This window comes from Nyctereutes procyonoides, unplaced genomic scaffold (genome assembly GCF_905146905.1).
Source record: "Nyctereutes procyonoides isolate TBG_1078 unplaced genomic scaffold, NYPRO_anot_genome, whole genome shotgun sequence".
Taxonomy (NCBI): domain Eukaryota; kingdom Metazoa; phylum Chordata; class Mammalia; order Carnivora; family Canidae; genus Nyctereutes; species Nyctereutes procyonoides.
Window position 1 is genome coordinate 89,999,732 of NW_026575125.1, and position 72,089 is coordinate 90,071,820.

General features: G+C 42.1%; 2 protein-coding genes across 2 annotated transcripts; one reads left to right on the top strand and one right to left on the bottom strand.

The window, feature by feature from the left end:
• The first annotated feature begins 1,595 nt into the window (after positions 1-1,595).
• On the top strand, positions 1,596-22,095 carry AKAP14 (A-kinase anchoring protein 14). The gene is made up of 7 exons (XM_055338095.1): positions 1,596-1,729; positions 3,895-4,044; positions 5,219-5,376; positions 5,470-5,561; positions 18,637-18,816; positions 21,310-21,362; positions 21,990-22,095. The coding sequence occupies exons 1-7, from the start codon at positions 1,596-1,598 to the stop codon at positions 22,072-22,074; spliced, it is 852 nt and encodes a 283-aa protein (XP_055194070.1). The 3' UTR covers positions 22,075-22,095.
• Positions 22,096-24,840: 2,745 nt separating this feature from the next.
• On the bottom strand, positions 24,841-59,010 carry NKAP (NFKB activating protein). The gene is made up of 8 exons (XM_055338096.1): positions 58,500-59,010; positions 53,850-53,930; positions 35,328-35,398; positions 34,943-35,136; positions 30,779-30,977; positions 30,610-30,685; positions 29,267-29,416; positions 24,841-25,183 (listed from the first exon to the last, which is right to left on the bottom strand). The coding sequence occupies exons 1-8, from the start codon at positions 58,895-58,897 to the stop codon at positions 25,009-25,011; spliced, it is 1,344 nt and encodes a 447-aa protein (XP_055194071.1). The 5' UTR covers positions 58,898-59,010; the 3' UTR covers positions 24,841-25,008.
• Positions 59,011-72,089: the final 13,079 nt, after the last annotated feature.

Here is a 72,089-nt window from a genome sequence, read left to right on the forward strand (position 1 = left end):
CAGAGATTTCTCCTTCTAGGCCTAATACCTTTGCTTTCTGGAGGCCAGAAAACAGGTGGTCCCTTGCAGCCCACACCCCTCTTTACCAGTAAGAGGCTCGACTTGGGGGTAGGGTGGCTCAGGCGGCTCGAGCAGCGCTGGAGTTTGCATCCAGGGCCTGGAAGAGCGGCCCACTGTACTTCCGACTGGGGATGAGAATCCAGGCAGGCGCCGTCAGAAGTTCAGCTGTCGGGGAACAGCTCTGCCACGGTGCTTTCACTCTGAGCGAGGCACTGTTCAAGGAGGCGCCCGCCCTGTGGCAGACGTGTGTGCTCCTGGACGGCCGGAAGGTTCCGAGGTCTCCGGGACCTCATGACAGGGAGTCCGACGTGGGACTCGATCCTGGGAGTCCAGGATCACGCCCTGGGCCAAAGGCAGATGCTCAATCGCTGAGCCACCCAGGGATCCCTCGCGTGCTTATTGTGAATTTTATTTTATTTCTCTCTAACCCAAATGTAACTATTGGTTTCTTCATGGTTTCTGGAACTGCAGAAGAACTGCCAAGAAACAAGACAACAGAGGAAACAAAATGTGTTGCAACTAATAAAGCAACAGTTCCCTGGGTTTACACAAGTAAGACCTGCTAGGCCATCTTCTCATGTGATGCCCTGAAAAGAACAATTAGGTCTCCAATCCTGAACCAAGATTTGTGGGAATCCCAAAAGCAGTGATTTGGCAAAAGAGCCTTTGTTGGTGGCGAAGCATATTACAGCCAACATCAGACACAGAAGGTACACAGATATGCCAGAGAAACCCTTAACAATCAAAGAGGATGCAAACATAGCATTGGATTTATTCTTTTTTTTCTAATTATTCATGAGAGACTAAGAGGGAGAGAGGCAGAGACACAGGCAGAGGGAGAAGCAGGCTTTCTTCTTCTTCTTCTTTCTTTTCTTTCTTCTTCTTCTCCTTCTTCTTCTTCTTCTTCTTCTTCTTCTTCTTCTTCTTCTTCTTCTTCTTTCTTCCTTCTTTCTTCTTCTTTCTTCTTTTTTAAGATTTTTATTTATCCATGAGAGACACAGAGAGAGGGAGATAGAGACGCAGGCAGAGGGAGAAGCAAGCTCCATGCAGGGAACCCGATGCGGGACTCGATCCCGGGACCCCGGGACCACACCCTGGGCCGAAGGCAGAGAGACTCAACCACTGAGTCACCCAGGCACCCCAAAGAGATGCCATCTCTCCTGGCTTCCCCCATGAACACATTTTGCCTACAAGAAGCTTCTTGTCACTTGCCTTCGTGTCTTTCTCCTCCAGGCAGTTAAGAACCCCAGTGCTGGCCCTCCCAGGCCTGGTCTTCACCCCACACCTCTCACCAGAGGCCCACAGCTTCTCAGGAAAGGTGCCGCTGCCTTCACCTGCAAAAGCTTGACACAGAGGAAGCTGACACTACCCCTGTGAGGCTTATCGTCACTGTCCCTCCCCGCCCGGTCCTGCCAGCTCCCCTGCCAGGGAGAAGCCGGGCTGGACCCTACAGTACGTCTCCTGTGGAGGTCCCACTGTTGCTGGGACTGCAGAAGCAGGTGGACACATGGAGGCTCTGCCTCCCATTGGAGGAAATGGCTGTTGCCAGGGCAGCGCCTGTAAACATTCTGTCTGGGGCCCTGGTCGGGGGGAAGCAGCTGGGAGTCTCCTTCTGGGGCTTCCTCGGCCAGGACTGTTCCAAACAAGGATCCGGTCACTCAGGTACCGGGTACTGTGAGGGTGGGAGGGCCCCACAAAAGGCTTTGCACTGCTTCTCCCCAGTTGTCACCCACACCCCCAGGCTTGACCGCACCCCTGACCCTCCCCAGCAGTGCCTTACTTCTGGCCTCTCGTTAGGAAGAAGGGGAGGAAGAGAACTTGGCCAGGCCAGGTGGAGGGGCGCTTAAGAATGATTTGTGCCCACAGACATGGGAGGGCACAACCTGAGCTGCTTCCCCAGCCCAGCTCCCCTTCCCTCCCTCCTGCTGGAATACAGGGCTCCCCAGGGAAGGTTTTAGGAGGTCCTTCCCTGGATGAAATCCCCGCCTCATTTGCCGGGTTCTGGAGGTCACAGATTTGGCTTCTACCCAATTCATCAAGGGGCGATTTGCTGAAACCCAAGTCACTAAATGACCAAGTCGCCAAGTGGGCCATTCATTCTTTAAAGGATCAAGGTACTGTATGGTTAACTCACCCAAGCCTACTAAATTTACCGATTTAGCGAAAAGCTCCATTTTTGTCTTTACAGACTTTGTAGCAAATCGCTGTTGGTCAAATTGGCATAGCCCTTAGGCTGGGGAGAGCCAGTTCTTTAGGATTAAGGGCCTTGGGATTCCCTCATCGGCCACGCTTCAGGCTCTCCTCACTCTCTGGGATGGGTGGCCTGGGAAGGTTCCATCCTCCCCCAGTAGATTGCTTGTCCACTCCCCACCCCCCTGAAGCAGCAACAGGGAACTGAAGCAGATGCAAATCAAGCTTAAAATGCTAATATGCACACCCAGATGAGTGCAAATCAGCATGACCAAATGCTTCAAAGGCTGTTCAATCTGTTCCTGGCCACAGGAACTGGGCTGCCTTCCACAGTTCCCACCACAACCCGGAACCAACAATGAGTAAGAGAACAAAAGCTGACTCTTCTGGAAGGAAGCTCACAGAAAGCCAGGGAGCACATTCTGGACTTCAGATGGAAAAGTGAGAACACGGCCCCACAACCCTTTGTGAATCCTGGAGGGAGGAGAGCGGGGTAGTTGAGTGCAGGGGCCAGGGAGCCAGATGGTCTGGGCATGAACTTGGCTTCCTCCTTTCTCATGGTAACAAGAGACTGTCTGTGACTCAGGGTCCCAGCAGGAAACCTGGCATACTAAGGTAGGGGTAGGTAAAGAAGGGTTAAGTGGAGGGGGTATTTACGAAGATGTGGGCAGACAGGAGGGAAATAGGGGTAAGGGCAGCTCCCCCGTGCTACAACAGAGGGGCCACAGAACTGGGCAGAGACGATAACTGTCCTTACCAGGCAGAGAAGGGAGATACCTGCCCCGGGACATGTGGGGCCTATGCCACACAGCCAGCCACAGGGGACCCTGCAGTGGGACAGCTCCCCAGGCAGTATATCACTTGCCCTCATTCTCCTCCCTCAGCCTGGTCTCCCCATTGTGTGGAACCTCTTGGAAGCCAGAGGGCATGGGAGAGCCCACTGATGCAGTCCAATCAGGTCAGCCTTCCAGGGCAGAAAGCAGGGGAGACAAGGAGGAGGGGATCTGAAAGGGCAAACGGAAGGTGCTCAGTGCACCATCTCATGCGCTGGGGGGGGGGGGGAGTTCAATGAAACGAAGCACATTAAACACCTCAAAATTGGGAGTTGCTATTTAGAGAAGAATAACGAGCTCCCTTTGGAGAGAGATACTCACTTTAAAATTTTTTGTTATTAAAGATTTTATTTATTTATTTGAGAGAAAGCACGAGCCAGGGGGAGGGAAGGGAGACGGAGAAGCAGGCTCCCCGCTGAGCAGGGAGCCTAATGCGGTGCTGGATCCCAGGACCTTGGCATTATGACCTGAGCTGAAGACAGTCGCTTAACTGACTGAGCCACCCAGGCGCCCTGAGATTCCCACTTTTGTACCCCTAATGTAAGGATTGTCTGCAGGGATGCATAACTGTGCTACAAGTGATTTCTCATAAGTGAAGAGACCTAAGTAATAGCCAGGAAAGAAAGAGAATCCAAGACTCGAGGAAAAAGATGGAAGATGTGCAGAGTCCTAGCGGTGTGATGTGTTTCACAATCTCAATAGATGTTAAAAATATTTGGAAAAGTTTAGCGATCATTTATGATAAACCTCCTACTAAAACAGGAGCAAACAAATAGTTTTCTGAGGTGATAAATCTCTCGCCATAAACCAGCATCGAACTTTATGATGTAACAGCAGAAAGCACGCCCACTGACGTCAGACAGAAAAGGATGCACGTTATCTTCGCTTTCACTGAACATTTTTCGGGAAGTGTTAATCAAAGAGAATACTTACGGACGTATATATTTTGGGAAAAAAGATGGTAAAAAATGATAGTTTCTGGCAGATGAAATAATTTATACATCTGGAGATTCCAAGAGAAAAAACTGAAAATCCATCCCCTCCTATGCTATATTGCCCCTAATGATTTTAATTCACTTTATCATTTTTTAAGATTTATGTATTTATTTGAGAGAGAGAGCGCACATGAGCAGAGGGAGGGACAGAGGGAGAGGGAGAGAATCTCAGACTCCCGGCTGAGCAGGGAGCACAATGCAGGGCTCCATTTCACGACCCTGAGATCAGGTCCCGAGCCAAAATCAAGAGGACGATGATTAACTGACTGAGCCACCCAGATGCCCTGGAGCACATGACTCTTTAAAGTGAATTAAAATTGGGGCAACTGGGTGGCTCAGTTAAACATCAGCTTCTTGATTTTGGCTCAGGTCCTGATCTCAGGATTGTGGGATCAGCTCCATGTCACTGGCTCTGCACTTAGCAGGGAGTCTGCCTTTCTCTCTCTCTCTCTCTCTCTCTCTCTCTCTCTCTCTCCCTCCCTCTCCTCCTGTCCCTCCCCCTGCTCCTGTGCGGGTTCTCTCTCTCTCTCTCTCTAAAACAAATAAAATCTTTTTTAAAAAAGAGCCATATGCCCTTAGTCACCTAAGCAGGGATTGAGGTTCTATTAAAGACTCAACTAGAGAGGCACCTGTGGCTTGGTCGGTTAAGCATCTGCCTTGGACTCAGGTCATGATCATGGAGTTCTGAGATCGAGCCCCCGTGTAGGGCTCCCTGCTCAGCAGGGAGTCTGCTTCTCCCTCTTTCTCTCTTCCTCAGCCTTTTCCCTGGCTTGTGCACACTCACTCTCTGTCTCAAATAAATAAATAAAATCTTAAAAAAAAAAACCTCAAATAGAGATCAATATTGTTAGAACTCCAAAGAAGTTAGGATTCATTCTACTACAGCTTGATTAAACTGTTCATGGTTATAAGAATCCGAAAATCCTTGGTTTTCAGGAATAGATCTTTGAAGCTAGGCACAAAGGATAAACCTTAAGGCTTCACGCCTATCCCCACCCCTCAGCCCTTGTTGCCCCCTAGAGGCAACAACCATTTCCTATGTCTTGTTATCCTTCAAGGGGTGCTTTGCACTTAAATGAGTGTGTACCCACACACATGCACACATGCGCAAGAGATAACTTCTCGAGTTTCTTCTTCCAGGCAAAAGAAAATGGACGGGACTAAACATGTCAAAATCCAGGACAAGGATGTGGATAAAAGTCCTATAAGCCAGGAGACGGAAGATAATGGCAATGTGAACGAACTAGCTCTAGAGTTAGCTAAGAACGTTGTCACTACTGCTGTTAAGACCATGGAAGGTAGTAACCCCACTTGGTGGCCTGGAGGACTGTCTCGTTATACAATGCCACACTACCGGGCGACTAACATATTCTCACCTTTTTTTTTTGCAGATGCTGAAAACCCCATCAAAAACATCAACTGGATCACACACGGTGAATTCACGGCAGAAAGGGGCCGTAAACAAATTGAGGAGTTCGTTCTGGTAAGTTAGTTGACCACTCCAGATTGGCATACAAGGGCGAGGAACAACGAAAAGGATTGTTTGATGAAAAGTTTAAAATCCAGAAACCCTAGATGATTTCAGAGGTGACTAAATAAGTAAACATTGTCCCCATCTGGGTTCCAAAATCAACACGGTATAGTTTGAAGGCCAAAGGCACAATCGTATTTCTCTGTTTGTATCATCCTAACCTTACATCTCCCTCAGAAAATCCGACATTCCCAGTTAAGCAAGTTTCCCATGCTGGTACTCTAACTGGGGGCCTCGTGGCCTAAGGAGAGAGCTGCTCTTCCAAAACAAGACTTCTCTATCACTAACTTTCGAAGTCATATTCACAGAGGGGATGCCGATGGATCCTTTTGATTTAGTTTTGGACACAAAGACCGCACACTGTGGTGAATGTGCCTGTGAATTCCTTTTTCTTCTCAGCCTGTGCCTGGCTCTGACCCATTTGTGTGGCTTATCCTGGGAGCTTTAGAGAGAAGGCCCTGGGTTGCTTTGCATAACTGGTGGAGTGGATTAAAAAATGGCTTGAAATCCCTATTCACTGTATTTCCTCAGGAGAGAAAAAAGTTGAAACAGGTAGAGGCAAACTCCTTACCCCTAGGAGAAGTTTCCTGCTGTCTCGGTTTCTCTGGCCAGCCCATCAAAGCCGAGGCCCCAAGGGCAGTTCCTAAGGCCCTAGGAAGGCTCGGTCAGGTGGAAATGAGGTGGTTCCACACCTTCTTATACCCCAGCAGACACATTTCAATTACAAGGGGTATCTAGAGCATAATGAAGATGCATGGTGCAAAGTATTTACTTACTCTTGGACCTTCTTGCTCTGGAGAATGGCTCCCTTTGGAGTTGGGCAAAAGCTTCTGCCTACTGCACCCAGAGTTTGTGAATCAAACTGGAATGGCACATAGAACAAGCAGAAAAAGTTCCCCCTACAATGCCACCAGTTATTCTGAGTAAAAGGCAAAAGTGAGTCCTAACAATGGCCTACAGAGCTTGAAGTGATCTGAGTCCCCTCCTCCCTCCCAACTTATTCCTCAGAGTCATCGCCTACTACCTTCTCCCCTTTCACCTTCCTCACTGCAGCCACATCTGTCTCCTTCCTGTTCTACTGCCAGGCATGCTCCCACCTCAGGGCCTTTGCACTTGCAGTGCTCTCTGCCTGGAACCCTCTCCCCTGTGATCTGTTCTCATGGTTCATGCCATACCTCTCTTGAGATCTTTGTTAAGATGTCGCCTGTTCACTGACTCTGAGAATGACCTGAAGACTAATAGAAGAGCTCTTCCACAGCTAAAGATATAAAGAAAAGGCCACATTAAGAAGCGTAGCAGGGACAGAGACAAAGTTGGGAACTAAATCCCTGCACGGCAACTCACAAATGGGAGGGATATCGCAGGTGTGCAGGTCCTCCCTGAGGAGTGGGGGGTTCAAGCCTCACATCTGGGCGCTATCCACCCTGGAGATCTGCACCAGGAAGATGAGCCCCTATAACATCTGGCCTTGAAAATCAGCAGGGCTTAATCCCAGGAGCTTTGAAAATCAGCAGAGCTGCTTAATTCTGGGAGAACTAGAGTATTGTAGGAAACCAAGACTCTGCTCTTAAAGGGCCCACACACCATCACTCTCTCTGAGACCAAGCAAAGAGGCAGTGGTTTGAAAGGTGCGTGGGCTATTATGTGAAGGAGATTTGTCGGCTAATTTTTGAGTTATGTGCCAGAGGGGCAGGGATCTGTAGGAACTTTCTGTGGGAACAAAAGTACTGGTGGGTACCAGTTCTGACATTCTCCATCTACCTTGCTACCACTACTGACTCCACCCTGGCACTGCCCGCAGACCTACCCTGGTAGGTGCCCCTCTAAAGCAGCTCCTGCCCTGCCCACACCTGGTGCATTGCCTTGGCCAAGACCAGTGTCCCTCCAAAGCAACTTATACCCTGAAGAGGTGGGGGCCCAGGCCTACCTACCAGCATGTCCACAAAAATCACTACCAGGCATTGCAGCCAGCTGGGCCAAGAACCAGCCCCACTCACCAGTGCCCCCACAGCAGTCACAGCTGAGTCACAAGACAGGGCATGTAGCCCACAGATGGAACACCCCTGGAGCGGGGCCTGGTTCTGGTGACAAGGGGTGATTATACTACTGGGCCCCACAGAACACCTTCTATATAAGGCCACTCACTACTTTCAAGACCAGGAGACAGCTGATGTACCTAATATACAGAAACAAACACAAAGAGTCAGACAAAATGAGGAGAGGAAAGGAGAGGAACAAGACAAAACTACAGAGAAAGAACTAAAAACAGAGATAAGCAATTTATCTGATGAGTTCAAAGTAGCAGTCATAAAAGTGCTCACAAAGTACAAGAGTTGGGAGAAGAATGGATGAACTCAATGAAAACTTGAACAAAGAGATAGAAACTATTTTTATTTTTATTTTTTTGAGAGAGAGCTCAAGCAGAGAGGGCCAGAGGGAGAGAGAATCCCAAGCAGGCTCCTCACCCAGTGTGGAGCCCGACATAGGGCTCAATGTCACATTCCTGAGATCATGACCTGAGCCCAAATCAAGAGTTGGACACTTAGGGATCCCTGGATGGCGCAGCGGTTTGGCGCCTGCCTTTGGCCCAGGGCGCGATCCTGGAGACCCGGGATCAAATCCCACGTTGGGCTCCCGGTGCATGGAGCCTGCTTCTCTCTCTGCCTCTCTCTCTCTCTCTCTCTCTCTCTCTCTCTCTCTGTGTGTGTGTGTGTGTGTGTGTGACTATCATAAATAAATAAAAATTAAAAAAAAAAAGAGTTGAACACTTAGACTGAGCCACCCAGGCACCTAAGAGAAAGGAATTCTTAAGAAATGAGAGTAGGATAAGGTAACACTGGAACAACATCAGGCACACCAACATCTGCATTTTAGGGGTCCCAGAAATAAAAGAGAGAGAGAAAGGGACAGAAAACCTATTTGAAGATATCATAGCTAAAAGCTTCTCTAACCTGGGGAAAGAGACATCTGGGTCCAGGGAGCACAGAGAGCCCCAAATAAGAGGAACCCAAGGGGGTCCACAGCAAGACACTAAAACACATAATAATTAAAATGGCAAAAAAGATGAAGAGAGAATCTTAAAAGCAGCAAGAGACTATAAATAGTTACATATAGGAGAACCCCCATAAGGCAATCAACTGAGTTTTCAGCAGAGAGTTTGCAGGCCAAAAGGGAGTAGCATGATACATTCAAAGTACTGAAAAGAAAAACCTACAACCAAGAATACTCTACTCAGCAAGGTTACCATTCAGAATTGAAGGATAAAGAGTTCTTAAACAAAAGCTAAAGGAGTTCACCACGCCACTAAACCAGTGTTACAAAAAATGTTAAAGGGACTTGTTTAAGGAGAAAAGGCTATAATTAGAAGACAACTATGAAAGAATAAATTTCACTGGCAAAAGCAAACATATAGTGGAAGTAGCAGCTTAAATTATAAAGCTAGTATGAAGGTTAAAGACAAAAGCAGTAAAATCAGTTATAGCTATGATAATTTGTTAAGGGATACCCAAAATAGAAAGATGTAAAATATTATTTTGACTATATAAAACAGGAGGAAAGGAGTAAAAATGTAGCACTTTTTAGAATGTGTTCAAAATTAAATGACCATTAAGTTAAAATACACTACTATATATATATAGTGTCTTATATATGAACTTCATGGTAACCACAATCCAAAATCCTATAACAGACACACGAAAGACACAGGAATCCAAACATAACATTAAAGAAGGTAATCAACTCATAAAGGAAGAGAGCAAGAGAAGAAAGAAAAAGAGAAGAACTATAAAAACAATTAAAATATGGGATGCTTGGGTGGCTCAGAGGTTGGCATCTGCCTTTGGCTCAGGGCGTGATTCTGGGATCCGGGATTGAGTCCTGCATCGGGCTCCCTGCAAGGAGCCTGCTTCTCCCTCTGCCTGTGTCTCTACCTCTCTCTCTGTGTCTCTTGTGAATTAATAAATCAATCTTAAAAAAAACAATTAAAATAATTTTAAGTACATGCCTACCAGTAATTACTTTAAATATAAATAGGCTACATGCTCCAATCATAAGACACAGGGTGATTGAACACATGAAAAACCAAAACCCATCTATATGCTGCCTACAAGAGGCTCGCTTCAGATCTCAAGACACATACAGACTGAAAATGAAGGGATGGGAAAAGATATTCCAAGAAAATGGCAGAAAAAGAAAAAGGAAAACTGGAGTAGCAATACTTATACCAGACAAAATAGACTTTAAAATGAAACTTGTAGGGCAGCCCAGTAGCTCAGCGGTTTAGTGCCGCCTTCAGCCCAGGGTGTGATCCTGGAGACCCGGAATCGAGTCCCACGTCGGGCTCCCTGCATGGAGCTTGATTCTCCCTCTACCTGTGTCTCTGCCTCTCTCTCTCTGTGTGTCTCTCATGAATAAATAAATAAAATCTTAAAAAAAATAAAACAAAACTTGTAGCAAAAGACGAAGGGCATTACATAATGATAAAGGGGTCAATCCAACAAGAAAATATACTTGTAAATATCTATGTACCCAACACAGGAGCACCTAAATATATAAAGAAAATATTGACAAATGTAAAGGGAGAAATTTTTTTAAGATTTTACTTATTTATTCATGAGAGACACAGAGAAAGAGGTAGAGACATAGGCAGAGGGAATAGCAGATTTCCTGTGGGGAGCCCGATCCTAGGACCCCGGGATCATGACTTGAGCCGAAGACAGACACTTAAACCACTGAGCCAACCAAGTGTCCCTAAAGGGAGAAATTGATAGCAGTATAGTAATAATAGGGGATTTGAACACCCCACTTAATCAGTAGATCATCCAGACAGAAAATCAATAAGGAAAAAAAATCAATAAGGAAAGTGACTTTGAATGACACATTAGACAAGATGGACTTAACGTATATACAAAACATTCCATCCAAAAACAGCAGAATACACATCCTTTTCAAGTACACATGGAACATTCTTCAGGATAGATCACATGTTAGGCCAGAAAACAAGGTTCAACAAATTTAAGAAGACTGAAATCATATCAAGCATTTTTTCTTACCACAGTGGTATGAAAATAGAAAATTACAAGAAGAAAACTGGAAAAAAACTACAAACACCTGGAGGCTAAATGTGATACTAAACAATCAATGGTTAAACAAAGAAGTCAGAGAGGAAATAAAAAAAATACCTTGAAACAAATGAAAATGAAAACACAATACAAAATTGATGTGATGCAGCAAAAGAAGTTCTAAGAGGGAATTTTTTAAAAAAAGATTTATTTATTTGAGGGGACATGGGCAGAGGGAGAAGGAGAGAGAAACTTAAGCAGACTCTACACTGAGGGAAGTTTGTAGCAGTATAGGCCCACATCAAGAAATAAGAACATCTCAAATAAACAATTTAATCTTACACATAAAGGAACTAGAAAAAGAACAAAGCCCAAAATTAGTAGAGGAAAGGAAATAAAAAGTATCTTAGAAAGATAAAGGAAATAGAAACTTAAAAAGACAACATTAAAAAAGATCAACGAAACTAAGAGCTGGTTCTTTGCAAAGGTAAAATTGAAAAACCTTTAGCAAGACTCATCGAGAAAAAAGAGCACTTGAAGGAAGAAAATCAGGAATGAAAGTAGTTATAACTGACACCAAAAAAATACAAATGATTAGAAGAGACTAGTCTGAAAAATTATTTGTTGCAAACAAATTAGACAACCTAGAAGAAATGGACAAATTCCTAGAAACAATCTTTGAAGACTGGAATCAATAAAAAATGGAAAATCTGAACAGACAAATTACGAATAATGAAATTGAATCAGTACTGAAAAAAACTCTCAACAAAAATGTCTGGGACCAGATGGCTTCGCAAGTGAATTTCACCAAACATTCATTTTTTTAAACAATTTTATTTATTTGAGAGAGAGAGAGAGAGCATGAGGGGGGAGGCAGAAGGAGAGGCAGGAGCAAACTCTCTGCTGAGCAGGGAGCCTGATGCAAGGCTCCATCCCAAGGCCCCAGGACCATGACCTGAGCCGTAGGCAGATGCTTAACCAACTGAGCCATCCAGGGTCCCCTCACCAAACATTTAAAAAGGAGTTGATACTTATCCTTCTCAAACTATTCCAAAAAATTAAAGAGGAAGGAATGCTTCCAAATAACTCAGTGAGACCAGCATTACCCTGATACCAAAACCAAACAGACACTACACGAAAAGAAAATTCCAGGTCAATATTCCTGATGAACATAGACACAAACATCCTTAATAATATATTAACGAACTGAATTCAACAATATGTTAAAAGGATCATATACCATGATCAAGTGGGATTTATTCCAGGGGTGCAAGGATGTTTCAATACACACAAATTAATCAGTGTGATACTATGTTAACAAATTAACAAAATAAAGGATAAAAATCATATGATCATCTCAATAAATACAGAAAAAGCACTTGACACAACTCAACATCTAAATATGATAAAATCTCTCAACAAAGTGAGAGGAAGCATACCTCAACATAAGAGAGGCCAGATATGATGAACTCAGAGCTAATAGCATCCTGAAAAAAAAAAAAGCTGAAAGCTTTCCTTCTAAGATCAGGAACAAGACTAGAATGCCCTCTCTAGCCAATTTTATTCAACATATAGTACAAGGCCTAGCTGCAGCAATGAGACAAGAGAAAGAAATAAAAGGCATCCAAATTGGTAAAGAAGTAGTAAAACCATCACTATTTGCAGATGTCATGATACTATATGTAGAAAACCCTGAAGACTCCACCAAAAACTATTAGAACTAATAAATGAATTCAATGAAGTTGCAGCATACAAAATTAATATACAGAAATCTATTGCATGTCTACATGCTAGTTTCTATCAGAAAGAGAAATTGAAAAAACAATGCCATATACAATTGCATCAAAAAGAATAAAATACCTAGGAATAAATTTAACCAAGGAATTGAAAGACATGTGCTCTGAAAACTATAAGACAGTGATGAAAGAAATTGAAGATGACAAATAGGGCAGCCCCGGTGGTGCAGCGGTTTAGCACTGCCTGCAGCTCAGGGCGTGATCCTGGAGACCCGGGATCGAGTCCCACATCGGGCTCCCTGCATGGAGCCTGCTTCTCCCTCTGCCTGTGTCTCTGCCTCTCTCTCTGTCTCTATGAATGAATAAGTAAATAATCTTAAAAATTATTTTAAAAAAGATGACAAATAAATGGAAAGATATACCATGCTTCTGGAATGGAATAATTTTTTTAAGACTTTATTTATTCATGAGAGACACACACACAGAGAGGCAGAGACACAGGCAGAGGGAGAAGCAGGCTCCATGCAGGGAGAGCGATGCAGGCTGAAGGCTGAGCCACCGAAGCCAAAGGCAGGCAGGCACCCAACTGCTGAGCCACCCAGGCATCCCTAACCAAAGCAATCTTAAAAAAAAGAAGAGCAAATTAGGAAGTATTATGCTCCCAGATTTCAAACTATACTACAAAGCTATAGTAATCAAAACAGTGTGGTAGGGATACAAAACAAACACATACCTCAAAGGAACAGAACAGAGAGTCCAGAAATAAAAGCATACTTATACCGTCAATTAATCTGTGCCAAAGGAGGCAAGAGTGTACAATGGGGAAAAGAAAGTCTCTTCAATAAAAGGTGTTAAGAAAGCTGGACAGTACATGCATAATAATGAAAATTATCAAAATACCAACAGCAGGGTACTTGGGTGGCTCAGTCAGTTGAGTGTCCGACTCTTGGTTTCGGCCTGAGATCAAGCCCTGAGTCAGGCTCTGCACTTAGCGTAAAGTCTATTTGACATCCTCTCCCTCTGCCCCTCCACACTGCCTACACGCTATCACACACATTCTCTCATATAAAATCTAAAAAAAAAAAAAAGAATGAAAACAGACCACTGTGTGACACGATACACAAAAATAAACTCAAAGTGAATTAAAGACCTAAAAACCTAAAACCATAAAACTCCTAAAAGCAAGCACAGGAAGTAACACTTGGAAATCAGCCTTAGCAATATTTTTCTTGGTCCATCTCCTCAGGTAAGGAAAACAAAAACAAAAATAAACAACTGCAACTACATCAAACTAAAAAACCTTTGCATAGCAAAGGAAACCATCAATAAAATGAAAAGGCAACCTACTGAATATGAGAAGATATTTTGCAATAATATGTTTACAAAGGGTTAATATATATATAAACTCCTACAACTCAACACCAAAAAAAAAAAATTTTTTTTAATGGGCAGATGGGATGCCTGGGTGGCTCAGCGGTTGAGCGTCTGCCTTTTGCTCCGGGCATGATCCCAGGGTCCGGGGATTGAGTCCCACGTCGGGCTTCCTGCAGGGAGCCTGCTTCTCCCTCTGCCTGTCTCTGCCTCTATCTCTGTGTCTCTCATGAATAAATAAATAAAATCCTTTAAAAAAATGGGCAGATGGCCTGAATAGAAATTTTTTTCCAAAGAGAGACATACAGATGGCCAAGAGACACAGGAAAAGATGCTTAACATCATTAATCATTAGGGAAATGCAAATCACAACTACAATGAGATATCACCACACACCAGTCAGAATGGCTAGTATCAAAAAGACAAGAAATAACAAGTCTTGGTGAGGATGTAGAGAAAAGGGAAGCCTTGTATATATGGACTATAATATCATTCAGCCATAAAAAAGAATGAGGTTTTGCCATTTGTGATGACATGGATGAACCTAGAGAGTATTATGCTGAGTGAAGTGAAGTTAAAGAAAGACAAATACCATATGATTTCACTTACACATGGAATCTAAAAAACAAAACAAATGAACTAAGGTTTCAAAACAGAAACAGACTCAAGTACAGAAAACAAACTGGTCATTTCCAGAGAGGAGGAGTTATGATTTGGGGGAAACAAGTGAAGGGGATTAAGAGGTACAAGCTTCCAGTTAGGAAATGAACTAGTCATGGGATGCCCAGCTGGCTCAGTTGGTGGGGTGTGTGTGACTCTTGATCTCGGGGTTGTGAGTTCAAGCCCCACATTGGGAGAGATTATTTAAAATCTTCAAAAATAAAATAAAATAGCACAGAGATGAAAAGTACCGCAGGGAAAATATAATCATATTGTAATAATTTTGCATGGTGACAGATCTATTGTGATCATTTCACAATGCACATAAATATTGAATCACTATGCTGTATACCTGAAACTAATATAATACTGTATATCAACTATAGCTCAATTTATTTATATTTTTAAAGATTTTATTTATTTATTCATAAGAGACGCAGGGAGAGAGAGAGAGGCAGAGACACAGGCAGAAGGAGAAGCAGGTTCCATGCAGGGAGCCTGATGGGGGACTCAGTCCCGTGACTCCAGGACCAGGCCCTGAGCCAAAGACAGACACCCAACACCCAACTGCTGAGCCACCCAGGGGTCCCAGTTTGTTTTATTTTGTTTTTAAAATATTTTATTTATTTATTCATGAGAGACACACAGAGAGAATGGCAGAGACATAGAGAGAGAAGCAGGCTCCATGCAGGGAGTCCGATGGGGGATTCGATCCTGGGACTCCGGGATCACATCCTGGGCCGAAGGCAGACACTCAATCACTGAGCCGCCCAGGCGACCCAACTATAGCTCAATTTAAAAAAGATTCCACGTGCTCACTGAGGCCTTTTCTGGCCACCTCATGTAAAGTTGCAAACCTTTCTCCTCTGATTTACATTTTCCCTTAGCATTCAGCTCTACCTAAGATACTAGATTTTACTTATTTACCTTTTGCCTTTCTTCTACCTACAGATCATATGGCTCATGAGGGCAGACGCTTTTATCCAATTCTCTGTCCCCAGCCCCTAGAAAGGTCAGGTACACAGAGATGCTCTATAAATTTGTGTTGAATACACAGATTTATTGTCTCCATACCATTATTTGTTCACAGATGAAGAGCTTACCTATTTTGTAGGACTGTTATGAGGATAAGATGATTAGAAAGTAGAAGGTAACTGAAAAGTTAAAAGCTCTAATATAGCTACTGACACAAAATCACCTTGTTCCCAGCCCTGCTAATGCAGTGAGCCCTAGAAGTAAAGTCTACCATCTAACTGTCACACATTTCTGGGCAGCCCGGGTGGCTCAGTGTTTTAGCGCTGCCTTTGGCCCAGGGCCTGATCTTGGAGACCTGGGATCGAGTCCCACATTGGGCTCCCTGCAAGGAGCCTGCCTCTCCCTCTGCCTGCATCTCTGCCTCTCTCTCCCTGTGTCTCTCATGAATAAATAAATAAATAAAATCTTTTTTAAAAAAGTCAGACATTTCTGATGGAGGCTTTCTCAAGCTTATGGCAGACTTCCCAGGGCGCACCATACACCAGGGGATGGCACATTAGTACTGCTAAGCACTTCATATGTGATCTCATCTAATCCCCACAACAAACCTGCATGTAGGTACATTAGTGTACCCATTTTACAGATAAGAAACCTTGAGGTTCAGAGAGGTTGGACAGTTTGTCCTAAGTCTGCCTTTTTTTTTAAGAGTTTACTTATTTTTTTATCTTAGAAAGAGAGAGAGCATGCATGAGCAGAGGAAGGGGCACAAGGAGAGGGAGAGTCAGAGAATCTCAAGCAGACTGAGCACGGAGCATGGAACCCATTGTGGGGCTCCATCCCATGACCCTGAGATCATGACCCGAGCCGAGACTGATTCAGACACTTAACCGACTGAGCCACCTAGGTGCCCCTGATTAAGTCTTTCTGATTAAGCAGCAAAATAAAGCATTGATCACAAGTCTGATATACTTTGGCCACCATGGGAGGAAGAGTTTTCTTTGGTGACAAAAATAATGGAGTTTTACTATCAGTGAAAAATGCAAATTTAAGATTTTAATGTATTATAATGTGAATAAGAATGATTAAACCTGGTGTCCAAAGGTGTGTGTTTGCGGGAGGGAATAGGTACACTTATACATTGCCAATGGGCACAATTAGTTTATTCTAAGGGACACAATCTGGCAATAGGAATACACAAATAAGTTCTTTATAAGAGAAAATTTAGAAAATCCCCAATGCCTAACACACAGTTAAAATTATTTTTATAATAAAATAAGACTATAAAAAAATAACCCCAGTGAGCAAAAGGTCACAAAGTAAAAAACAAAAGCTCCCCTGCCACTCCCATAATACCCAGTTCTACTCCTTCAAGGGTCACTTACCATTGATAACAGTTTTGTGCATATACTTCCAGGTGCCTGTTGATTTTGAGTGTCCAATAATATGTAATTGGCTAAGCCATCCATGGTAGAGTAGCACAATGAGATATTGTTTCCTGAAAGCGACTATATGAAGCGATGTTATGTAAAAATTACAAAATACAAGAATAACACACACTCCCTGGAGCTACCTAAGAGTCAGCTGCCTGAACAATGATAAAAATGGGGAAATTGGCCTGATGGAAATAGCTGAATTTAATGTGTCTAAATTAATGACTGCCTTAACTCACCAAAGGGAAACAAAACACTTGGGATACCAAATTGAGAGGAAGAAAATCTTAGAATTGAGACATCTGGTGGGGTGGAGAGAGCACTGAGCTGGCTGCTGGGGAGCCCTGGGTCCCGGTCCCAGTTCCAGCTGTTGCACGGGACTGTCCCTTCCCATTTCTAGGCCCCAATATTCTCATCTCATCTGCAAAGTGAAGGGCTTCCCTGAGTGATCTCTAGGGATCCTTATGATGGTACAAAGTCTTTGATTGTGTGACAGACTAAACATTAGGGCTGAAGAAGCCTATTAATTTCGAAAGGTTGGAAAGAAAAGACGTGTTCCAATGGGCTGCAAAGGGTTAGCAGGCTCCTTCATTAAAAGCAATGACAATTTGAGTAAAACACAATCCTGATCCCAAGGAAGCTAGAGTCTGGTGCTCCTGTCTGGCTGGCTGAATCAATGAATTGGTTCTAAGTTTGAAATAAAGGAAGCTGAGGCAGAAGCCCAACCTACATTTTTTTTTTTTAGAGGGCCTGAAGTCTTTTAGCCATGCCCCTCCTACTGTTCCTTCTCCACCACTGAAATCACTAGACTGTCCCACTTCCTTCCTTCTGTGGACCTTCATCTTCATTCAGGATTTTTTTTTAATGTGGTAGCTTCCTGTGCCCCAGTCGCCAACCCAAGGGGGTTCAGTTGAATCAAACTTGTTGAATACCTACAGCATTCCATACGTTGTGCTGAGAATAGGGGCTGCATTGCCACTTCTGTGGGGCCCTAGGCACTAGTAAGATTCGTGCTTTGGAGAGAAAAACTTCACCAAGGGGATAAATAGTGATCTGAGGGGCCTGGATGATCCTAGTGCCTGATTCATTCCTTTTCTTTTTTTTTTAAAGATTTTATTTATTTATTCATGAGAGACACGGAAACAGAGAGAGAGGCAGAGACACAGGCAGAGGGAGAAGCAGGCTCCAATGCAGGGAGCCCAATGTGGGACTCGATCCTGGGTCTCCAGGGTCACACCCCGGCCTGAAGGCGGCGCTAAACCGCTAAGCCACAGGGGCTGCCCTCATTCCTTTTCTAAACTTATTTTATTAGACCACCGATGGCTGCATTGAAATGAGTCTGATTGTCGAAAACAGCTTGTGAAAATCAGCCTTATTGCTTTCCAGTCATAAGGCCTCCCAAGAGGAGTGTGCAGAACACATGTTCTAATCACTTCCAATTACTCTCCAATTAACCAAATTTGCCTCCCAAGTAAGGGTCTGGAGGCAGGTCAGTGTGTATACATATGTGGTGTGTTTGTGTACCTACACATCTGAGTGTGTGCCTCTGTGTTCCAAAGCCCGATCTCCAGGGATGTTGCATTATTCACTCACTTCAGGTCGCTCCACCTTTTCTCTCCTTCACTTGTGGAGATAATTGGGAGTTGACCCTAGTTTGAATCCCAATTTAAAATGTTAGAAATGGATGCCAGGAGCAGGGCTGTAACCCCTACTGTTGTGTGTTGCCTTTACCTAAAGGACTTGAATAGAAGTTTGCCTTTCGTTCTGTGTGCTCTTTCCTTTTTCTGTGAAACAGACTTGGGAGTATCAAGACTGCTGGGTGCACTGCACAGAGTTTATAGAGAGAGAAGACTTGGTTCACAGCTACCACTACATCTACTGTGTACACTGGAGCAACCCAACTGCTAACATACCTATTGCACAAGTCTCTGCCTCTGCCTACTTCACCATCAAGATCACCAAAAACAAACCTCCAGTAAGTTCTTCCTTTTCTCTTCCGTTCGCTTAGATGAGACTTCAGTGAGAATGGAGACATCTCTTGTCAAGGTCACTGATGATCCCTTCTTTGTTAAACTAAGTCCTATTTCTGTCCTCATCTTGCTTGGCCAATCTGCAGCACTTGCCATAGCTGCTCACTCCCCGATTCGTGAGACATTCCATTTGGCTGCCATAACAACATACTATCCAGGGTTTCCTCCTGCCTCACTGACCATTCCTTTTCAGGTTCTACTGGCCTTAAGCCTGTCCTCTACACTCATTTCGTTGGTGATCTTATCGTCTCCTGGCTTTATTTATTTATTTTTTTTTTAAATTTTTTTTTTTTTATTTATTTATGATAGTCACAGAGAGAGAGAGAGGCAGAGACACAGGCAGAGGGAGAAGCAGGCTCCATGCACCGGGAGCCCGATGTGGGATTCGATCCCGGGTCTCCAGGATCGCGCCCTGGGCCAAAGGCAGGCGCCAAACCGCTGCGCCACCCAGGGATCCCCGTCTCCTGGCTTTAAATGCCACCTCTGGCTTATGCTTCCCAAACTTGTATTTCCAGGCCAGACCTCTGCCACTTGGGTGTTTAATAACCATCTCACTTCACTTCTTGTATCTAAAACTGAGCTTCCAATTTTTCCTTCTCAACCTGACCTGCCTGCAGACACCTCATCTCAGTTCATGGCCCAAATCCTTGGTATCATCCTTGACTCTCATACCCCTCATCTAACACGTTAGGAGATCTTCTTGGCCGTATCTTCAAAAATAGGTCCTGAATCCAACAATTTCTTACCGCTCCACTTCTACCACCTTGGTACAAGACACCATCATCTCTTACCGAGATTATTTTTTCAATAGCCTTCTAACTGGTCTCTCTGCTTCTACCCTCACCTTTACCATATATGATTTCAATACAGCAGCTGCCAGCCGGAGTGAGCCTTATAAAACGAATTTATGTCACTCTTCTGTTTAAAACGTTCCAACATGTTTCTCAAACTTCAAAGTGCATGCAAATTATTATTATTTTTTGCATGCAAATTAGAGATTTTGTTGAAAGGAAGATTCTGATTCAGCAGGCCTGGGGTGATGTCTGAGATTCTGCATTGCTAAGATGCTCCCAGGCAGTGCTGATGCTGCAGGCCCACCCACAGAGCACACTTGGAGTAGTGAGGGCCCACCAGGCCTTGTGTGACCTGGTCCCTTATTATTTCTGCTTGCCTCCTCCTCCTCCCTCCCTCCTTCTCCTCCAGCTGCTGTGATCTTGCGACTCGTTAATAATCCAGGTGGAGTCCTGCCTCAGGGCCTCTGTATTTGCTGTTCCCTCTGACTGGAACACCCTACCCTACGTATGTGCACATCCCGCTCTCACCTACACCACACTTTCTCTCTCTTCCCCCAAGCTTTTGCCTTTTCTCCCTAACACTTTATTACCTTCTGATAGTCTGTGTAATTTATTGTCTTGTTATTGTCTGCTTCCCCTACTGGAACGTAAGCTTCACAAAGGCAGGAATTTTTGTCTTGCTGTAAAATGACGCCTGGCAAATAATAGGCACTCAATGAATACTTGAAGGAATGACTGTGTGTAGCCACCGGGTAGACAATGAATATAAAATATGTTGATAGCTGGTGTGAAAGGAGTCAAAATAACATCCATGAATCCAGGGTTAGGATCATCAGAGGAGTAGGTCTGGTTCCAGGCATAATGCATGGATTACAGCAGACGTAAACAAGCTTTTCCCCTCCTTGCCGTCCATCCTTTCACAGAAGTTATCTGAGGTGTTGTCTGACTCCAGAGCTTTATACAGGACTACACAGTGAGCCAACTGTCTTGTATTTATCCTAGCCCACCACAAATCTATCTATTTGAACCTGAAATAATGTAAAAAGGCAAAGTATGTGGAGCTCTCACTTCTCCTGGTCATATATCCTGCCATTGGCTGTCTTGCTAACTGGCAAGGTTGGAGATTGGAAAGTAAGGCTGCTAGAGGTAAGCAAGACCGTGACCAGAGACTGTACTTTGCGGGCTTAGAAGGGCTCTTGCTCAGAATTCCAAATATAATTTTGGAAGAGAGAATGGGTGGGGACCACAGAGACAATATTACAACCTACACTTTTATGCTGCTTTAAAAATGTTTTCAAACCTTGTCTATCTGTATGATTTCATTCTTATGCTACTCCTAAGAGGTAAATGCTGTCAACTGAGTAAAGTGGAACAGGTAAAGAAGGTAAGTGACTATCCGTGAGGAGCACAAGCCTTTCCTGACTTGTTCCCAATTTTGCAGAGATTCTTCAGGTATCTGTTGTCAAAAAGATCTCTTGAGGAACGGAGATTTGAAGTGACAAAGAACTACCACCTACATTCATCCCCAATAAGGATAATGAATTCCAGAAACTTAAGAGTATACATATGAACAAGTGTAGGGATGGAAAGAATTATGAGTTGGTATGATTGGTACAAACTAACAGTTATCCTTTTCTCTCTTAGGATATGCCCATTGAGGTCTCTTATATTTTTGAGGGCCTTTCATTAGTTCACAGGTAATGGAGACTTTTCTTTTTTGTCATCTCTACCCCCAACGTGGGGCTAGAACTCATGACCCAGAGATCAGGAGTCCCCTGCTCTACTAACTGAGCCAACTAAGTGCCCCTGGAGACTCATTTTAAATGGGTAGTGGGCAAAGGTCATCACATCCTGGGAACCCAGCAGGCTCATAGCCACTGATAACTCATGTAATGGTCACTTTTTTTCTTTGGCCCACTCACCCCATTAGGATGGGCTGAAAGTAAGATTCTGCCATTGTTCTAGAAAAAAATTTTTTAATGTCTCATTTTTCAGTAAGTAGAAACTTGAGGATTAATTGCTAAAGGAGGGTGGGGGCAAAGTGGGTCGCGTCTATTGTTTCTATCGGGAAACTTTACAGTCACATGGAATTAAGTCCTATATAGTAATCTTTATTTGTATAGCAGCTCTTTTAAAGAATCTTTACATATAAACTCATTAATCCTTTCACTGATTGGGCCTATGGAATAGAGACAATCTGCGCTCCCCACCCCCAAAAGACTTCTTGCTCACTAGGAATGTAACAGAATAAACAGGGAATCCCTGGCTCAACGTTTTGTTTTATGTTAAAAAGTTTAGGTATGTTTGTTTTTCTTCCTCTGCAGACCAGGACAGACTCGCTTTCGAGAAAAATGGCTGAGGGACACCATTGAGGCCAAAAATATTTTAATGGAGTCAATTCCCTTCTAATTCAATTGTGTCTAAGTCTTACAGAATGTTTTAGGATTGGATTTCTAATCAAAATGTATTAAAAATACAATACTGCACATCAAACCACAGAATATTTATTGAATAATAAATTTGTGGCAAACAATCCAGCTGTATTTTTTTTGCATTCATTTTCCATTTGGCAACTTCCATCACATTAGCAGAGTAACCAGTAAGTTGTTTTCCATTTCTAAATGTTTTTTCCCACCACTGTCTACATCACTTAGAGTCTTACAGGTACAGAAGCCAAGTTTAGAGATTTGCTAAAATTCATCCATCAGACCAAACTGAGAGTGATACTTGGCTGCCTGTTCCCCCTTGAGCCTAATTTTCTAGTCCAGACACACCTCTTTCGGGCATAACTGAGGAAAAGAAAACTGGCAACAGTTCTACAGCTCATAATATAACCAGTCTAAGGATTTCCCTGCTCAGAGACCCTTTCACTTACTGTGAGTTAAGCTTCACTGTTAAATAATATATGCTGATACTCTGAAACTGGGCGTGCTGCCTACCACAACACAGCATCATAACCTGACGGCAGCAGGCTGGCTTGAAGACAGGAGGCAATAACACAGGGAAGGTCTGGTTGCCACCCTTACTTCTTTCTGGTCTTCCTCCCATCCTCACACCAGATCATCGCTTGTTCCTATCATCCCTGTGAGGCTGTCTTACCTGACTGCAAAGGTTTGAAACACCAAAGACAGGATTACATTAGGAGTGATTACTTACATGTATGTCAGAATACATATTTATGCAGACAAGCACTGGAAGGGAACACAGAATACTAAAGACAATTGATGTGGGAAGACTGTGGGTAATTTTTCTTTCTTCTGTTACATTTGTGCAATAAACATAAAAGGAGGGGCAATCTTATCAGAACAACAGGCAAGGAGGTGGGAAACTAGATAAGTCTTCCTGAAGGAAAAAAAATACATTTCAAATATAATAGTCCTCCTATTGGACTTATGGCTCAGATGATTAAACACAATTTGCAGCAGTACCTCTCATGAGCTCAAAATAAAAAACTTTTAGCCCTTTTATTCTTCCCTCCTCTTTTCCAAAGAACATGCTACTGAAGCTGCTCTTTGGCCAATCTTTCCTGAACAAACCTTGATGAAAGAAATGACAAAGTTCTGAAATACGTTAATGTTTCCTTTCATTTACTCGACAAGCATTTGTTGAGAATCCACTCTGTGGAGGAGACAGGAGAATCCAATAAAAACCCACAAGAATCCTTTATCACAGAGTTTAAACTGCTTTGCCTACTGAAAATAAGAGTGCAAACTCATTCAGTTTCCAGGAACCAGTACAAAAAATAGTGTTCTTAGAGAACAAAATTCTTAAATAGGGATTGTAAATTTAGGTTTTATCACACAAGGAAGTAGACGGATTACAACTCATAAATTTGGAACCTGGCTTCCCTTTACCTTTTGGAAACGAGATTTATCAGGTTAGGCAGCAACAATGATAAACAGGAATCACTTCAGATTCAGGGGTCATAAATGTTGCTACGTGCCAAATGATTTAGTACCTTAGCTGTGGGTTAAAGGTAGACACTTTCCTAGAACATACGTTAAATAGTAAAACTTTTTATCTATACTTTGAAATATGATTGCTTTATTTTAAAATGTTGGGGAAAAAACCACTTTAAACTATTACAAGGAAAGAGGGCATTTTATAACCACAGAGTTAGAACTTCCCCATCCCCCAGGTCACTTAGATTTATTCTAGACACATAATACACAGCTCAAAATAACTTTTAACAAAAACAGCCAAAACTTCCACTGTCCCCTTTCCCTTCCCTCTTGTGACCTAACAACTCAAACTGAACAAAATAATGGAAGAAAAAGGATCATGAGAACTGCTAGTCCCAGAATTTTCCATTTCTCACAAAATTAAAAGTCAATAGTAGCCATAAAAAAGTGATAAAGTGATAAAGTGAGGGGTTCTATACAAAGTTGAACTGAATGACAGATGTAAAAAAATAAACTGAAACGTTTAACAATGTTTAAAATGAAATATGCTTATTACATAAAGGACAGACTTAAAATATGTTTAATATCATTTTAGTTTCATCCTTTATAAAATGACTAAATTAAAACCAATGCTTCAATATATTTTTCCCTATTAAACTCCTAACCATAGTTGACTCCCACTCATTTCCAGTATTCAAATAATCATCTAAGCATAGCTTAGATGGAAATAATGTACTTACATTGGCACAACAATGCACTTCCAAATATTTTATATTTGAAGAACCATTTCTAAGTAACCTTTTAAGAATTTAAAACACTAACGTTCACATTTTCAACTCAGTAAGTCCGTGGGTTAGTTTGTTTTTTGGCTTCTTTGTTGGATTTGGGGTAGAGGTAGGGACAAAAACCAAAATACTTCCAGGGCAGACTATATGTTACACAAGTTAATATCAAATTCCAGATTTGCTTTTTCAGCAATGCCTCCATCTTGTTAACAAAATTGGCCTCCTGTATGTTTCTATCAAGTCCATTTATAACACATTCAACACAGAGGAATGATAATTTCCCACAAGTTCAGTTGGGGTGGGGGTGGGGGACGGGCATCATGTAGAGCTAATAGTAGCACTGTCCCATGGTATGAGAGTTAAGTTTCTTATCTTACTGACACTCTCTCAATGCCACCTCCCCAAGTACAATAAGATTTCATTCGTAATTTGGATTTTTAAACCAGAAAGTTATTATGATCAATCCAAAAATAACCCAAAGAACTTGCTAAAATTATATCAATAAGCAGCTTTTTATTGAAGGACTGAAAGAATTAAATAGAAGGCACAGTAGCACTGTAAAGCTTTTTCAGGTCATAATCTTTTTGTATGTATATATAGAACCCAGACTTTCTTTTTTTGTTGTTAAAAATGTCTGCTTAACAATCAGAAAATCCTTATTTGTCATCTTTCCCTTTAGTTTTTCTGTATACCATCTCTCGAAAACTGGCCAGAATCTTGTTTTCTCTCTTTCGCCTCTCTTCTTGGTTAAAGGACGCCAGGGCTCTCTTCTCATCAGCACTATAGATCTGGTTCTCTTTCCGCAGTCGCACGGCCTCCATTCGGCGATGCCTGGAGATAATTTTATTTTTGGCTTAATTTCTCAGTAATTATTCTTATAGTACTTCCTCACTAATCCTTAATACAGAATGGTCTATTTAAAAAACTGACAAATAAAAATTGTTTTGGTAATGGGTTAGATTTTCAAAAGATCATTCATTTCATCTGTCAATGTGTCCTTTGATTCATTTCTGGTATTCAAATAATGATCCGATGTTCTATCAACATCATGAGTGTTATTAATTTCAGATACTAAGGGCATAAGTCTAGTTCTGTTGTTTCTACTAAAACAACCAGAAACTAGCAAATTATTAAACTTTCTATGTGATATGCAGAATGTGCCTTCAGAGAAGTGACAGTAGGACAGAAGAAAGGTTAAGTTGTCATCAATTGGGTAAAACTTCCTCATGGTTCTAATTTATCATACAACCAAAAGGACCAGGTCTAATACTACAATAGAATTTTTTGATGAGTTTTGTGAGTGGATTTAACTTTCCAATAGCAGCTCAAAGAGATTTATCATAAGGGCAAACAAATCAGGGGCAGAGGGAAATTATTACATCATCTTCAAAAGGTCTGTTAACTTAGAGGGAAAACTTTATGCAGCTCATGTATATGTAATCCAATCCTACACAATCAGTTTGAGATAAGGCTTGACCTATATCTAGAAAAAATAGAGAAAACTGAGCAAGGAAAAGAGGGGAGAATCATTTAAGATTAGTGTGAAGGTGGAGTAGCAGCAGGATGCAAAGACAAGGAGATGACAATGTAAAGTTGCTCAGGGTACAGTGAATAGTTTTATTTGGAACCCAAAGTGCTATGTGAACAATGTTGTAAAACATCTATGTACCTGTCTCCTAATACATGGGAAAGATTTTTTTCTTGAGTATCTAGAAATGGAGCTGCTGCTTCATAAAGTATACAAATGCTCAACCTTCCAAGATGATGTCAGATTATTTTCCAAAGTGGTTGTACCAGTTTATATCACCACTAGCAATATTTAAGAGATCCTATAGATCTACATCTTCTCCAATGCTTGGTATTGTTAGAGCTTAGAACTTTTTATTATTATTTTAAATATTTTATTTATTTGACAGAGAGAGAGCGAGTGAGCATAAGCAGGGGGAGAGGCAGAAGGAGAGGGAGAAGCAGGCTCCCCACTGAGCAGGAAGCCTGATGCAGGGCTCGATCCCAGGACCCTGGGATCATGACCTGAGCCGAAGGCAGATGCTCAACAGAGTCACCCAGGTGCCCCTGGGTGAACTTTGAACTTTTGTCTATCAAATAGATATCAAATGGTATTTCGGCATGTTCTTGATTTTCATTTCCAATGATAATGAACATCTTTTTTATGTATGTATAGGCCATATATTTTTCTTCTCCTAACAAATGATTATGTCATTTTCCCATTATTAGTTTGGGTTATTTGTACATATTCTTTAAATATTCTTAATACTATCAGTTTTAAGGTCTTATCTCAGCTTAAAACTTGCCTTTTTACCTATTTTAAGATGTCTTTTGATGAACAAAAGTTGTTTCTTTTAACTTAGGCAAACGTATCACTATTTTATGATTTTTTTGAATCTCCCTTAAGAAACACTTTGCTACCCCAGGATCTATTAGAGATCTACTTTTATTTTATACTAAGAGTGTTCAAGTTGTTTTTGACATTTAAGCCCTTATTCTAGCTGCACTGTTTTTTTTTTTAAAGATTTTATTTATTTATTCATGAGAGACACACACAGAGAGAGAGGCAGAGACACAGGCAGAAGGGGAAGCAGGCTCCATACAGGGAGCCCGACATGGGACTCCATCCTGGGTCTCCAGGATCAGGCCCTGGGCTGAAGGCAGTGCTAAACCACTGAGCCACCTGGGCTGCCCTGTTTTTTTTTTTTTTTTCTTAATTAAAAAAAATTTTTTTAAGTAGGCTCCACACTCAATGTGGGGCTTGAACTCACAACCCTGAGATCTAGATCATGCTCTACTGACTAAGCCAGGCACCCCTACTTGCACTGATTTTTAAATATGGTGATGCAGGATTCTATTCCTCTTTTTCCATATGGATAACCATTTTACTCCTGCTCCATTTACTGAATAGTTCCTTCTTTCCCCAGTGATCTGACATGCAATCTCTTTCATAGACCTAAGTTCACATATGGATGGCTCTGCCCCATGGCTCCATATTTTATCCCGCTGAACAATTCATTTGTTCTCCCATACTTTATAAAGTTCTGTAAGCTTCATAATAAGTCCTCGTATCTGGTAGGGCAAATCTCATCTTCCTGTTCTTCAAAAGTGACTGGGCCATTCTTGGCCCTCTAGTCTAACATAAATTTTAGAACCAACTTATTAAATCTCACATAAAACTCTGCTGTGATTTTGACTGGAACTACACTGAATATGCAGATCAATCTGGGGAGAAGTGATAACTTTATATACTGGCTTCCTATCTATGAACGTGGTATCTCTCCATTTAAGTCTTCTTTAATGTCTCTTTTTAAGGATTTATTTATTTATTGGGGGGGGGGCAGAGGGAGAGGAAAAGAAACTCAAGCAGATTCCCCGCTGAGTGCAGAGCCCAATGTGACTCAATCTCATGAATTGAGATCATGACCTGAGTTGAAACCAAGAGTCAGACACTTAACCGACTGAGGCACTCAGGCACTCCTTTATTTATTTATTTTTAAAAATATTTTGTTTATTCATTCATGGGAGACACAGAGAGAGAGGCAGAGACACAGTCAGAGGGAGAAGCAGGCTCCATGCAAGGAGCCTGATGTGGGACTCGATCCCGGGACCTGAGCCAAAGGCAGACGCTCAACCGCTGAGCCACCCAGGCATCCCTCCAGGCACCCCTTTAATATCTCTTAATAATGTTTTACAGTTTTTCCTACAGAGGTCTTGGACATTTCTTATTAAGATTTATTCCTAAGTCCTCCACATTCTCTGATACTATCATAAATGTTTTCTTTTTATTTAATTATATTTTATAATTGTTTCCTGGTGCATAGAAATGCAATGGATTTTTATGTATTAACCTTATACTCAACCATTTATTAAACCCTTCTATTATTCAGAATCATCTGAAGAGTCTTTAGGATTTTCTAAGGAAAAAAAATCACATCATCCACAAAAAATGATTTATATCCTCCCTTTCAATGCTTGTGACTCTCATTTCTTTTGTCTTACTGTAGCTGGTCCTCAGAATTCCAAGATTCTGGAGGTGCTTCAGGGGTTCTCCAAATATCTGCCTCCAACTTTATTTTAGTATTTACCTGCTTTTAAAAGTTTATAACATTTAAAAAAATCTAAAACTCAGTCTGATCTTGGTACTGATGCCCTATTAATTCACTCTCCTCATTCTTCCTGGTACTTTGCTTTTTCTTCCACAATTTTATATTTACTTTCCCGGGGTCCCTGGGTGGCGCAGCGGTTTGGCGCCTGCCTTTGGCCCAGGGCGCGATCCTGGAGACCCAGGATCGAATCCCACATCGGGCTCCTGGTGCATGGAGCCTGCTTCTCACTCTGCCTATGTCTCTGCCTCTCTCTCTCTCTCTGTGTGACTATCATAAATAAAAAAAAATATATATATATATATATATATATATTTACTTTCCCATGTTGTTATAATCCTTTCCTGCTCTTCATTCTCAGAGTCCACAGATAATTAGAACCTACATTCTCTGACTCTACAGAAAACTAGAGGCAAATTCAGAAAACAGGATACACTGTCTCATGAAAATGATTTCCTACTACCAGAATGCCATATTCCTCATGGGGCAGTGATAAATAACTGAATTAACTATATCCTCCAGAAGACAAACTACCTGTACCAAAATACAAACTAGGAAAGGACACTGGAAAGATTGATCTTTGAAGTTGGAGAGATAGCTGATTTTGAGGATGAGTTGCACACTTACCTGGAATTTTAGACAACTATGTTTATACCAATAAAACCAATATTAAACCAAAATTTATACTCTACTTTTCATTAGGAATGATCACTTAATGAAAATCAATTACCAAAAAATAATTCTGGTAGTGAGAAAGGAAAAGATCTAATCATGGAAACTGATCTTGATGCCAGTAACTTACCTGCTACCACTCATTACATAACCCGAGCATTCAAATGATGCAATTTCTTCACTTGTCAAGCCAATTTCACCTCTTCTTGGGATACGTTTCCCAGCTTTTACATATTCAGCCATAGCTGCACCCTCACCAGGTAACAGAGCATGGCCATAGCTACAAAGTAATTCAGAATTCAGAAAAGGTTCATTATAAAAAGCATATCATCTAAAGAGAGCTCAAAAAGATTTTCTCTCAGAAAACAGCACAAATAACAGTTGCTGAGTGGCAGCATGCTGGGAAGCCCAACATGAATTACTTTAATTAGTGAACACTGCACTCTGACCTACATAACTAACCCAGAAATACAGACATGCTTTGGAATAACAGAAGAACTGATGTTAGTGAGCCTAGATTCATGGTTTACAATTACGGATCAATTTATCCCTACAGGCATTGCCTTTATGGCTTCTGCCTCCAGTGAATTCCTTTCCTGTTTATCCCCTTAAAGAAAAAAAAAAAAGAACTAACATATTTCAAATTAACATACTTTTTAGACTCAGAACCAGTAACAATGCTATACAGTAACAATTATCTATTAACTTTCATTTGAGGGGACTTTAAAAACTATCATCCCTTCATTCAATTCATTGACTACATCTTGAATACCTATTAAACTCAGAGCTTATAAGACAAAAATAATCTCTCTTCTTATAGAATTTATATACTGATAGGGACATAACTGCAATACAATGCAGAACATATAAAAAACACTGCACAGAAGAAAGAGAAAATACCATGAGGACTAGAGGATTAAAGAGGGGTAGGAATCCCATCTACTTGTAGAGAGAAGGGTCCTGGGAATCAGCACATGACCCCTCCTTTTGAAAAGAGCTTTGAAAGATGGTAAGGATTTTAACAGGATGAAATTGGGAGTAGTGAAGAAACAAGGGCAGGGAAAAGAAGTGAAGGCATGTTGGGGGAAGACATAAGCTGAACAAAGCATGGTGTGGGAAAGTGCACAGTAAATATAGGGACATTTTAGTTCAGCTCATTTGGAACTTGGCATGTAAATAAGGGCATAGAGGGATACAGCTGGAAGTTGGAAAGGTAAGTTAGGGCCGTACTTTCAGGAATGTACTTCAAGATATTTTATTTATATTTATTTTTAAAAAGATTTTATTTATTTAAGAGAGAGAGAGCGTGAGAGAGAGCAGGGGGAGGGAGAAACAGACTCCCTGCTGAGCAAGGAACCCGATGTGGGGCTCCATTCCAGGACCCCAGGATCATGACCCAAACTGAAGGCAGATGCTTAACTGGGCCACCCAGGTGCCCCTACTTTAGATATTTTAAATACACTGTTAACTTACTTCAAAGGTTTATCATCCTGAGAGGCAAGTGTTTTTGGAGCCTCTGGGCCAATTAAATCTGAGGGTTCTTCAGGCTCTACAGGAAAGATGTTCAGAAACAGATTCATATTTTGACTAGTTAATTTAATGTTTTATCTGTTCTGAGTCAAAGTCTACCAGAAGAACTTACTTGATCGATCCTTCCAGGGATTCTCCAGAAACTCTTCCTGGGAATCTTTAGAGCTTGAATCACTGGAATCTTTTCTACTCTTCTTAGATTTCTTTTTCTTGTATTTCTTCCTGTAATTATAATTTGATACAAATACACTTAATAGTCCCACATTAAAGGGAATCTCACATTTTTTAGGCAATGAAAGGCTGATGAAAATGATTTAAGTTCTCAGCTGATTAAAATTTTTAGAGCAGATTTTTAATTAAAAAAAATTTTTAAGGACGCCTGAGTGGCTCAGCGGTTGGGTGTCTGCCTTTGGCTCAGGGCATGATCCTGGGATCCGGGATGGAGTGCCACATTGGGCTCCCTGCATGGAGCCTGCTTCTCCCTCTGCCTGTGTCTGTCTCTCATGAATAAAATCTTAAAACTTTTAAAAAAGATTTTATTTATTTGACAGAGAGCACAAGCAGGGGGAAACAAAAAGCAGAGGGAGAGGCAGAAGCAGGCTCCCCATTGAGCAGGGAGAGCAATGCGGGGCTTGATTCCAGGACCCTGGGATCATGACCTGAGCTGAAGGCAGATACCCAACTGACGGAGCCATCCAAGCACCCCTAATTAAAAGATCTTTTAACTTATTTAACCAAATCATGTTTCACTATAAAAAAGATTTCTCAGGGGACAATGAAATATGGTTCTCACATTACAAAAAGATAACAAATCAATTTAAAAAACAATTCGAGCATCAATAATTTGAAGTGTAATGATTAAAATATATCAACTATGTTTGAATCCTTGGGTTCATAATGATATTTAAAAAGTCCAACTCATTATTTTGAAAACTCATAAAACCAAAAAAGTTTTAGAAAAAGTCATTAACCTGCCTTTCCTATATAAACTGCACTTCAGAGTAACCAAATAGTTGATGAGGGTAGGTTTCTCTTATAGAATTATTTTACCTAATAAATGCAGAAAGACAGAAAAAAGAAAGCAAGAAAGCCAGAATTAGACTATCACCATTTTGTAATCCCTAATGAAATAAGGAATCTAGGTAATGACAATCCATGGCTATTAATATGACAAAAAGAAACAACCAGACATTATCTGCCTCCTGATGAAGTACACAGCAGAACCTATGAAGTATGTGCACCAAAGACTCAAATCTGAACATCAATTCTCTAGACCTTACTGTCAATATATAGGAAATAGAGAAGACAGAGAATATGTTAAAAGCACACCATAAAAACACAGTCAGGTGTGTCTGGTTGGCTCAGACAGTGGAGCATGCAACTCTTGATCTTGGGGTCATGAGTTTGATCCCAGTAGGCAGAGATTACTTAAAAATAAATCTTTTAAAAAAATAAAAAATAAAAAACCTTTAAAAATAAAGAAAAAAATTAAATACAATCAGCAACTCGATAGGTAAATGATTTGGTTTCTTTAACAAATAAATTGCAAGAAAAAAAAGGGAAGGGGAACCAACTGATTTAAAGACATGTAAAAAATGTATCAACCAATCACAATTTATGGGCATTATTTGAATCCAGATTTAAATAAACTATATAAAAACCTGCTGAGAATTGAGGAATTATTCCTGAATATCTTAGGCACAGTAACAATATTGTGATTTTTGATCACAATAACAATTATGATTTTTTAAAAAAGAATGGCTAACTTAGAGAAACATGCTGGTTTATGGACAAAATGATACCTGTTGTTTTATTTAAATACAAATTAATAAAATAATATTATTATTTATTATGATATAGTTAGATATATATTTATATATGGCAGATAAATATATAATATATATTTTTTAATTATATCAGATTTTTTTTCTGTTTTTCAAAAATTATTTTTATTAATATAAAATTATTTATCAATAATTATTATTTTTTACCACATAAAAATAAATAAAACCATAAATTACAATATATTTAAAATAAATAATTATAACATTAATTATAAAATTCATATTAAAAAAAAAAAATAAAATTAAAAAATAAACACCCCACCCCCCCCAACCCACCCCAAGAAAAAAAAAAGCCCCCAAAAAATAAATAAAAAAAAAAAAAAAAAAAAAAAAAAAAAAAAAAAAAACAAACAAAACAAACAAAAAAAAAAAAAAAAAAACACACACACAAAAAAATAAAAAAAAAAAAAAAAAAAAGAAAAAAAAAAAAAAAAAAAAAAAAAAAAAAAAACAACAAAAAAAAAAAATTTAAGTCTAAAACCCCAGAATTTTGAGTAGATAAATATCCTATTGCTGCCCTATTAGTTGTTACAGAGAAATTTATTTTTTTAAGATTATATTTATTTATTTTTTAAATTTTTATTTATTATTTATGATAGTCACACACACACACACACAGAGAGAGAGAGAGAGAGAGGGGCAGAGACATAGGCAGAGGGAAAAGCAGGCTCCATGCACCGGGAGCCTGACGTGGGATTCGATCCCGGGTCTCCAGGATCACGCCCTGGGCCAAAGGCAGGCGCTAAACCGCTGCGCCACCCAGGGATCCCAGATTATATTTATTTATTCATGAGAGATACAGAGAGAGAGGCAGAGACACAGGCAGAGGGAGAACCAGGCTCCATGCAGGAAGCCCTACATGGGTGACTCAATCCCGGGACTCCAGGATCACACCCTGGGCCGAAGGCAGGCGCTAAACTGCTGAGCCACCCAGGGATCCCTGAGAAAGCTATTAATTGAAACATTTATTGCTACTCATCAGGATATGTGCTCAGTACCAGGGACACAGAAATTAAAGTCACACTAAGTCTTCAGTGATACAGAGTATTATTAATTTTATTGGGTGAGATAACGGCATGGGGTAAGTAGGAAAATGTCATTGTTTTTTAGAGGTGTATACAGTAATCTTTAGGGTAGTAGTGTGATATTTCTAATTTACTTTGAATATCTCAGCAAAAAAAGCTATTTAAAGCAAATGTCAAAATACTAAAAACTTAAAATCTAAGTGATATGTGTACATTGTATTATATTATTTTCCTTACTTTCTAATGTTTGAGTATTTTCATAATGAAGAAAGCAAAAATCCTATGTGTTTGGGCCCAGGGACATGCTTTCTAGGGGCTCAGTCTAATGGAGGAGGCAGACATAAAGAGATAAACAGAATCCAGAGTGATACAGGGAAGCATGGGGTGCTCTGAGTGTACAGAAAAATCTCATTATCAGGCTGGCCTAGGGAGAACTACCCTTAAGCTAGTTCTTTTTAAAATAAGTTTTATTACAAAAGTACTACATGACCATTATTGAAGTGAGTAAGCTAAGCCACATGCAGGGAGAGACTGGCACTGTACACAGATGGACTCTGTATCAAGTGACAGAAGCAAGAGAAAGAACGCAAAATACTGAGGAGATAGAAGGTAGTTCTCAGGTTACAGAGGATGCTGCAAGAGTGACAGGATATGTGTGATTAGAGAAGGATCAATCAGGGTCTGGACTTTACCCTGGAAGCTACAGAGTACTGAAGGATTTTTTTTTTTTAAGGATTTTAAGTAGGAGACAGACATACTCACATTTGTGCTTTAAGAAAGTTCATTCTTCCAACAGTGGGAAAGAAAAGTAGCAACAGGAGCCAGGAAACCCAGGTGACATCAGAGGAAAAGACACCTTTATGTAATGTGTCCCCAGAGGCGGCACCCTCTATCAATCACCAGCCAGAAGGCACAAAAAGGTGGCTTTCTATGAGGCACCACTCCACAGGGAGTGTCTTCCATAAATCACCTGCCAGCCTGAAGGGGGTCCTTTATGGTGTGCTTTTTTGAAAATGGCCCAGAGGTGCCCAATGAGTGTGAGAATGACAAAAGAGAGCTGCTCCATGGGCTGATGGAGCCCTGTATGGCTTGCTTTGCTGTCGCATAGTCTCACAGCCCAACTCTGCCTTGGTTCGCTGCCACATGCCTTGCACAGCCAGACACAACCCATGTGGAGTCACATTGCTTAGGGGTGAATCTCAGCTGTGTGAGCTTGAGTGCGGTACTTGCAATCTGCTCTGTGCCCCGTTTCCCCAACTCTGAGATGTGTTCTGCAGTTACTATGTGGAATAAACAGCACTAATGGACACCAAGCACTGAGCAGGGTGCCAGGCATAAAGTCAGTGAGTGCTCAACAATTCTTGGCTACTGTTTTTGTGTTTAACCTTCCTCTGAAATAAGTTTTACCAAGTAAAATGAATTTGGAAGCCAGGCTTGCAAAGTGATGCTGGAATTCTTACCACTGGAGTCTGTGTCAGAGTCAGAGTCACTGTCACTGTCATCAGAATACTTCTTGTGTTTTCTTTTAGAGGATTTTTTCTTTCTCCTTTTCTTGGACCTTTCTTTCGAATGACCAGACTTCTTCTTCTTCTTCTTTTCTTCTACATAAAGTACAAATATAAAATTAACTTCTAAGCAAGTATTACAATGATCAGTTTTATTGTATTTGAAATACTGAAAAAGAACAAGATGACAGGCAACTTGAGTAAAAGCATGAGTCTATTGTTCAACTATTTATAAACATTTTTTTTAACTTCTCAATAAAGAAGCTCTGTAGTATTTTAAAAAATACCTTCTGAAGTAGAAGCTGAAGTACTGCTTTTCTTTGGCTCATCATCCTCTACTGGTGTGTGTTCATCAGAGCTGAATTTAAATAAGATGGTTGTAAGAATCAGAAAAGTGATAAAGTATGAACCGTGGAGTGTAAAAATATGGAATCAAAAAATTTCAGCAATGAAACCGATTGTCCAAGAACCATTAAAAGCAAACAATGGAATAACTTTGTAAGGGTATATAATTTGAGGGTATACCACTTTCAAAATAACATAATAATCACTTACATTTGTACAAAACACTACTCAAACTAAAAGCAACATGTAAGATTCGTATTTTCAGAAGAAACCACAGGGCAAATGTATGGAACCATAAGGAAAGATGGAAAAAACTAGAGATAGGAAGACTGAGGGAAGATTTCATTATTTTATTCTATGTGTATAAAGGACATATGGTAGAGCAGCAACCATTCTTTCTCCCCAAAGCAAGAAGAACCTAACACACTACAATATAAAAAGATTTCATTCTATTGTAGACAATTCTGAAAAGAAGTACTATTAAAATTCTATAATAGTTTCAAAAAGGATGGGGTCCCTGGGTGGCTCAGTCAGTTGAGCAGCTGACTCTTGGTTTTGGCTCAGGTCATGATCTCAGGGTCCTGGGATCAAGCCCCACATCCAGCTCCATGCTCAGCAGGGAGCCTGCTCCCTCTCCCTCTGCCCCTTCCCCTCACTTGTTTTTTCTCTTAAAATAAATACATCTTTACAAAAAATAGCTTAGAAGAGGAATTTTCATATCATATAATCTTTTAATCTGAAAATTACATTTGGAATAATTTAGGTATTGCCTAGAAAATTATTTGTAAGATTCCTCCCAACTCATTTTTTCAGTTCAGATTCTTTGATCATATTTGAAGGTACCTATAGGAACAAGTTTCAAATAATAATGCTATCACTATAACAAATCCCAAGTATACCTGTCAAGCACATTGTTTCAACTCAAAGAAGACTTAGCAATAGAGGAGAGGGAAGAAGAACCTTATGAATAGCACCAAAGTAAAAAAAAAAAGAATTAGGCCTTCAGATACTATTTAATACAAGAAAACTAACTAGGGGCATCTGGCTGGCTCAGATGGTGGAGCATGAGACTCTTGATCTTGGGGTTTTAAGTCTGAGACCCATGCTAGGTATAAAGAGTACTTAATAAAATCTTGGGGCACCAGAGTGGCTCAGTCGGTTAAGCGTCTGACTTCAGCTCAGGTCATGATCCTAGGGTCCTGGGATCAAGCCCCGCATTGGGCTCTCTGCTCAACAGGGAGCCTGCTTGTACCTCTCTCTGCCACTCTGCCTACTTGTGCACTCCTCTCTCTCTGTCAAATAAATAAATATTTTTAAAATAAATTAAAAAATAAAATCTTTTAAAAAACCCAGAAAATAAACAAAACTGTATCGGTATATTCATTTTTAAAAAATCCCTTTGGGAACAGATAGAGAACCCAAAAATAAACCTATGCATACATGGGCAATTAACCTATGGCAATGGAGTAAAGAATATACAGTGAACAAGGACAGCCTCTTTTTTTAAAGATTTTATTTATTTATTCATGAGACACACACACACACACAGAGAGAGAGAGAGAGAGAGAGAGAGAGAGAGAGAGAGGCAGAGACATGGGCAGAGGGAAAAGCAGGCTCCATGCAGGGAGCCCGACATGGGGACTACGATCCCAGTTCTCCAGGATCACACATTGGGCCAAAGGCGGTGCTAAACTGCTGAGCCACCCAGGCTGCCTGGACAGCCTCTTTAATAAATGATGCTGGGAAAACTGGACAGCCACCTGCAAAAGTACAGAACTAAACCACTATCTTACACCAAAATAACTCAAAATGAATTAAAGACCTGAAAACAAAAAACACCTAGAAGAAAACAGATGGAGCAAGCACCCTAACATCAGTTGTGGCAATGGTTTTTAGAGTTCCCACTAAAAACAAAGGTAATAGGGGTGCCTGGGTGGCTCAGTCAGTTAAGCGTCTGACTCTTGATTTCAGCTCAGGTCACAATCTCAGAGTTGTGAGATGGAGCTCTGCTTTGAGCTCCCTGCTGAGTATGAAGCCTGCTTAAGATTCTCTCTCCCAGAAAAAAAAAAAAAAAGATTCTCTCTCCCAGGACGCCTGGGTGGCTCAGCGGTTGAACATCTGCCTTCAGCTCAGGATGATTCAGGGTCCTGGGATCGAGTCTTGCATCGGGCTCCCCTTGAGAAGCCTGCTTCTCCCTCTGTCTCTGGCTCTCTCTGTGCTTCTCATGAATAAATAAAATCTTAAAAATAACGTTCTCTCTCCCTCTGCCCTTCCTCACCCCAGCCCCTGTACAAACATGCTCTGACTCGCTCTCTCTCTCTCTCTCTCTCTCAAAAAAAAGTAGAGGATCTAAATAGACATTTTCCAAAGACATATAAATGGCTAACAGGTATATGAAAAAAATGCTCAACATCACTAATCACCCTCTGATTGTATAAGTCAAAATAAAAAAGAGATATCACCTCACCTGTTAGAATGGCTAGTCTTGAAAAGAGAAGAAATAACAAGTGTTGGTGAAGATGTAGAGGAAAGGGAACCCTAGCACACTGTAGGTAGGAATGTAAATTGGTGTAGGCACTATGGACAACAGTATGGAGGTTCCTTAAAAATTAAAAATATAACTACCATATGGTCCAGCAATTCCACTTCTGGGTATTTATCCCCCCAAAAAACAAAAACACTAACTTAAAAGATATATGCTCTCCCATGCTCATTGCAACATTATTGATTTACGATAGCCAAACATAGAAACAACCCAAGTGTATATGGAGAGATGAATAGATGAAGAAAATGTAGTATAGGAGAGGACATCAACATGGTGGAGTAGGAAAATCCTAAGCTCACTTCCTTCCATGGACACACCATAATCTACAACTACATATAGAACAACTATCTCTGAGAATGAAATGAAGACTAGCAGAACAGATCACATGTAACTAAGGATATAAAGAAAAAGCCACACTGAGAAGGGTAGGAGAGGCAGAGACAGTCTGGTCAGGACCCACATCCTTGGCATGGAGACCAACAGCAGAAGGGATATCATAACCGTGGAGGCCCTCATTGAGAAATAAGAGATCTGCATTCCACATCAGCTTCCAGTCTGAGGGACATGCACCAAAAAGATGAGCACCCATGATGTCTGGCATTGAAAAAAAGTGGGGTTTATGTCTGGGAGAGCCAGAGGGTAGTAGGAAATAAAGACTTCTCTCCTAAAGGGCACACCAATGCAGAGGCATTAGTTTGAAAAGTACCTGGGTTAGAGATGAAGGAGATCCAAGGAGACTAAGTTAAGGATGTGTGTGGAGGGGCAGAGATCTGTCTGAACATTCTCCAGGGAAAGAAGCATTGGCAGGCATTTTTTTTTTTTACTTCCCTTACATCTAGGTGGTCCAGCACTGGTGGGCAGTATTTCTGACATTCTCATCTACCGTGCTAGCATTATGTGCACAGCCCAAGCAAACTGCCCTCACCTGAACTGCTCACCCTGGCCTGACACTCCTCTCTAGCAGCTCCCTACCCACCCAGCCAGCATCCTCAGTCAGCACCAGCACCCCTTGCCCATGTGCCCCTGCCCTGGAGGCCCAGTCCTATACACTTGAATGTCTGCATCAGTTGCAGCTGGACCTTGCAGCGAGCTGCACTGAAAGCCTGCCCTACTCAACAGTGCTAATGCAGCTGTCGCAACCAGGCCTTAGAGCCAGCTGTACCAAGGGCCAACCCCACATACCAGAATATCCACATCAGCTGCAAACAGGCCTGTCAATCAGATGGGCCAGAAGCCTGCCACACTCACCAGCATACCCATAATAGTCACAGCCAGGCCTAACAGACAGCTGCACCAGGAAACAGCCCCACATATCAGTGAGTTGGCACCAACCATGATCAGCCACAACAAGAGGGAGCACACAGCTTACAAAGGAGACACTCATGGGGTACCTGGCTTGGGAGACCAGGGAGGTTTGTACTACTGAGCCCCAGACACCTGCAGCATAAAGCCACTCCTCCAACACTGGGACAATAGCTGATCTATCTAAAACACAGAAACAAACACTGCGAGGCAAAATGAGGAGACAATGTGTTCCAAGTGAAAGAACAAGACAAAACCTCAGAAAAAGAACTAAATGAAACTAAGATCTACCAGATAAAGAGTTCAAAGTAATGGTCATAAAGAGTCTCACTGAACTCAAAAGAAGAATGGATGAACACAGTAAGAACTTCAACAAAGAGACAGAAAATACTTTTTTTGGAAGATTTTATTTATTCATGAGAGACAGAGAGAGAGAGACACACACACACACACAGGCAGAGGGAGAAACAGGCTCCATGCAGGGAGCCCGATTTGGGACTTGATCCTGGGACTCCAGGATCATGCCCCAGGCTAAAGGCAGGCACTAAACCGCTGAGCCACCCAGGCATCCCAGAAAATACTTTTAAAATCAATCAGAAACAAAGAACACAATAACTGAGATGAAAAATATAGGGCATCGGGATCCCTGGGTGGCGCAGCGGTTTGGCGCCTGCCTTTGGCCCAGGGCGTGATCCTGGAGACCCGGGATCGAATCCCACATCGGGCTCCCGGTGCATGGAGCCTGCTTCTCCCTCTGCCTGTGTCTCTGCCTCTCTCTCACTGTGTGCCTATCATAAATTAAAAAAAAAAATTAAAAAGAAAAATATAGGGCATCAACAGCAGATAACAGGATGTAGAAGAATGGATTAATAATCTGAAATACAGGGTAATAGAAAATACCTAATCCAAACAGCAAAAAGAAAAAGAACTGAATAAAGTGAGGTTAAGTTTAAGGGACCTCTGGGGTAACATCAAGTGTGCTAATATTCACACTATAGGAGGTCCCAGAAGGAGAAGAGAGAGAAAAGGACAGAAAACTTATTGGAAGAAGTAATAGCAAAAAAAAAAAAAAAAAGAAGTAATAGCTGAAAACTTCCCTATGGGGAAGGAGAGAGACATCCAAGTCCAGAAAGCAAACACCCGCAAATTAGATGAACCAAAAGAGATCAAGACACATTACAAAGTGTTGACAGAGATAAAGAGAGAATCTTAAAAGCAGCAAAAGAAAAACAACTAGTTACATACCAAGGAACCCTAAGTAGATAAGCTGGTTTTTCAGCAGAAACTTCATAGGTCCGAAGAGAATGGCATGATATATTCAAATTGCTAAAATGAAAAAACTTACAACCAAGATTACTCTACCCAACAAGGTTATCACTCAGAAGTGAAGGAGAAATAAGGAGTTTCTAAAAAAAAGCAAAAGCTAAAGGAGCTCATTAATACCAAACCAGCCTTACAAGAAATGTTAAAGGGATTTCTTTAAGTAGAAAAGAAAAACCATAACTATGAGTAAGAAAATTATGAAAGAAGAGGAGCCTGGCTGGCTCAGTTGGTGGAGCATGTGACTCTTAATCTTGGGGTTCTGAGTTCGAGCTCCATGTTGGGTGTAGAGATTACTTAATAATAAAATCTTTATAAAAAAAAGCAAGAAAATTACGAAAGGAAAAATCTCATTGGTAAAGGAAGCATATAGTAAAGGTAGGGGAATCAGCCACCTACATAGCTAGTATGAAGTTTTAAAGACAAAAGTAGTAAAATCAGTTAGACCTACAATAATTAGTCAATGGAAACATAAAATAGTAAGATATAAAATATGATGTCAAAAACATAAAACGTGGGGGGAATATAGTGCTTTTAGATGCATTTGAACTTAAGTGAGCATTAACTTAAAATAGATTGCTATATACCCAGGATGTTATATATGAACCTCATGGTAACTACCGATCAAATACCTATAATAGATAAACAAAAAATAAAAGAATACAGGAGTGCCAGGGTGGCTTAGTCAGTTAAGCATCTGCCTTCAGCTCAGGTCATGATCCCGGGGTCCTGGGATCAAACCCTGCATCAAGCTCCTTGCTCAGCAGGGATCCTACTTCTCCCTCTCCCCTTGCTTATGTTCTCTCTGTTGAATAAATAACTAAAATATTTTATAAAAAAAAAGAATACAAACATAACACTAAGGAAAATCAACAAATCTCAAGGGAAGAGAGCAAGAGAGGAAAAGGAACACAGAACTACAAAAACAATCAGAAAAAAAATTAACAAAATGGCAGCAAGTCCATACCTATCAATAATTATTTTTTATCAATAATTGTTTATTTTTTAAGATTTTATTTATTTATTCACGAGGGACACACAGAGAGAGGCAGAGACACAGGCAGAGGGATAAGCAGGCTCCATGCAGGGAGTCCAATGTGGGACTCAACCCTGGGTCTCCAGGATCACGCCCCAGGCCGAAGGTGGCACTAAACCGCTGAGCCACCTGGGCTGCCCTCAATAATTCTTTAAATGTAAACTTACTAAGTGCTCCAATCAAAACACACACAGTAGCTGAATAGATTTTTAAAAACGAGGGGTGCCTGGGTGGCTCGGTCAGTTAAACCTCTGCCTTTGCCTCAGGTGATGATCCCAAGGTCCTGGGATCGAGCCCCATGTCTGCTTCTCCCTCTGCCTCAGACTCTCTCTCTGCTTGTGCTCTCTCTTGCTCTCTTGTACATACATACATATATTTTTTAAAAACCCAAGAACAAAAAACCAGACCCTTCTATATAATGCCTACAAGAGACTCACTTCAGACTGAAACTGAAGGGATGGAAAAAAAAGATATTCCATGCAAATGAAAACAAACAAAAAGCTGGGGTAACAATACTTACATCAGACAAAGCATGTAACAAGACACTAAGGATATTACATATGATAAAGGGACCAATCCAATAAGAGGATAGGACACTTGGGGGGCACCTGGGTGGCTCAGTGGTTGAGTGTCTGCCTTTGGCTCAGGTCATGACCCTGGGGTCCTGGGATAGAGTCCCGCATCAGGCTCCCCGCAGGGAGCCTGCTTCACCCTCTGCCTGTGTCTCTGTCTCTCTGTGTCTCTCATGAATAAATAAATAAAATCTTAAAAAACAAAACAAAACAATATTACACTTGGAAGTATCTATGCACCCAACATAGGAGCACCTTAATACATAAACCAAGTATTAACAGACATAAAGGAAGAAATTGACAGTAATACAATAATACTAGGGGGGATGCCTGAGTGGCTCAGTGGTTGAGCATCTGCCTTCGGCTCAGGGTGTGATCCTGGGGTTCCGGGATCGAGTCCCACATTAGACTCCTTGTGGGGAGCCTGCTTCTCTCTCTGCCTATGTCTCTGCCTCTCTCTCTCTGCGTTTCTCATGAATAAATAAGTAAAATCTTCAAAAAAATAATAGTAGGAGGCTCCCTGTATGGAGTCTCACTTACATGGGTGGATAGATCATTCAGACAGAAAATCAGTAAGGAAGCAGTGGTCTTGAGCAATACATTAGACCAGATGGACTTAACAGTTATATACAGAACATTCTACCCAAAAGCAGCAGAATACACATTCTTTTCAAGTGCATATGGAATATGCTCCAGGATTGATCCCATGTTAGGCCACAAAACAAGTCTTGATAAATTTAAGAAGACTGAAATCATGTCAAGCACCTTTCTAGACCACAACAGTAGGAAACTAGAAATCAATTATAAGAACTGGAAAAACGCAAACATGTAAAGGAAAAACAACATGGAATTAAACAACCAATGGGTCAGGGTGCCTGGATGGCACAGTTGGTTAATGGTCTGACCCCTGGTTTCAACTCAGATCATGATCTCAGGGTCGTGAGATGGAGCCCCACATCACGCTCTGTGCTCAGTGTGGATTTTGCTTGAGGTTCTCTCTCCCTCTCCCTCTCCCCCTCTCACTTGTATACTCTCTCTCTCAAATAAATAAATCTTTAAAAATAAATAAACAAACAATGGGTCAATGAAGAAATCAAAGAAGAAATTTAAAAATACCTTGAGACAAATGAAAATGGAAACACAATACAAAATCTATGAAATGCAGCAAAAGAAGTTCTAAGAGGGAAGTTTTATACAGACTTAACTCAAGAACCAAGAAAAAAATCTCCAATAAACAATCTAATCTTATATCTAAAGGAACTAGAAAAAGAACAAAGCCCTAGGTTAGTAGAAAGAAGAAAATAGTAAAGATCAGAGTGAAAAATAAATGAAAAAGAGACTAAAAAGACAATAGATCAATGAAACTAAGAGTTGGTTCTTTGAAAAAATAAAATTGATAAAACCTTTAGCCAGATTCATCAAGAAAAGGAGTGCCCATATAAGTAAAATCAGAAATGAAAGAGGATAAGTTACAACCAATACTATAGAAATAGAAAAAATTCTTAAGAGTCTACTAAGAACAACGTGACAACTGGAACATTCCAGAAGAAATAAAATTCCTAGAAACAACAATCATCCAAGTCAGGAAGATTACAATACAGACTGATTACTACTAATGAAATTGAATCAGCTGAGTGAAGTAAGTCAATCGGAGAAGGACAAACAGTGTATGTTCTCATTCATTTGGGGAATATGAATAATAGTGAAAGGGAATATAAGGGAAGGGAGAAGAAATGTGTGGGAAATATCAGAAAGGGACACAGAACATAAAGACTCCTAACTCTGGGAAACGAACTAGGGGTGGTGGAAGGGGAGGAGGGCGGGGGGTGGGGGTGAATGGGTGACGGGCACTGAGGGGGACACTTGACGGGATGAGCACTGGGTGTTATTCTGTATGTTGGTAAATTGAACACCAATAAAAATTAATTTATTAAAAAAAAAGAAATTGAATCAGTAATCAAAAAACTCCCAACAAAAGAAACTCCAGGACTAGATGGCTTTACAGGTAGATTCTACCAAATATTTAATGAGTTAAGACCTATACTTCTTTTTTTTTAATTTTTATTTATTTATGATAGTCACAGAGAGAGAGAGAGAGGCAGAGACACAGGCAGAGGGAGAAGCAGGCTCCATGCACCGGGAGCCCGACGTGGGATTCGATCCCCGGTCTCCAGGATCGCGCCCTGGGCCAAAGGCAGGCGCCCAACCGCTGCGCCACCCAGGGATCCCAAGACCTGTACTTCTTAAACAATTCCAAAAAATTGAAGAAAGACGGGACGCCTGGGTGGCTCAGCGGTTGGGCGTCTGCCTTCAGCTCAGGGTGTGATCCTGGAGCCCTGGGATAGAGTCCTGCGTTGGGCTCCCTGCATGGAGCCTGCTTCTCCCTCTTTCTGTGTCTCTCATAAATAAATAAATAAAATCTTAAAAAAAAATTGAAGAACGGGCCTGAGATTTAGAGAGAACAGCTGGAATGCTACAGTGAGAAGAGTTCGCGCTTCTATCAAGGTAGGAAGACGGGGGGGGGGGGATAAAGAAACAAAAGGCATCCAACGGGAAGGGGCCCCCGCGAGAAGTGCCCCCAGGACAGGAAAGCACCATCCCGGAGAAGCAGGGGCTTCACCAATCTGGCGCTTGCAGGGAGTTAGAGCAGGACCCCAAGAGGGGCGGGGATGCCCTCAGGCTCCCTGGGACACTAACAGACACCTGCGCCCCGGGCTCCCTAAAGGGCTGCAGCGTGCACGGCTGGACCAGGGAGCAGCTCGGAGAGCTCGGAGGGGCTCCGGCGGCGGCTCCGCGGAGAGGGGGCTGCCCGGCCGGGAGCGCAAATCCAACAAATCCAACAGCGCAGGCCCGGGAGCACAGGGCGCCGGGGACACAGCCCAGGATCCGGCCTCCCCCCGGGACAGGCAGAGGCCAGGAGGGTCCAGGACAGCAAGGACGCTCCTACCCCAAGCTGAGCAGATCAGCGGCCCCGCCCCCGGAGCATCCAGGCCCCTGCAGACCATAGTTACTGCGGGAGCTGAATCCAGGGCTCCAGAGCTGGCCCCGCCACTGCGGTTGTTCCTCCTGGGGCCTCACGGGGTAAACAACCCCCACTGAGCCCTGCACCAGGGAGGGGGCAGAGCAGCTCCCCCAAGTGCTAACACCTGAAAATCAGCACAACAGGTCCCTCCCCCAGAAGACCAGCTAGACGGACAAGTTCCAGGGGAAGTCAAGGGACTTAAAGTCTACAGAATCAGAAGATACTCCCCCGTGTTTTTTTTGTTTTTTGTGTTTTTTTATTTTTTATTTTTTTTTGATAAATTAATTTTTATTGGTGTTCAATTTACCAACATACAGAATAACACCCAGTGCTCATCCCGTCAAGTGTCCCCCTCAGTGCCCGTCACCCATTCACCCCCACCCCCCGCCCTCCTCCCCTTCCACCACCCCTAGTTCGTTTCCCAGAGTTAGGAGTCTTTTTTTTTTTTAATAAATTAATTTTTATTGGTGTTCAATTTACCAACATACAGAATAACACCCAGTGCTCATCCCGTCAAGTGTCCCCCTCAGTGCCCATCACCCATTCACCCCCACCCCCCGCCCTCCTCCCCCTCCACCACCCCTAGTTCGTTTCCCAGAGTTAGGAGTCTTTATGTTCTGTGTCCCTTTCTGATATTTCCCACACATTTCTTCTCCATTCCCTTATATTCCCTTTCACTATTATTCATATTCCCCAAATGAATGAGAACATACACTGTTTGTCTTTCTCCGATTGACTTACTTCACTCAACATAATACCCTCCAGTTCCATCCACGTCGAAGCAAATGGTGGGTATTTGTCGTTTCTAATGGCTGAGTAATATTCCATTGTATACATAAACCACATCTTCTTTATCCATTCATCTTTCGATGGACACCGAGGCTCCTTCCACAGTTTGGCTATTGTGGACATTGCTGCTAGAAACATTGGGGTGCAGGTGTCACGGCGTTTCATTGCATCTGAATCTTTGGGGTAAATCCCTAACAGTGCAATTGCTGGGTCATAGGGCAGGTCTATTTTTAACTCTTTGAGGAACCTCCACACAGTTTTCCAGAGTGGCTGCACCAGTTCACATTCCCACCAACAGTGTAAGAGTGTTCCCTTTTGGGATCCCTGGGTGGCGCAGCGGTTTAGCGCCTGCCTTTGGCCCAGGGCGCGATCCTGGAGACCCGGGATCGAATCCCACGTCGGGCTCCCAGTGCATGGAGCCTGCTTCTCCCTCTGCCTGTGTCTCTGCCTCTCTCTCTCTCTCTCTGTGACTATCATAAGTAAATAAAAAAAAAAAAGAGTGTTCCCTTTTCTCCGCATCCTCTCCAACATTTGTTGTTTCCTGCCTTGGTAATTTTCCCCATTCTCACTGGTGTGAGGTGGTATCTCATTGTGGTTTTGATTTGTATTTCCCTGATTTTTTTTTTTTTTGCTTTTTGATTTCTCTTTGCTTCCCCCACCTTTTTTTCCCTCTCTTTCTCTTTCTTTTTTTCTTCCTTTTTTCTTTTTTCTTTTTCTCTTTTCTTTCCTTCTTTCTCTCCTCTCTTTTTCTCCTTTTCCCAATACAACTTGTTTTTGGCCACTCTACACTGAGCAAAATGACTAGAAGGAAAACCTCACCTCAAAAGAAAGAATCGAAACAGTCCTCTCTCCCACAGAGTTACAAAATCTGGATTACAATTCAATGTCAGAGAGCCAATTCAGAAGCACTATTATACAGCTACTGGTGGCTCTAGAAAAAAGCATAAAGGACTCAAGAGACTTCATGACTGCAGAATTTAGATCTAATCAGGCAGAAATTAAAAAGCAATTGAATGAGATGCAATCCAAACTAGAAGTCCTAACGATGAGGGTTAACGAGGTGGAAGAACGAGTGAGTGGCATAGGAGACAAGTTAATGGCAAAGAGGGAAACTGAGGAAAAAAGAGACAAACAATTAAAAGACCATGAGGACAGATTAAGGGAAATAAATGACAGCCTGAGGAAGAAAAACCTACGTTTAATTGGGGTTCCCGAGGGCGCCGAAAGGGACAGAGGGCCAGAATATGTATTTGAACAAATCCTAGCTGAAAACTTTCCCAATCTGGGAAGGGAAACAGGCATTCAGATCCAGGAAATAGAGATCCTCCCCTAAAATCAATAAAAACCGTTCAACACCTCGACATTTAATAGTTAAGCTTGCAAATTCCAAAGATAAAGAGAAGATCCTTAAAGCAGCAAGAGACAATAAATCCCTGACTTTTATGGGGAGGAGTATTAGGGTAACATCAGACCTCTCCACAGAGACCTGGCAGGCCAGAAAGGGCTGGCAGGATATATTCAGGGTCCTAAATGAGAAGAACATGCAACCAAGAATACTCTATCCAGCAAGGCTCTCATTCAGAATGGAAGGAGAGATAAAGAGCTTCCAAGACAGGCAGGAACTGAAAGAATATATGACCTCCAAATCAGCTCTGCAAGAAATTTTAAGGGGGACTCTTAAAATTCCCCTTTAAGAAGAAGTTCAGTGGAACAATCCACAAAAACAAGGACTAAATAGATATCATGATGACACTAAACTCATATCTTTCAATAGTAACTCTGAACGTGAATGGGCTTAATGACCCCATCAAAAGGCGCAGGGTTTCAGATGTATAAAAAAGCAGGACCCATCTATTTGCTGTCTACAAGAGACTCATTTTAGACAGAAGGACACCTACAGCCTGAAAATAAAAGGTTGGAGAACCATTTACCATTCAAATGGTCCTGAAAAGAAAGCAGGGGTAGCCATCCTTATATCAGATAAACTAAAATTTATCCCAAAGACTGTAGTGAGAGATGAAGAGGGACACTATATCATACTTAAAGGATCTATCCAACAAGAGGACTTAACAATCCTCAATATATATGCCCCGAATGTGGGAGCTGCCAAATATATCAATCAATTAATAACCAAAGTTAAGACATACTTAGGTAGGGGATCCCTGGGTGGCGCAGCGGTTTAGCGCCTGCCTTTGGCCCAGGGTGCGATCCTGGAGACCCAGGATCGAGTCCCACGTCGGGCTCCTGGTGCATGGAGCCTGCTTCTCCCTCTGCCTATGTCTCTGCCTCTCTCTCTCTCTGTGTGTGTGTGTGTGTGACTATCATAAATAAATAAAAATTAAAAAAATTTTAAAAAAAGACATACTTAGATAATAATACACTTATACTTGGTGACTTCAATCTAGCGCTTTCTACACTCGATAGGTCTTCTAAACACAACATCTCCAAAGAAACGAGAGCTTTAAATGATACACTGGACCAGATAGATTTCACAGATATCTACAGAACTTTACATCCAAACTCAACTGAATACACATTCATCCCAAGTGCACATGGAACTTTCTCCAGAATAGACCACATACTGGGTCATAAATCAGGTCTGAACCGATACCAAAAGATTGGGATCGTCCCCTGCATATTCTCAGACCATAATGCCCTGAAATTAGAACTAAATCACAACAAGAAGTTTGGAAGGACTTCAAACATGTGGAGGTTAAGGACCATCCTGCTAAAAGATGAAAGGGTCAACCAGGAAATTAAGGAAGAATTAAAAATATTCATGGAAACTAATGAGAATGAAGATACAACCGTTCAAAATCTTTGGGATGCAGCAAAAGCAGTCCTGAGGGGGAAATACATTGCAATACAAGCATCCATTCAAAAACTGGAAAGAACTCAAATACAAAAGCTAACCTTACACCTAAAGGAGCTAGAGAAAAAATAGCAAATAGATCCTACACCCAGCAGAAGAAGAGATTAATAAAGATTTGAGCAGAACTCAATGAAATCGAGACCAGAAGAACTGTGGAACAGATCAACAGAACCAGGAGTTGGTTCTTTGAAAGAATTAATAAGATCGATAAACCATTAGCCAACCTTATTAAAAAGAAGAGAGAGAGGGATCCCTGGGTGGCGCAGCGGTTTGGCGCCTACCTTTGGCCCAGGGCGCGATCCTGGAGACCTGGGATCGAATCCCACATCGGGCTCCCGGTGCATGGAGCCTGCTTCTCCCCCTGCCTGTGTCTCTGCCTCTCTCTCTCTCTGTGACTATCATAAGTAAAGAAAAATTAAAAAAAAAAAAAGAAGAGAGAGAAGACTCAAATTAACAAAATCATGAATGAGAAAGGAGAGATCACTACCAACACCAAGGAAATACAAACGATTTTTTTTTTATGATAGTCACACAGAGAGAGAGAGAGGCAGAGACACAGGCAGAGGGAGAAGCAGGCTCCATGCACCGGGAGCCCGACGTGGGATTCGATCCCGGGTCTCCAGGATCGCGTCCTGGGCTAAAGGCAGGCGCCAAACCGCTGCGCCACCCAGGGATCCCCAATACAAACGATTTTAAAAACATATTATGAACAGCTATACGCCAATAAATTAGGCAATCTAGAAGAAATGGGCGCATTTCTGGAAAGCCACAAACTACCAAAACTGGAACAGGAAGAACTAGAAAACCTGAACAGGCCAATAACCAGGGAGCAAATTGAAGCAGTCATCAAAAACCTCCCAAGACATAAAAGTCCAGGGCCAGATGGCTTCCCAGGGGAATTCTATCAAACGTTTAAAGAAGAAACCATACCTATTCTACTGAAACTGTTCGGAAAGATAGAAAGAGATGGAGTACTTCCAAATTCGTTCTATGAGGCCAGCATCACCTTAATGCCAAAACAAGACAAAGACCCACCAAAAAGAATTATAGACCAGTATCCCTGATGAAAATGGATGCAAAAATTCTCAACAAGATACTAGCCAATAGGATCCAACAGAACATTAAGAAAATTATTCACCAAGACCAAGTAGGATTTATTCCCGGGACACAAGGCTGGTTCAACATTCGTAAAACAATCAATGTGATTCATCATATCAACAAGAGAAAAACCAAGACCATATGATCCTCTCATTAGATGCAGAGAAAGCATTTGACAAAATACAGCATCCATTCCTGATCAAAACTCTTCAGAGTGTAGGGATAGAGGGAACATTCCTCAACATCTTAAAAGCCATCTATGAAAAGCCCACAGCAAATATCATTCTCAATGGGGAAGCACTGGGAGCCTTTCCCCTAAGATCAGGAACAAGACAGGGATGTCCACTCTCACCACTGCTATTCAACATAGTACTGGAAGTCCTAGCCTCAGCAATCAGACAACAAAAAGACATTAAAGGCATTCAAATTGGCAAAGAAGAAGTCAAACTCTCCCTCTTCGCCGATGACATGATACTCTACATAGAAAACCCAAAAGCCTCCACCCCAAGATTGCTAGAACTCAGACAGCAATTTGGTAGCGTGGCAGGATACAAAATCAATGCCCAGAAGTCAGTAGCATTTCTATACACTAACAATGATACTGAAGAAAGAGAAATTAAGGAGTCAATCCCATTTACAATTGTACCCAAAAGCATAAGATACCTAGGAATAAACCTAACCAAAGAGGTAAAGGATCTATACCCTAAAAACTATAGAACACTTCTGAAAGAAATTGAGGAAGACACAAAGAGATGGAAAAATATTCCATGCTCATGGATTGGCAGAATTAATATTGTGAAAATGTCAATGTGACCCAGGGCAATTTACACGTTTAATGCAATCCCTATCAAAATACCATGGACTTTCTTCAGAGAGTTAGAACAAATTATTTTAAGATTTGTGTGGAATCAGAAAAGACCCCAAATATCCAGGGGAATATTAAAAAAGAAAACCATAGCTGGGGGCATCACAATGCCAGATTTCAGGTTGTACTACAAAGCTGTGGTCATCAAGACAGTGTGGTACTGGCACAAAAACAGACACATAGATAAATGGAACAGAATCCAGAAGTGGACCCTCAACTTTATGGTCAACTAATATTCGATAAAGGAGGAAAGACGATCCACTGCAAGAAAGACAGTCTCTTCAATAAATGGTGCTGGGAAAATTGGACATCCACATGCAGAAGAATGAAACTAGACCACTCTCTTGCACCATACACAAAGATAAACTCAAAATGGATGAAAGATCTAAATGTGAGACAAGATTCCATCAAAATCCTAGAGGAGAGCACAGGCAACAACCTTTTTGAACTCGGCCACAGTAACTTCTTGCAAGATACATCCACGAAGGCAAAAGAAACAAAAGCAAAAATGAACTATTTGGGACTTCATCAAGATAAGAAGCTTTTGCACAGCAAAGGACACAGTCCACAAAACTAAAAGACAACCTACAGAATGGGAGAATATATTTGCAAATGATGTATCAGATAAAGGGCTAGTTTCCAAGATCTATAAAGAACTTATTAAACTCAACACCAAAGAAACAATCCAATCATGAAATGGGCAAAAGACATGAACAGAAATCTCACAGAGGAAGACAAAGACATGGCCAACACACACATGAGAAAATGGTCTGCATCACTTGTCATCAGGGAAATACAAATCAAAACCACAATGAGGTACCACCTCACACCAGTGAGAATGGCGAAAATTAACAAGGCAGGAAACCACAAATGTTGGAGAGGATGCGGAGAAAAGGGAACACTCTTACACTGCTGGTGGGAATGTGAAATAGTGCAGCCACTTTGGAAAACTGTGTGGAGGTTCCTCAAAGAGTTAAAAATGGACCTGCCCTACGACCCAGCAATTGCACTGCTGGGGATTTACCCCAAAGATACAGATGCAATGAAACGCCGGGACACCTGCACCCCGATGTTTCTAGCAGCAATGTCCACAATAGCCAAACTGTGGAAGGAGCCTCGGTGTCCATCAAAAGATGAATGGATAAAGAAGATGTGGTTTATGTGTACAATGGAATATTACTCAACCATTAGAAATGACAAATACCCACGATTTGCTTCAACATGGATGGAACTGGAGGGTATTATCCTGAGTGAAATGAGTCAATTGGAGAAGGACAAACATTATATGTTCTCATTCATTTGGGGAATATAAATAATAGTGAAAGGGAATAGAAGGGAAGGCAGAAGAAATGGGTAGGAAATTTCAGAAAGGGAGACAGAACATAAAGACTCCTAACTCTGGGAAACGAACTAGGGGTGGTGGAAGGGGAGGAGGGCGGGGGGTGGGAGTGAATTGGTGATGGGCACTGAGGGGGGCACTTGACAGGGTGAGCACTGGGTGTTATTCTGTATGTTGGCAAACTGAACATCAATAAAAAATAAATTTATTATTAAAAAAAATTGAAGAAAACACTCACTCTCTGAGGACAGCATTATCCTGATACCAAAACCAGACACCACAAATAAAAAAAATTACAAGCCAATATCCCTGATATATGTAGATGCAAAAATCTGCAACAAAAAATATTAGCAAACCAAATTTTATACATTGAAAAGATCATATACCATACTCAAGTAGAAATTATTTCAGAAATGCAAGGATAATTCAATATCCACAAAGCAATCAACATTAACACATTTAAAGGAATTTATTATTTTTATTTTTTAAAGATTTTATTTAATCATGAGAGGGAGAGAGGGAAAGAGAGAATGAGACACAGAGAAAGGCAGAGACACAGGCAGAGGGAGAAGCAGGCTCCATGCAGGGAACCCAACGCGGGACTCGATCCTGGGTCTCCAGGATCAGGCCCTTGGCTGAAGGCGGCGCTAAACCGCTGGGCCACCGGGCTGCCCTTAAAGGAATTTATTAAAGGAATTTAAACATTTTTTGTGTGGTGTGTTAATATACCACATTAACAAAATAAAGGAATAAAAATTCTATGATAATCTCAGTAGATGCAGAAACAGCATTTGATAAAATTCAACATTCAAGTAAGATACAAAGTGAATATAGAGAAAACATACCTCAACTTAAGAAAGGCCAGATACGACAAACCCATAGCTAACCTCACACTCAACAGTAAAAAGCTGAAAGCTTCATTCCAAAATCAGGAACAAGACTAGGATGACCACTCTCGCCACTTTTATTCAACATAATACTGAAGGCCTAGCCACAAGACAAGAAACATAAAAGGTATCCAAATTGGTAAAGAAGAAGTAAAACTGTCACTATTTGCAAATAATATATATAGAAACCCTAGAGACTCTATCTACCATCCATGTTGTTTGTCAATCATACATCAAAAAAAATCCCTTTGTAAGGCTAACATGTGATATGCAATCTATTATGTTGAGAAAAAATAATTCAAAATAATATAAATGTATTTGTCTTAATACTGCACCCTTCTATGAATAGGAAATTAGCATCCCATGAACTATAATTTAAAAAGAAAAATATGTTAAAATCCATTAGCAACATTTTTATTTTATTTATTTATTTATTTTGCAACATTTTTTAAAAAAAGATTTTATTTATTTGTTCATGAGACTGAGAGAGAGAGATGCACAGACAGAGACATAGGGGAGAAGTAGGCTCCATGCAGGGAGCCCGATGCAGGACTCGATCCCAGGACCGCAGGATCATGCCCTGAGCTGAAGGCAGATGCTCAACTGCTGAGCCACCCAGGCATCCCTAACAACATGTTTTCATCATTAGGTATGTTCAATGTTTAAAAATTTTAAGGGGTAGAATATCATAAATCGCAAAAAGGAGAAAAAAAACATGAGCTATACTTAAAAAGTTCTCACTTAACAAAAATTTTGACAATTGTCTCTGAATTTAAGCAAATGTTACATTTTTAAAGTGCATTTTTTAATCACTTACTCTGGTTCTGGATTCTTTGGAGAAAGTCCCCATACTTCAGGAGCTCCCAATTCTCCAATCCTTTCTCTCTCACTTAATCTCCTAGAAGATACAGGCATATAAATTAGAACTCCATAACTAAATTGTCTCCTAAATATATAATCAATTCAAAGGAGTCTAGTTAAGTCCTGTTTTCCCTTTATATTTTAAAACTTAAATTAATAAATTAAGTATACTCATTATAATCTGATGTTCTTTGATAGTACTATCAAATAGTACAGACTATAGGCAGCCTGAGAGGCCGGGCAAGAAATCCAGAGGCTCGTCAAAGTGCATCTCTTCTGCCTTACGCATAACATAGTTCCTAATTGCTCATTTTGTCTTCTGAAATATGTGGCACAAACAGTTTTATATTTGGAAATAACTTCTTTGTTTACACACAATTATGAGAATAAAGAGCAGCCTCTACTTTTGGTTTAGTCAACCCATTTTCAGAAACTCAGGAATTAATAAAATAAAAATGAACCATTAGAAATAGAAAATATAGAGAGCTCTGAAAATAAAGAAAAGTTTTATTTGACAAAAATTGTTCTCAATGAGATACGGAGTTCGTTTTCTCTTTAGTTCCTTTTTGGAAAAGGACTATATCCTCTATATACTCTTGAAGGATGTGAAAATTTTTCTTATGTTTGTGACATTTTTAAAAATTTTGCTCATAAAATACAAAAAACAAAGGCTCAAATCCTTAAAGTTTACCTGCTTGTGATTTCATTTGTTAAAACAAACTCTTACAAAATAAATTGGTATGATTGTTTGAATATACTATTTTTTACTTCTTTATTCAGGAGAAAAGGTATTATAATCATGCAGAGTTAGACTCAGGTTTCCCCCTTAAAGAAAAGCCTAAAAGGGTCATACTTATAACTCAATTTGGAATATATATACAGGTGGAAGTATGACAGGCTATAAGAACAGTCAAGTTCTCATTCCTGCTACCCCCAGCTCTATCTGTACTCTTAAGATAAACTACTCATCTTCTGAATGTACAAATGCGAATTTCATCCAAAAAGTTCCAACATCTTTTGGTGAGGATTGTCCAATAGGAAACTGGTTGCTTTTTGAGTAACATATGAAAAATTTAATTTGGAGAGGTAGGTCTCCAACCTAACTCAGTTCTGTTTTTCTTGTTTCTGCATCCATTCAGGAAGCCCTAACAGCTTACACTCAAGGACTATTTATTATATTCCAGGAACTAAATCATTACAACTCTAAAAGCCTTGGCACTAATTTTATCCCTTTTTAAATGGTTAAGAAATAAAGCTCGGGAGAAGTTAAGAAACTTGCTCAAGGTCACACAACTAACAGGCAGCAAAGCAAGGCTTCAAATTCAGGCAGTCTGATTCTGGAGCCTGTCCTCTTCATTGCTCGCTATGCTTTATTATTTCCCATTCCTGAAAGAAAAAGATTTATGAAGACATCTCTGAGCTGTTGGAATCTTATCGCACCTCTCAAAGCCTCTGATATTCTTAAATTTCATTTTTAACATAGAGAACACAAAAGCACTTATACAGTCCCTGAGAGGACACTCAATAAGCTGTAGATATTATGACTTACACAGCAATAATTATAATCCATTTCCTTTCAATCCTTCTTAAACTATCCACTTTTCCACTCCAAAACTCATGAGAGGACACCTGATCTCACGCTGACCTCATTTTTCATGGTCAAGCTGAGACCATTTAACAAGACCTTTTTCAATGTAGCTTAATCAACAGTTTAGCAGATCACTTTTGCTCCACTGAACCATCTTGTCTCAGAGGTTTTTCTCCCCTCTAATTTAAACTTTTTTTTTATAACCAATTTAAACTTTTAATCTCAAGCCTTCCAAACTTGGTAGGAAACATTTCCACTTACAAAACCTGTTACCTCAAGCCTGTCTGATCATCCAACAAGCAACGGTTGTTCGCCTACAAAGTGCTAGGCTCTGCTAATTTTGTGATCAATTAAAATACGTCTCTTCTTTTCCAGGAGCTCAGTCTCTAGTGTGAAATAAAAACATGCTTACAAAAAATAATGACACAACCAAGCAAGTACTATAATTCTCATAGGTGTGAGGTTCAGAAGAGAACCCCTACAAGCCAGAAGGCAGAAGAAAGCAGAGAGACACCAGGGTGCTCCCTATGAAGCCACTCGAGGAGGAGGAGGGGGGGAGGAAGAGGAGGAGGAGGGGGGGGGAGGAGGAAGAGGAGGAGGGGGGGGGAGGAGGAAGAGGAGGAGGGAAAACCCAAGGGATGAGAGGGGTGGAAAAAGGCATTGTGTGTGGAGGGATGGAAATGGGTCGAAAAAGGCACTGTGGGGGGGTGGTGGGACTGAAGGAGGAGAAAAGGAGGAACAAGAGGTTGTGGGGTGGAGACTGAAGGGGTAGAAAAGACTGGGAAAAGGTTGGGGAGGGGGAGTGGAACCTAAGGGATAGAAAAGGGTAGGAAAAGGCATTGGGAGAGGGACTGAAGGGATAGAAAAGGCGGAAAAGGTATTGAGGGAGACTGAAGGGATGGAATGCGATGTAAAAAGGCAAGTGGGGACTGAAGGCATAGAAAAGGGTGGAAAAAGGCATTGAGGGGAACTGAAGGGATAGAAAAGGGGGGAAAAAGGATTGGGGGAGGCTGAAAGGAGAGAAAAGAGGGAAAAAGGTGTGTGAGGGGAAGGAAGGGAGAGAAAAGGGTGGGAAGAGACTGGGGGGGGGATATGACCAAAGGCATAGAAAGGTGTTGCAAAAGGCACTGGGGGGGACTGAAGGATAGAAAACGGGAAAAAAGTGTTGGGGGGCTGAAGGGATTGAAAAGAGTAGAAAAAGGGATTGGGGGGACTGAGGGGATAGAAAAAAGAGAAAGGTGTTGTAGAAGGGACTTAGGGATAAAAAAGAGTGGGAAGAGGTTGGGGGGTAGAGTGGGACTACAGGCATAGAAAAGGGTGGAAAAAGGCATTAGGGGGACTGAAGGGATAGAAAAGGGTGGGAAGAGACTGATGGGAGAGTGGGACCAATGGCACAGAAGAGGGTGGAAAGAGACATTGAGGGGGACTGAAGGGATAGAAAGGGGGGAAAAAGGTGTTGGGGGAAGACTGAAGCGACAGAGAAGGGTAGGAAGAGGTTAAGAGGGAGTGTGACCAAAAGGATAGAAAACATGCATTTTTGGAATGCATTGGAAAATGGAAAAAAGCATGGGGGGGTAAAGGGTTAGAAAAGTGGGTAAAAGGGGGACTAAAGGGATAGGAAAGTGGGGGGGGAGAGGTTGGGGGGGAGAGACACTGAAGGCATAGAAAAGCATGGACAAAGACATTGGCGGGTGACAGAAGGGATAGCAAAGGGAAGAAAAGGTGTTGGGAGGTACTGAAGGGATAGCAAAGAGTGGGAAGATGTTGGGGGAGAGGAGGGACCCAGGCATAGAAAACGGTGGAAAAAGACATTGGAGGGGGACTGAAGGACAGAAAAGTGCAGAAAAAGGTGTTGTGGAGGGGTGGGATTACAGGGATAGCAATGAGTGGGAAGAAGTTAGTGGGGGAGAGGGACTGAGGGCATAGAAACGTGTGGAAAAAGACACTGGAAGTGGACTGAAGGGGATAGAAAAAGGTGAGAAAGGTTGAAGGGGGAGTGGGACCAAAGGGCTGAAAAAGGCATTGGGGGGGATTGAAGGAATAGAAAAGGAGGAAGACGTTTTGTGGTGGAGAATGAAGGGATTGAAAAGGGAGGAAAAGGTGCTGTGGAAAGTGACTGAAGAGATAGAAAAGGGAGAAAAAGAGGTTATGGGGGGGACTGAAGGGGTAGAAAAGGGTGGGAAGAGGTTGGAGGGCGAGTGTGACTGAACACATAGAAAAGTGTGGAAAAGGGAATTGGCGGGGGGGGGAGGAAGTGACGGGATAGAAAAGGGGGGAAAAGGTGTTGGGGGGGGAATTAAGGGATAGAAAAGGATGGGAAGAGGTTGCAGGGGGAGTGGGACCAAAGAGATAGAAAAGGTTTGAAATAGGCATGGGGGGAACTGAAGAGCTAGAAAAGGAGGGGGAAAGGGTGTTGTGGTTGGGGAATGAAGGGATAGAAAAGGGGGAAAAAGAGGTTATGGGGGGACTGGTAGTGGTAGAAAAGGGTGGGAACAGGTTGGGAAGGAGTGGATCCAAAGGGATAGAAATAGGTAGAAAAGGCATTGCGGGGGGGGGGAGGGCGGACTGAAGGGATAGAAAAAGGTGGGAAGAGGTTGGGGGAGAAGTGGGATCGAAGGCATAGATAAGGGTTGAAAAAGGCATTGAGGGGGACAGAAGGGATAGAAAAGGGTGGGAAAAGGCATGGGAGGGACTGAAGGCATAGAAAAGGGGGGAAAAGGTCTTGTGGGGGGGGTGGGTCCGAAGGGACAGAAAAGGGTGGGAAGAACTTGCGGGAGGCGGGGGAGTAGGACCAAAGGGATAGAAAAGGGCTGAAAACGGCGTTGACAGGGAAGGCGGGAGGGGTTGAAGGGATAGAAAGGGGGGGGGGCGTTGACAGGGAAAGGGGTGGGGCTGAAGGGATAGAAAGCCGCGCGAGGCAGAGAGTGAAAACCGAATAGTCTGAAGGGGGATGATCGGTGAGACAGACACGGAAGTCGGGTGGGCTCCTGCAAGAGAAGGCGTGCCCATCACACTCACTTCTGCCGCAGGCTCTCCTCCCTCTCCTTGTCCAGAAGGCTAGGCCACGGCTTGTCACTTCCGTAGGGACGCGAGTAGCCGCCATAATACGCAGTCGAGGAGGCAGAAAAGAAGGGGTTGCCCCGCGGCGCAGAGGGCCGCTCCCGGGAGCGGGATCGGGAGCGGGATCGGTAGGACTGGTTTCGGGACCCTTGGCTGAAGCCACCCAGCTGATGGCTGAGACCATTCCGGTCCCCAGAGCGAGAGCAGGAGTGCGAGCGAGAGCTCGAGCGCGAGCGGCGGCCCCGCGGGGAGCGGGCGGATCTGCTGGGCTTAGGGCTCCTTGACGAGCTGCGACGCTTCGACCCGGAGCCCGAGGCCTCCCTCTCTGGGCTGCGGGAACCCGACACTGGAGCCATCACAGGCACTGGGTCCCCTAAGCCGCTAGAGAAGCGGGCGCTCTCGCGAGCCTCGGGAGATCTCGGTTGGTTTAGGTCCCCAGACCCGCCGTGGCGCCGCCACCCTAACCTGGGGAAACCTTGGAGACAGTTCCGGGTACGTCGGCAAATCCCTTCCCCCGACCTAGGTAGTTCTACCCACGGGACTGATGGGTGTAGCGGTATAAAGAAGTCGTGGGGCAACCGGGTCCACTCATCCTTCCGGTCCTGAGTGAGGCTGCTCACCTCTAACCGGGACTGCGGAGCTTGTCCTTTCTGCAGGGTTCAATTGAAATACCTGAAGGGAAGGGCGATAGGCCACAGCGGCCGTGTGAATAACAAAAGTTAGTGTAACTCTCTCTATATATGTGTTTGTATGGCGCTGTGTGTAGGAGCACACCCACCCCCACACGCATTTTTTTTAAAGATTTTTATTTCAGAGAGCGCAGGCAGGAGCACAAGGGGGCGAGGGGAGAGGGAGAAGCAGACTCCGCGCTGACCAGGGAGCCCAAGGTGGGCTCCATCCCTGGACCCTGAGATCATGACCTGAGCTGGAGGCAGAGGCTTAAGCCACCCAGGCGCCCCCATAATTTTTTTCTCTCTAATCTCAAACAAAATAAGGAGCACCTATCAAAACTGGTGATGAGCTATGTACGATGTCTAAGCCCCATTTTGACCAGTTAACTTAGAGGGCACAAATTCTTTGTTGATGACTTGAGCCTGATACACCACAGTTAAGTCTGTGGCCCAGAGAAACTGCTTATTTATTCCCCAGAAATTCATCTCCGCTAATGTGCCCCTACTTGTCCAGCCCTGTAAACGAGTCCCATAAGGCAGCTCAGCAATACATGGCTAATATTTATTCTATTCATTTTATACTGTTTTTATCTTTTTTATTTAAAAGAGAGAAAGAGAGGGAGGGACGGTCAGAGGGAGAGGGAGAAACAGACTCCCAGTTGAGCAGGGGCTCCCCTCAGGACTCAATCCCACGCCCCAATCCCAGGATCCTGGGATCATGACCTGAGCTGGAGGCGGAGGCTTAACTGACTGAGCCACTCAGGAGCCCTATTTTCTACTGTTTTTAAATAAAATAACATATGAACATTAATTCTACGGACTTTAATTTTTTTAAAAACTTTATTTATTTATTCATGAGAGACACAGAGAGGAGAGAGAGAGGCAGAGGGAGAAGCAGGCTCCATGCCGGGAGCCCGACACTGGCCGTGGGACTCGAACCCAGGTCTCCAGGATCACACCCTGGGCTGAAGGTGGCGCTAAACCGCTGAGCCACCTGGGCTTCCCTGAACTTTAATTTTTGAGGGTACAATGAGTTTGCTGTGGAAATTCAGAATCCAGTCTACTAGTAGCCAGATGGCCTCTTGGGCTTTTCCTCCTAAAAAGCAACTTATGAGACCATGAACACTAATGTCATAGATTATTGGAAGTCTCCTCTTTTAGAATTTAAGGGAAAGATGCTAACATAATGTAAATGGAAAAAGTGGACCACACTATGGGGTATCTTCTAGGTAAAAACAGTCAATCATTGGATGAGGGCTATGGACTAAATTGAGTAGGAGAAATTATATGATTTGGGATGGGGATTTGGAGAAATTTCTAACAAGAAAGTTTTGGATGGGAAACCTACACCCAACTTTTGTGACACCAGGCTGTACACTTTCACGTCTACTGCCTATAAAAACCAACTTTGCAACAGCGCTTGGTCTACCTGCCCGATGGCTGGTAGGCATGCACTTTGATTCCAATAATAAAACCCATACCCCAGCATCTCTGGTTGGCATGATACTAAAAAACAATAAAAAAGAAACATTTAGTATAATTTACCTGTGAAGTCATCTGGTCCTGGACTTTTGTTTGTTAGGAGCTTTTTGACTACAGATTCAATTTCATTATTATTTCATTGATTATTAGTAATCAGCCTGTTCATCTTTTCTATTTAGTCTTTTTTTTAAAGATTTTATTTATTTATTTATGATAGTCACACACACAGAGAGAGAGAGAGAGGCAGAGACACAGGCAAAGGGAGAAGCAGGCTCCATGCACCGGGAGCCCGATGTGGGACTCGATCCCGGGTCTCCAGGATCGTGCCCTGGGCCAAAGGCAGGCGCTAAACCGCAGCGCCACCCAGGGATCCCTTTTCTATTTATTCTTGATTCAGTCTTGGAAGATTGTATGTTCCTAGGAATTTATCCATTTTTTTCCAGATTGTGCCATTTGTGGGCATATAATTCTCTGTAGTATCTCTTACAGTCCTTTATGTTCCCATGGTGTCACTGGTAACTTCTCTTTCATTTCTGATTTCATTCACCTGAGTCCCCTCTCTTTTTTTTTTTCTTGACAAGTCTGGCTAAAGGTTTATAAATTTTATTTTTTCAAAGAACCAGCTCTTCATTTCACTACTTTCCCTATTGGTTTTTTTTAGTCTCTATTTATTTATTTTAAGATTTTATTTCTTTATTCATGAGAGACACAGAGAGAGAGTTGGAGACAGGCAGAGGGAGAAACAGGCTCCCTGCGGGGAACCTGAAGTGGGACTCAATCCACAGACCCTGGACTCACCACCTGAGCCAAAGACAGATGCTCAACCACTGAGCCACCCAAACACCCCTTAGTCTCTATTTCATTTATTTCTACTCTGATCTTTATTATTTCTTTCCTTCTACTAACTTCAGGCTTTGTTTATTCTTCTAGTTCCTCTAGGTATAAGGTTAGATTGTTTATTGGAGATTTTTATTTCTTGAAGTAGGCTTGTATTGCTGTAAAATTCCCTCTTAGAACTTGCTTTTGCTGTGTTCTAAAGATTTTTTTAAAGATTTATTTATTTATTTATTTATTTACTTATTTATTCATTCATTCATGAGACACACACACACAGAGAGAAAGAGAGAGAGAGAGAGAGAGAGAGAGAGAGAGAGAGAGAGAGACATAGGCAGAGAGGGAGAAGCAGGTTCCATGCAGAGAGCCCGACGTGGGACTCGATCCCGGGTCTCCAGGATCACACCCCGGGCAGAAGGCAGGCGCTAAACCGCTGAGCCACCCAGGCTGCCCTAAAGATTTTTTTAATGTTATATTTTCACTTTGATTAGTCTCAAAGTATTTTTTATTTCCTCTGACGATGCTTTTGTCCTGAAGAAAGTTCCTACAGATTCCTACCCCTCCAGCCCACACCCTAAAATTATTTGATAAATCTCCTTCATGTAAGGCCCGGGTGCTTTCCAAACTTACCTCTGTGCTGGCTCTGAGTTTATGCGCAGGCCCTTTACTAGTGGAGCCTCACTTTTCTATAGCCCTCTGGCTCCCCTGGACTTATGCCCCTCTGAATTTAAAAGCCAGACATACGGGATCATCATTCTGCTGCAAGTCTCCAGGGCAGGAGGTGCCTTATGTGTGGCTTAACCCCCTTCTCCTCATGGAGGGTCTCTGCACCTGTGATGACTTCCCACATACAGGTACTGAGGGTGGAGGTCCTGAACAGACTGCATCTCTGTCCTTCCCTCCCTTCTCGATGTGGCTTTTTCTTTACAGCTTCAGATGTGCAAGAGCTGATCTGCTGGTCTTCAGATTGTTCTCAGAGAAAGTTGCTCTATATGTAGACGCAGCTTGGTGTGTCCATGGGAGGAGGTAAGTTCAGGATTCTCCTACGCTATCATCTTGATCTGCCACCCAGGGCACATATCTTCAATTCTAATGAAGTCCAAGGTATCAGTTTTTCTTTTATGGCTTGTGCTGTTGGCATTGTATTTTTTTTTAATTTTTTTTAATTTATGATAGTCACACACACACAGAGAGAGAGAGAGGCAGAGACACAGGCAGAGGGAGAAGCAGGCTCCATGCACCGGGAGCACAACGTGGGATTCGATCCCGGGTCTCCAGGATCGCGCCCTGGGCCAAAGGCAGGCGCCAAACCGCTGCGCCACCCAGGGATCCCCGGCATTGTATTTTTTTAAGATTTATTTATTTTAGAAAGAGAGGGGGGCAGAAGGAGAGGGAGAGAGAAACTTCAGCAGACTCTGAGGTGACAACCTGAGCTGAAACCAAGAGTCAGGTGCTCAACCAACTGCACCCCTGTTGGAGTTGTATTTAAAACCCTTTGCTGGGAGTTTCTGCGTGGCTCAGTTGGATGGATGTCTGACTCTTGGTTTTGACTTGTCATGATCTTGGGGTTGGCAGATTGGGTCCTGCCTTGGGCTCCTGGGTGGGGCTCTGCTCCACTTGGATTCTGCTTGAGATTCTCTCTTTCCTTCTCACTCTGCCCATCCCTGCTCATGTACAGGCTCTCTCTCTATCTCAAATAAATAAACAAATCTTTAGAAAAAATTTTAAAACTTTTTGTCAAATCCTAGGTTACCTAGATTTTCTCACACATTATCCATGAGGCTAGGCTATCTCTTTATTCATTTAGATCTTCTTTGATTTCTTAATTCAGAGTTTTATAGTTTCCACATACAGATATTGAGGTATTGCACGTATTTTGTTGGGTTTAGACCTTTTATTTCCGTTTTTTGGTGCTAATATAAATGACGTTGTATGGAGATGCCTGAGTGGCTCAGCAGTTGAGCGTCTGCCTTTGGCCCAGGGCGTGATCCTGGAGTCCCAGGTTCAAGTCCCACATCAGGCTCCCTGCGAGGAGCCTGCTTCTCCCTCTGCCTCTGCCTCTCTCTGTGTCTCTCTTGAAAAAATAAATAAATAAAATCTTTTTAAAAAATTATGTTGTGTGTTAAATTTTACATTCCAATTGCTCATTGCTGGTTTATAGGAAATTGATTGACCTGTGTATATTAACCTGTGTCCTGCAGTTTTGCTATAGCCATTTATGAGTTCCAGGAGGATTTGGTGGTTTTTTTTTAACAATTCCTTGAGAATTTCTACCTAGACAATCATGCCATCTGTGAACAAAGACAGTTTTATTTCCACCTTCCCCATCTACATACCTTTTATTTTACTTTGTCTTATTGCATTAACTAGGACTTCCAGCATGATGTTCAATAGGAGTAGTTAGAGAGGACATCCCTGCTTTCTTTCTGATCTTAGGGTGAAATCATCTAATTTCTCACCAGTAAGTATAATGATAACTGTAGGTTTTTTATAGCTGTCTTTTATCACGTTGAGAAACTTCTTTTTTATTCCTAGTTTGCTGAGAGCTTTTTTTTAAGATTTTATTTATTTATTCATGAGAGACACACACACACAGAGAGGCAGAGACACAGGCAGAGGGAGAAGCAGGCTCCACGTAGGGAGCCCTATGTGGGACTCTATCCCTGGACTCCAGGATCAAGCTCTGGACTGAAGGCGGCGCTAAAAGGTGGCGCTAAACAGCTGAGCCACCCGGGCTGCCCTGCTGAGAGTTTTTAACATGAATTGGCATTGGATTTTATCAAATGCTCTTTCTGCATCTGATGATGTGATTGTGTCATTTTTCTTTAGTCTCTTGATGTGATGGATTACATTAATTGGCTTTTGAGTGCGAACTAGCCTTGCATACCTGAGATAAATCCCAGTTGGTCATAGTATATAATTCTTTTCATACATTGTTGGATTTTTTCTACTAATATTTGGGTGAGGATTTTTGCATCTATATTTACGAGAGATATTGGTCTTTGGTTTTCCTTTCTTAAAATGTATTAGTGTCTGGTTTTTGTATTAAGACAATGCTGACCTCATGGAATAAGTTAGGAAGCATTCCCCCTGCTTCTATTTTCTAGACCAGATTGTAGAGAATTCGTATCAATTCTTCCTTAAATATTTGGTAGAATTCCCCCAACGAACCCACTTGTGCCTGGTGCTTTCTGTTTTGGAAGGTTATTAATTGGTGATTCAATTTTAAAATAGATATAGGCCTATTCATATAGTCTATTTCTCTTTTTATGAGTATTGTTAGATTGTGTCTTTCAAAGAATTGGCCAATTGTTTCTAAGTTATCAAATTTGTTGTCATAAAGTTGTTCATAATAATCTTTTTTTAATTTTTATTTATTTATGATAGTCACACACACACACACAGAGAGAGAGAGAGGCAGAGACATAGGCAGAGGGAGAAGCAGGCTCCATGCACCGGGAGCCCGACGTGGGATTCGATCCCGGGTCTCCAGGATCGTGCCCTGGGCCAAAGGCAGGCGCTAAACCGCTGCGCCACCCAGGGATCCCCATAATAATCTTTTATTGTCCTTTTAATGTCAGTGGAATGAGAAGTAATGTCCCCCTTTCATTTCTGATAGTAACAATTTGTGTCTTCTCTCTTTTTATCTTGGTTAGTCTCTATAGATACTTATCACTTTATCACTATTTTCAAATAACCAACTTTTGGTTTCATTGATTTTTTTCTATTGTTTTCAATTTCACTGATTTTTAAAAAAGATTTTATTTATTTATCCATGATAGACACAGAGAGGAGAGAGACAGAGGGAGAGAGAGAGGGAGAGAGAGAGAGACACAGGCAGAGGGAGAAGCAGACTCCATGCAGGGAGCCCGACGTAGGACTCTATCCCAGGACTCCAGGATCACACTCTGGGCTGAAGGCAGGCGCTTAAACTGTTGAGCCACCCAGGCTGTCCAATTTCACTGATTTTTACTCTGATTTTTGTATATTTTCTTCTGCTTACTTGGATTTAATTTGCTCTTCTTTCTCTAGGTTCCTAAGGTGGAAACTTAGAATACTAATTTTCGATTTTTCTTCTTTTCTAATATATATGCATTTAGTGTAACAAATGTTCCCCTATGCACCGACTTCATTTGCATCCCCGAATTCTGACAAATTGTGTTTTCATTTTCATTTAGTTCAAAATACTTGTTCAAATTCTCTTGAGATTTATTCTTTGATCCATGTGTTATTTAGAAGTGTGTTTTATGGCCTAGAATATGCCTACCTTAGTGAATATTCCATGTGAGCTTGAAAAGAATGTGCATTCTGCTGTTGTTGAAATCTTCTGTAAATGTCAATTAGATCTGGTTTATTGATGGTGCTCTAGGTTCAATTATATTTAATTATACTGATTTTTTTTATCTCCTGTCTTTCTCATTTAGTAATAGAGGGAATATTGAAGTCCTCAAGTACAATAGTGGATTTGTCTATTTCTCCTTGCAGTTCTCTCAGTTTTTGACTCACATATTTTGACACTGTATTGTTTTTTGGTTTTTTTAAAAAGATTTTATGTATTTATTCATGAGACACAGAGAGAGAGAGAGAGAGAGAGAGAGAGGCACAGACACAGGCAGAGGGAGAAGCAGGCGCCATGCAGGGAGCCCGATGTGGGACTCGATCCCGGGACTCTAGGATAACACCCTGGGTTGAAGGCAGCACTAAACCACTGAGCCACCTGAGCTGCATTGTTAAGCACGTACACATTAAAGATTGCTGTCTTCTGGAAAATTGAGTCTTTTGCTGTTACATAGTGCCCCTCTTTATCCCTGGTCATTTTCCTTGTTCTGAAGCTTGCTTTGTCTGAGACATTCTAGCTTTCTTTTGCTTAGTATTAGCATGGAGGGGCAGAGGGAGAGGGAGAGAGAATCTGAGGCTGACACCATACTGAGTGCGGAGCCCAATGTGGGGCTCGATCTCATGACCCTGAGATCACCACCTGAGTGGAAACCAAAAGTTGGATGCTTAACCAGCTGTCTCACTCAGGCGCACCTGTGTCTTTATACTCAAAGTAGGTTTCTGGGGTGCCTGGGTGGCTCAGTTGGTTAAGTGTCTGCCTTCTGCTCAGGTCATGATCCCAGTGTCCTAGGATTGAGTCCCATGTCAGGCTCCCTACTCAGTGGGAAGCCTGCTTCTTCCACTCCCTCTGCCTGCTGCTCCCACTGATTGTGCTCTCTCTCTCTCAAATAAATAAATAAAATGTTTTTTTTTAAAAAGAGAGAGACGGGGCACCTGGGTGGCTCAGCAGTTGAGCATCTGCCTTTGGCTCAGGGCATGATCCCAGTCTGGGGATTAAGTCCCGCATCGGGCTCCCTGCAGGGAGCCTGTTTTGCCCTCTGCCTGTGTCTCTGCCTCTCTCTGTGTGTTGCTCATGAATAAATAAACAAAATCTTTAAAAAAGAGAAAGAGAGAGAAACACAGAGAGAGGCAGAAACATAGGCAGAGGGAGAAGCAGGCTCCCCACAGGGAGCCCGATGCGGAACTCAATCCCGGGACTCCAGGATCACACCCTGAGCCAAAGGCAGATGCTCAACCACTGAGTCACTCAGGTGTCCCTAAATAAATAAAATCTTAAAGAAAAAAAATAGAGTAGGTTTCTGTGGTGCCTGACTGGCTCAGAGGAGCATATGACTCTTGATCTCAGGGTTGTGAGTTTGAGCCCCATGTCAGGTGCAGAGATTCCTTAAAAATAAAATCTTCAAAAAAATTAAAAAAAAAACTTTAAAAACTAAAGTACGTTTCTTGTATGTGACATATAGTTGGCTCTTGTTTATTTTTTTTTTTATCAAACCTTACTGTCTTGCAAGATGGTGGAGTAGGGTCTCCAAATCACCTGTCCTCACCAACTTACCTAGATAACTTTCAAATCATCCTGAAAACTTACAAATTCAGCCTGAGATTTAAAGAAAGAACAGCTGTAACGCTACAGTGAGAAGAGTTCGTGCTTCTATCAAGGTAGGTAGATGGAGAAAAATAAATAAATAAATAAATAAATAAATAAATAAATAAATAAATAAATCGATCGAGTGGAGGAGGGGCCCCGCGACGAGACGGCCTAAGGCCGGGCGGGGAGAGCCCCCAGGACAGGGGAGCCCAGCCCCAGGGAGGCGTGAACTTTAACTTCTTCCCCGGAGGGAAAGGCGCTGGCAGGGAAATCGAGCAGGATCCCAGGAGGGGCAGTGGAGCCCCCATGTTCCCAGGGGCACTAACAGAGGAGGCGCACCACGGGGAGAGCGCCCCGCACCCCGCGGGCCGAGCAAGATAAAGGGCTGGAGCGCCCGGCAGGGTCCCGGGAGCAGCTCAGGCGGCGGTTCCGAGCAGAGGGGGCTGCGGCCCCGGGAGCACGATTGGAGCCCAGGGTGCCGGGGGACACAGCCCAGGATCCAGCGCTCCCCTCAGGACAGGCGGAGGTGGGGAGGACCCAGGACAGCGAGGACACTCTTGCCACCAGGCACCCCCAAGCTCTGCAAGTCAGCGCCTCCCGCCTCTGGAGCACCAAGGCCCCTGCGGACTGGGAGTTGCGGTAAGTTACTGCGAGAGCTGACTCTAGGGCTGGAGAGCTGGCTGCTGCCAGTGGGGTTGTCCCTCCTGGTGTCACCCTGTGCCTGGGACAGAGCAGGCCGCCAGGAAGCAGTGGCCTCACAGGATAAACAGCTCCCACTGAGCAGTGCACCTGGCAGGGGACGGGCAGCTCCCCCAGGTGCACACACCTGAGAATCAGCACAGCAGCCCCTCCCCCAGAAGACCAGCTGGAAGGGCAGGGGAAGAGCAAGTTATTGACCGAGCAGCACTGGAAAGCTCCAGGGGAAGTCGAGGAACTTACAGTATATAGAATCAGAGGATACCCCTCTTTGGTTCTTGGTTTTTGTTTGTTTCCTCTCCCTTCCCCCCCTTTTTCCTTCCTTTTTCCAGTACAACTTGTTTTTAGACACTCTGCACTGAGAAAAATGACTAGAAGGAAGAACTCACCACAAAAGAAAAAATCAGAAACAGTACTCTCTCCTACAGAGTTACAGAATATGGATTACAATTCGATGTCAGAAAGCCAGTTCAGAAGCACAATTATAAAGCTACCGGTGGCTCTGGGAAAAAAAAAAAAGCATAAATGAAGTCAAGAGACTTCATGACTGCAGAATTTATATCTAATCAGGCCAAGATTAAAAATCAATTAAATGAGACGCAATCCAAACTGGAGGCCCTAACAATGAGGGTTAATGAGGTAGAAGAACGAGTGAGTGACATAGAAGACAAGTTGGTGGCAAGGAAGGAAGCTGAGGAAAAAAGAGAAAAACAATTAAAAGATCATGAGGATAGGTTAAGGGAAATAAATGAAAGCCTCAGAAGGAAAAATCTACGTTTAATTGGGGTTCCAGAGGGCGCCGAAAGGGACAGAGGACCAGAAAGTATATTTGAACAAATCATAGCTGAAAACATCCCTACCTTGGGGAGGGAAACAGGCATTCAGATCCAGGAGATAGAGAGATCCCACTCTAAAATCAATAAAAACCGTTTAACACCCCAACATTTAATAGTGAAACCTGCAAATTCCAAAGATAAAGAGGAGACCCTTAAAGCAGCAAGAGACAAGAAATCCCTAACCTTTATGGGGAGAAGCATTAGATTAACAGCAGGCCTCTCCACAGAGAGCTGGCAGGCCAGAAAGGGCTGGCAGGATATATTCAGGGTCCTAAATGAGAAGAATATGCAGCCAAGAATACTTTATCCAGCAAGGTTCTCATTCAGAATAGAAGGAGAGATAAAGAGCTTCCAAGATAGGCAGAAACTAAAAGAATATGTGAACACCAAACCAGCTCTGTAAGAAATATTAAGGTGGGGGGGGGTAGCCCAGGTGGCTCAGCGGTTTAGTGCCACCCACTAAACCCACTTTGGGCTCCCTGCATGCAGCCTGCTTCTCCCTCTGCCTGTGTCTCTGCCTCTCTGTGTGTGTGTCTCTCATGAATAAATAAATAAAATCTAAAAAAAAAAAAAAGAAATAGGGATCCCTGGGTGGCGCAGCGGTTTGGCGCCTGCCTTTGGCTCAGGGCGCGATCCTGGACACCCGGGATCGAATCCCATATCGGGCTCCCGGTGCATGGAGCCTGCTTCTCCCTCTGCCTATGTCTCTGCCTCTCTCTCTCTCTCTCTCTCTCTCTCTCTCCCTCTGACTATCATAAATAAATAAATTTAAAAAAAAAGAAATATTAAGGGGGACTCTGTAAAAGAAAGAGGAAGTCCAAGGAAACAATCCACAAAAACAGGGACTGAATAGGTATTGTGATGACACTAAATTCATATCTTTCAATAGTAACTCTGAACGTGAATGGGCTTAATGATCCCGTCAAAAGACACAGGGTTTCAGGCTGGGTAAAAAAGCAAGACCCATCTATTTGCTGTCTAAAAGAGACTCATTTTAGACCTAAGGACACCTACAGCCTGAAAATAAAAGGTTGGGGGCTTTTACCATTCAAATGGTCCTCAAAAGAAAGCAGGGGTAGCTATCCTCATATCAGATGAATTAAAGTTTATCCCAAAGACTGTAGTAAGAGATGAAGAGGGACACTGTATCATACTTAAAGGATCTATCCAACAAGAGGACCTAACAATCATGAATATTTATGTTCCTAATGTGGGAGCTGCCAAGTATATCAATCAATTAATAACCAAAGTTAAGATATACTTCGATAATAATACACTAATACTGGGAGACTTGAACATGGCGCTTTCTGTAATTGACAGATCTTCTAAGCACACGATCTCCCAAGAAACAAGAGCTTTAAATGATACACTGGACCAGATGGATTTCACAGATATGTACAGAACTTTACATCCAAACGCAACTGAATACATATTCTTCTCAAGTGCACATGGAACTTTCTCCAGAATAGACCACATACTGGGTCACAAATCAGGTCTTAACCAATACCAAAAGATTGGGATTGTCCCCTGCATGTTTTCAGGCCATAATGCTTTGAAACTAGAACTAAATCACAAGAAGAAATTTGGAAGGAATTAAAACACTGCAGGAGGTTAAAGACCATCCTGCTAAAAGATAAAGGGTCAACAAGTAAATTAGAGAAGAATTAAAAAGATTCATGGAAACTAATGAGAATGAAGATACAACTCTTCAAAATCTTTGGGATACAGCAAAAGCAGTCCTGAGGGGGAAATACATCGCAATACAAGCATCCATCCAAAAACTGGAAAGAACTCAAATACAAAAGCTAACCTTACACATAAAGGAGCTGGAGAAAGAACAGCAAATAAAACCTTCACCCAGCAGAAGAAGAGAGTTAATAAAGATTCGAGCAGAACTCAATGAAATGGAGACCAGAAGAACTGTGGAACAAATCAGCAAAACCAGGAGTTGGTTCTTTGAAAGAATTAATAGGTAGATAAACCACTAACCAGCCTTATTAAAAAGAAGAGAGAAAAGACTCAAATTAATAAAATCATGAATAGGGATCCCTGGGTGGCTCAGCAGTTTAGTGCCTGCCTTTGGCCCAGGGCGTGATCCTGGAGTCCCAGGATCAAGCCCCATGTCGGGCTCCCTGCATGGAGAATGCTTCTCTCTCTCTGCCTGTGTCTCTGCCTCTCTCTCTCTCTCTCTCTCTCTCTCTGTGTGTGTGTGTGTGTGTGTCTCTCATGAATTAATAAATTAAAAATCTTTAAAAAAATAAAATAAAATCATGAATGAAAAAGGAGAGATCACCACTAATAGTAAGGAAATACAAAAGATTTAAAAACTTATTATGAGCAGCTATATGCCAATAAACTAGGCAATCTACAAGAAATGGATGCATTTTTAGAAAACCACAAACTACCAAAACTGGAACAGGAAGAAATAGAAAACCTGAACAGGCCAATTACCAGGGAGGAAATTGAAGCAGTCATCAAAAAACTCTGAAGACACAAAAGTCCAGGGCCAGATGGCTTCCCAGGGGAATGCTATCAAACGTTTAAAGAAAAAACAATACCTATTGTACTAAAGCTGTTCAGAAAAATAGAAAGAGATGGAATACTTCCAAATTCGTTCTATGAGGCCAGCATCACCTTAATTCCAAAAACTGACAAAGACCCCACCAAAAAGGAGAATTAGAGACCAATATCCCTGATGAACACAGATGCAAAAATTCTCAACAAGCTACTAGCCAATAGGATCCAACAGTACATTAAGAAGATTATTCACCATGACCAACTGGGATTTATGCCCAGGATGCAAGGCTGGTTCAACACTCGTAAAACAATCAATGTGATAGATCATATCAACAAGAGAAAAAGCAAGAACCATATGATCCTCTCAATAGACGCAGAGAAAGTATTTGACGAAATACAGCATCCATTCCTGATCAAAACTCTTCAGAGTGTAGGGATAGAGGGAACATTCCTCAGCATCTTAATAGCGATCTACGAAAAGGCCACAGCAAATATCATTCTCAATGGGGAAACACTGGGAGCCTTTCCCCTAAGATCAGGAACACGACAGGGATGACTACTCTCACCCAGTGCTCTTCAACATAGTACT

Excerpts from the sequence above, each read along its gene's own strand:
- AKAP14 (XM_055338095.1), top strand. The coding sequence starts at position 1,596 with ATGGCTGTTGCCAGGGCAGCGCCTGTAAACATTCTGTCTGGGGCCCTG. Across the intron at positions 5,377-5,469 it reads TGCTGTTAAGACCATGGAAG|ATGCTGAAAACCCCATCAAA; the intron begins GTAGTAACCCCA and ends TTTTTTTTGCAG. Across the intron at positions 18,817-21,309 it reads TCACCAAAAACAAACCTCCA|GATATGCCCATTGAGGTCTC; the intron begins GTAAGTTCTTCC and ends TTTCTCTCTTAG.
- NKAP (XM_055338096.1), bottom strand. The coding sequence starts at position 58,897 with ATGGCTCCAGTGTCGGGTTCCCGCAGCCCAGAGAGGGAGGCCTCGGGC. Across the intron at positions 35,137-35,327 it reads TTCAGCTTCTACTTCAGAAG|AAGAAAAGAAGAAGAAGAAG; the intron begins GTATTTTTTAAA and ends TACTTTATGTAG. Across the intron at positions 30,686-30,778 it reads TCCCTGGAAGGATCGATCAA|AGCCTGAAGAACCCTCAGAT; the intron begins GTAAGTTCTTCT and ends TCTTTCCTGTAG.